The sequence below is a fragment of the Pelodiscus sinensis genome, chromosome 16 (assembly GCF_052426305.1).
Source record: "Pelodiscus sinensis isolate ZL-2025 chromosome 16, ASM5242630v1, whole genome shotgun sequence".
Classification (NCBI taxonomy): domain Eukaryota; kingdom Metazoa; phylum Chordata; order Testudines; family Trionychidae; genus Pelodiscus; species Pelodiscus sinensis.
Window position 1 is genome coordinate 19,819,694 of NC_143067.1, and position 63,632 is coordinate 19,883,325.

Below are 63,632 nucleotides of genomic sequence, written 5' to 3' on the forward strand. Positions count from 1 at the left end.
TAAAGTTATTATTTAGGGGAATTGCGAGGTGTCAGCTTCCCTCCAAATCCCACTTTATAATAGTGTTAAATATTAAAAAGTGGTTTTAATGTATGGGGTGAGGGAGCCACACTGAAAGGCTTGCTATGTGAAAGGGATCACCAGTACAAAAGTTGGAGAATCCCTGGCTTAGAGCTTTGCTGGATCAAGGATGAAGTGATCAGCACCTTGCAGGATCAAGCCCTAAAGCAGAGCTATCGTTCTCACCAACTGGCGTGGTGAGCGATGTGACCTGGGGGATTAGCAGGGCCGGGCATTGGCACTGGAAGCAGGGTCTGCTTTTGAGCACTCACCGGCAGTGAAAGGGCAAGCAGAGCGATGTGGCTCTAGCTCATTTTGCTCCCCCAGCAGCGGTGCTCTACTTTCCATGGGTGCGTGCAGGGTAGGGGTCCCACGCCCGAGTGAGACAACCGGAGGCGCACAGTCAGCTGCGGCCGTTGCTCCGCTGGCCTTGCTGCTCCTAGTAAATGCAGGAGGTGGGCGGATCTCTGCTGTGGGCACCCAACCCCCCTGCACTGGTCCTCCTCAAGGCTATTGGCTGACCCTATAACCCTGCCCTTCCTGCCCATAGCATTTGGGGGCACACAGCCCCTTGTGCCCCCCACATGTTGCCTATGGTTAGCAGGATCACTTCACATCATAATTTAGTTAGATAAGGGTGGGAACAGTCTTCTCGAGGCTTTGCTAATTTGTTGCTCCATTGAATGGTGTCCTTGCTCTAGCCTATCATCTTCAGTGATCTTTGCTGCTAGGTGAGATCAGCCCAGTACCAGTAGAAGGGAATGGATTTGTCTTGCCTAGCTAGCACATTCATGAGTAAGACTTCGCATCCACAGCAGCTTTACTGTGAAGAGTAACAAGCTGCAGCTGCAACTAGGATTTTTGGCATGATTCTTTCTCCCTCCCCTCCCCCAGTTGCTTCAAGTATGTCTTGAGCTGATAATATTTCATGCATCCCATTTAAGTTCAAAAGCGGCATCTAGTGGTAAGCAGGACAGCTGGTGGGTTATAACTGAGGGTACGTCTAGACTACAGGCTTTTGTCGACAGAAGTTTTGTCGACAGATACTGTCGACAAAGCTTCTGTCGACAAAGAGCGTCTAGACTACATTCAGTTCTGTCGACAAAGCAAGCTGCTTTGTCGACAAAACCGTGTAGTCTAGACACAACCCTAGATGCAATAACACCTTCAGTCGACAGAACTCTGTCGACAGAAGGTGTTATGCCTCGTAAAATGAGGTTTACCAGCGTCGACAAAACTGCTGAGTTCTGTCGACGTTATGCCGACAGAACTCAGTGGTAGTATAAACGCAGGTATAGTTTTGTCGACAAAAGTCCACTTTTGTCGACAAAACTCTGTAGTCATAGAATCATAGAATAATAGGACTGGAAGGGACCTCAAGAGGTCATTGAATCCAGCCCCCCGCCCTCAAGGCAGGATCAAGCTCCGTCTACACCATCCCTGACAGATGTCTATCTAACCTGTTCTTAAATATCTCCAGAGAGGGAGATTCCACCACCTCCCTTGGCAATTTATTCCAATATTTGACCACCCTGACAGTTAGGAATTTTTTCCTAATGTCCAATCTAAACCTCCCCTGCTGCACTTTAAGCCCATTACTCCTTGTCCTGTCCTCAGAAACCAAGAGGAACAAATTTTCGCCTTCCTCCTTGTGACACCCTTTTAGATATTTGAAAACCGCTATCATGTCCCCCCTTAATCTTAAGTGTGTAGTCTAGACACACCCTCAGTTTCTCTGTAAGACATACAGTGCACTTCTTAGATTTGCAGCATAAAGCTGCTAAATTCTGTGTACTCAAACTCCTCAAGAACTTTCTTCTTAAAAAATAAACAAACACTCCGTTTCAGGCACATTATTTTTCTAAAAGAGAACTAGTGAGAGAGAGAGAAACAGTTAAAAATAGCTTTAGTCTCTCTTCCTATTGAGTTCTGGGAGGTGGGTAAGTCTGCCCATTGCAAAAGGATTACTCCCCCAGTCTATAGGGAGGATCCACTGAGGGAAAGCAAGTACTTATTGGGGACAACACAAAAAAGGTGTGATGGTCAAAGGGATAAAAGCAGGGACCCAAAAGGGATAACAAGCAGAGAACTCCAGATAGCATCCGATGCTCATCCCAGGTGTCAAGAGAGCAAGCGGACACCACTCAGAGGAACTCTGCCTGGATATATGAGCAGAGAGAGGATGGAAATAGGCACTACAGTTCCAGAAAACCCCCTCAGCCAGAAGCCTGTCGCTTGTGCTATGTAGGGCCACTTTGGCCATCGTTAAGAGGAATTTGATGAGGATGGCCATGACTAGAGTGTGCATATATAATAAGATGAGGAGAAAAGTCAGACAAAAATATAAAAGTAAATCCAGGAGGAGCTGGAAAAGGGGTTGTAAGTGATGCACTCAATGTAAACATGCACCCGGGTCTCCCTCACATGGCAAAAGGGACAGGGGTGATCCACACCAGGCAAAGCTATCCCTTTGGTACAGTGAATTAGGGTAACTACTCTGGGTCTGGGCCCTGTGCTTTGGGGAGCCCTGCGGGCTGGCATAATTGGCCAGTGCAGTCAGTCCTAGGAGTGAGAGGTTGGTGTCACTTCCATTCCGGGCCCCGTACCTATCTAGGGACATCCCTGGCAGCAGGTCAACACTATGCTCATGACTCCATGAAGGAGCCACCAGCTAGTATTGCTGGTGGGCTGCAAGGCTTGGGTGTAATGCAGTGTGTCCCACTGGGGTTCCTCACCTTCAACAGGTGGCATTAGATCCCAGCATTTAGTCTTGTGGCAGGAGATGAGGGTGAGGAAATGGAGAGTATGGACGTGAGCATGTACACATGTACCCTTGGTATGGTGCAGAAGCGAACTGGCTGCAGGTCCCTGGATGGAATGGCCAGGGGGGCTCATGGACATAGGTGCCAACTTTTCATCTTTTTGGGAAGGATGGTCAACCCCATCCTCTGGTTCAGGCCCCAACCCCACTCCACTCCTCCATTCCAGGCCAAACCCCCACTCCACTCCTTCCTCCAAACTCCAACCTCATTTCTTCCTGTCCCTGCTGCACCCCACCCTGCCTCCTCCCCTGAGCATGAACAATCCCCTCTCCTCCCCCATCCTCCCTCCCTTCTATCCTCCCTTCCTTCCTTGAGCTTGAACACCATGATCAGCAATTCATGGTGCTCTAGAAGCGCTGGGTGGGAGGGATGAGTTGATAAGTGCAGGGCCATCAGTGGGGCAAGAGGTGCTGGAGGAAAGTGGGGTAGGGAAGTACCCATGGAGTTGGCACCGGAGTACCCATGGAGTTGGTGTCTATGCTTTTGGGATAGGGGACCAATAAAGAGGTCCAGAGGGTCTGGGGTGTGGAGTGGGTGGCCAGCACCTTCCCACAGGACCTGCTTGAGGTATGCAAGCCCAAGTGGCAGGCGACCAGGCTGCCCTCACCTCCCAAAATATGTACTGGGGAGTACGAAGGCTGGAGAGCCCCATGTGATAAGTGAGGGTCTAGGGGTTTGCCGGTCTCCCCAGTCATAGTCCAGGAGGTCTCTGTTCCTGGTGGCTCCTGGTGCCAAGACCAACCTCTGGTGTACAGAGGGGGATTCTGCTTTCTGCACACTCTCTCTCTCTTCACACAATAGTCAAGGTAGTCATTTCTGGGCATCCATTTCTGGACAACCACAGTTCATAGAATTCTAAAAATCTATGGACAAGACCTGTTAAGTCATCTTGACCATTACCTAGAATATAAAATTGATTGGAGAAATGGTTTTCTTTACATGTCTGTACAAGAGCTAGTACAATGGGGCCTTGATCCTTGACTAGGATTACTGGTTACTACCATAATACAACTACTACTGCTAATAGTTTGTGCCCTGCCAGTACCCTCCGTTATAATTTTAATTCTTTGACTAACCAGATTTTAAATGATCCTCATTATGGAGCTCTAGCTGCTTCCACTGGCAAACTCTCTCCACTTGAGAACCATTGATCTTCATCTATAATTTTCTTCTTTAATAGGTTCTATTTAGAGGTGAAAATTATAATCACACATATGACAACCATCACCATCGTATCTCAGTACCAGTTTGAAATGGTCAGGAGATTAAAAATCTGAAATTATGCCTCCTGACTGTCAGTGGAAGTCAAATACCTGATTTGTTATGGAGTGTGGGCATATGAGTATAACAGGGAAACAACAAAAATGAGTTGTAAATAAGATTTTACAAAGTGCTCTTCATAGGAAAAGTTAAAAAATCCACAATTGATTTATTTTTAAAATTTCAGTTGTCATAATTTGATGCATATCTTTAAGTGGTATCTCTTATTATTTGCCCTATATTTAGAACTCTTGTTACCATAACAACATCAGGCAATTTTATCATATAGAAAATCTATTTTAATGAGGTTGTTCTGGGATGTATAGAGAGTGCACCTGATACTATAATCTATTTTAATTAGGTTGTTCTTGGATGTTTTGAGGTGCACCTGATACCATAATCAAAGGAGAAGTATATGGTAGGGTCAGAGGAAGGAAAGAGAAGCAAGAAGCGAAAATTAGGATTAAGCATACAATCTCCTAGCTACAGTACAGGGAAGGCTGAGCCAGACAGAATGCTAGGTATGCTGAGAATAAATTAGAGAAGCTGCAAGCCAAAATAAGCCATGTAATCACAAGAGTTGCCAACTCTCCCGCATTATCCTGGGGTCTCCAGGAATTAAAGATGAATATTTATTTTAAAGATGATATCATGTGATGAAACTTCCAGGAACATGTCCCACCAAAATTGTCATCTTTTGGGTCTCAATTCAGAGTCCTTGAAGTAAAAGTAAGTGCTATCTGCCTTTGGAAGGTGTTAAAAACCCTCACCCCTTATTGACTTTAGTGGAAGTTGGATCTCAACATCTGACAGGATTTGGTTAAAAAATAATGCATTGTTTAAAATAAAACTGTCACCAACTGTAGGTGGCAGGCTAGAACTAAACAGTCATCACATTGGTTTTTAATGTCTATTTGCAAATCCTGTTTAATATCTTCCAGGTATTGTCTATCTCCTGAATTTCTGATGTTTTATATATAAATAAAATAATGTTTTATATAAATATATTTTATATATCAATACAAATATAAAATAATAAAGTCAGTGGCAGCAGCCCAGTTCTGCCAGGCAATCTGTAATCACAAATTGGCAGGCACCATTTCACAATAAAGCAAACAGCATGCACCACTTCAGACTCCTGAAGGCTCAGTAATCCTACAAACCTGTATGCAATTGAAATTTAAATTGATTTTGGTTTCAAGCAAGTAAGGGGCTATTATTAAGAGCGGGGATATTATTTACAATTATGGAAAGCATTTTGATGGTCTTCTTTGTTAACTTGTATTTTTTTTTGTTTGAAACCTAACTTTAAGGATCCATTGCATTTATAAAGCTGTTACCTTTGAGTCAGCTCTTGTATGGCATATTAATTATGGCCAGAAGTGGCACAGAAATGTTATTTCTCAGGAAAGAAGGTGAAGGGACTCAGCTGAAAATAAACAAAGCTATTATACACAGATAGTGCCCTCACTGAATACCTGCTTTTGATAGCGCACAAAAGAGTTTGGGAGCATATAGAACCATTATCATGCTCAGAATAACAAAGTATAGCAGTTGAATGAGTTCAGTTATTGTGTAAGCAGATGTAGCAGGTATTAAAACGAGTCCAACATTTAGGACATGGTGGAATGTGGGCCAGAGAATCATTATCACTCCCCCCATCCACTTCTTTTTCAAGTGACATGTCTTTTATTTTCTCTTCTGCTGGAGAATTGCAGAGCCTTTACTGTAGGGGTGTGCAATAACGACCGGTGGCCCAGACCCAGTTCACTAGGGCTAGCCCTTGGCAGTCTACCAGATGCTTCATTCACCTGCTTATCCATGAGTCCAGCCACTTGCAGCCTCCATTGGCTGCAGTTTGCCATTCCTGGCCAATGGGAGTTGTAGAAGCGGTGACCCATCACACAATGCTCCCTGCAGCTCCCATTGATGGGGAACAATGAACCACAGCCAGTGGGAGCTGCAAGTGGCCGTACTTGTGGACACATAGGTAAATAAAACATCTGGTGGCCTGCCAGTGATGAACTCTGGTGAACTGTGTGGCTGTGTCTAGACTGGCAAGTTTTTCCGTAAAAGCAGCTGCTTTTGCGGAAAAACTTGCCAGCTGTCTACACTGGTCGCTTGAATTTCCGCAAGAACACTGACTTCCTACTGTCTGAAATCAGTGCTTCTTGCGGAAATACTGTGCTGCTCCCGTTCGGGCAAAAGTCCTTTTGCGCAAAAGCTTTTGCACAAAAGGGCCAGTGTAGACAGCTCAGATTTGTTTTGCGCAAAAAAGCCCCGATTGCAAAAATGGTGATCGGGGCTTTTTTGCGGAAAAGCGCGTCTAGATTGGCACGGACACTTTTCCGCAAAAAGTGCTTTTGCGGAAAAGCGTCCATGCCAATCTAGATGCTCTTTTCCACAAATGCTTTTAATGTAAAACTTTTCCGTTAAAAGCATTAGCGGAAAATCATGCCGGTCTAGACATAGCCCTCCTGTCCTGTGCTGCTTATTATCCAGCCCTGCTTTAATGTATAAATTCAGGGTTTTGTGCTCACCGACTTTGCTACTCATGGGCTACCAATAAACATTTTTATTAAGGTCGTTCATGTGATTTGGATAGTGGTACATCTCCTAGTCATTCAGTTGTATCAGGTGGAGATTTCATAATTTATTAACTTTCCAGTGTTTAGGGGTCATGCCAAGAACACACATACTGGCAGATATATATTAAAAAAGGATTAGCAAAGGCTTCTTTGCTAATGCAAAGTGGGGAGTCAACCTTATTTCCTTGCTTCATTTGGAATTATGTTGTTAAAAATGTTATGAGAAGGCTTTGGATGACAATAGCATACATGTAAATGTTTCATTCATTAAGCAAAAAGGGAGCATCTTTTCATGGGGAGGAAACTGTATGCTTCGGGCTTATGTGACCTGACTGCACTTTATACATCAGACAGTGTCCTGTACCTACTTGAAATAAATCATGTTGAACCTTCCAAGAGAAAAATATTTTCATATTTTGAAACCAGACTTAAAGAAACCAAAATCCTTTTTAGGAACGGTAGGAGAATGTAGGAATTACTATCCCAGATAAGATCATCTAGTTTAGTATGTGTTACAAGAGTAGGCTATAAAAACAGAATTGTGTGTGTAGCGAATAGGGATCTTCTTTATACAAAGATCACCATCTAGTGGCATATAAGAACAGCCCTTTTTGTCCTTTGTTAATGAGTCACTTCACCTTGAATCGTCCTTTAGAATATATGCTAACTGCCTTTTGCTAAAATATCTGTTTCATCTTCTATTTGGCTCTCCAAGACCTGAGGAAAAGCTCTCTGAGTAGATCAGAAGCTGCTCGTATAAAAGATTTTACCTCATCCACTTTGTCCCTCTAATATAAGAATGTTTTTTATATCATTCTTAAATCTGTAGATTCAATTAGATTTTGTGATGCACTATAAATAGCTTCTTGTCAGCTCTTAACAGTATTCTGTCTTTGGCAGTGATGGTCTAGAAAAATGATGGGCAACCTAAGCTAGTGAGTGGGCTATATGGGCAGCCCTCCATCTCAGCGGGCTGCAAGATTGTCAAAACCGAGATGGTTTCCTGGGATAGGGTAGTTTTGCGGTGTGTGCTGATGGAACTGTAGCAGACTTTGATGGGATGCAGAGGGAGCACATAGCTCACAGTCAATGTTGTGTGCAATCAGCACACACCTCACTCCACATGCCTTTGCTTTATGTGCATGTCACTTTAGTAAAACCAGTAGGAAACAAACTACATGGACAGAAACCAGTAGAATCTGGAACCCTGCATATGGGCAATGGCACACAAAATGTCTTGTGGGCCACAAGTAGAGCCTCAATGAGCCACATGCAGCCTGTGGGCCACAGATTGCCCACTGCTGGTATAGGAGGATTTAGAAAAAGGGGAAAACAATGACAACCAAAAGTTTCCAAATTCACCTAAATATTTGTGCATGCTACACCCTAATATCTTTTCAGTTAGTTTTGACTCTGTGATAATATTCATATGCCAGGCTAATTTGCATGAAGAAAACACAAGACCAGAGGCTGTCCATGGTGGTGCCACAGCACATGTCAGTGAGACTGTAAGCCACGTCTGGTCCACGTGGAAGAGATACTTGGTTTGTTAAAATAAAGGCTGGGAGTCGTGACAAGAATGGGGAAACCATGGAAACAAGAATAAATATAGTGAGTGGCATCCATAAAGTTTCTTAGAATCTAAGTCTCATGTTCCACCACCATCCACAAACTCCCAGTGAACCCTATAGGTGTTAAAATTCACTTCATGCCTGAGTTATCAGCATTGAAGTTTGGGCAGAACTGGCCCAACCATATAGGTGAACTAGGTAGTCACGTAGGCTACGTCTACACTGCAGCTCTATCCTACATCTACACTGCAGCTCTACACTGCAGAGGTGTCCTGGAAAAACTATACCCCGTCTAAGGAATGTGTCCGCTTTTCCGAAAAAAATTCGGAAAAGCAGATGCGTTCTTTCTCCATCCCTGTAAACCTCGTTGTACAAGGAAGAAGGGATGTGCCAAAAGAGGAGGTTTTTCCGTAATTTGGCGCCATGTAGATGAGTCAAATTTTGGAAAAGGCTCTTCCGAAAGAGAAGTGGAAAAAGATACGCAAATTGCATTTTGCAATTTGCGTTTTTTTGTTTTGTTTTACTTTTCTTTGTAGCGTAGACACAGTCGTAGGGTGCCAGGCTTTAAGAGGCGCCAAATTAGAAGTAAATTGCCAGTTGAAATGATCATTCCAGAGCTTCAGAAGAATGTGATCCGGGTTTGCTGCCTGGGAGTGGGGTCTGACAGTTCAGTCATTCTCAGCAGCCCAATGTTGGCCAGTCATACAGCTGAGTCAGTATTGCTTGCTACTTAGTGAAGATTGGTCACTGACCCCTGACAACTGTTCTGCCATTTGACAAGCCATGATCCTGAAGACACTGTTCCCATGATGGATTTGTATTGTGTTGCACTTGAAAACATTGTTAAGAGTTTTTAACAAGATTGTAAAAGGAGAATTACAAGTACTTCACATTAAACTTGTGTATTTATTGTAGACTATTAGGCTGTGTCTAGACTGGCAAGATTTTGTACAAAAGCGGCCTCTTTTGCGCAAAATCTTTCCGCCTGTCTAGACTGGCCACGAGTATTTGCGCAAGAACGCTGACTTTGTACTGTACAAAATCAGTGGTTCTTGCGCAAATACTCCGACGTTCCCACTCAGGGATAAGCCCTCTTGCGCAAGTATTCTTGCGCAAGAGGGCCAGTGTAGATTTCCTGCGCAAGACAAGTTGATTTTCTGCGCAAGAAAGCGTCTACACTGGCATGGATGGTTTTGCGCAAAAGCAGTCTTTTGGGCAAAAGCATCCGTGCCAGTGTAAACGCTCTCTTGCGCAAATACTTTTAACGGAAAAACTTTTCCGTTAAAAGTATTTGTGCAAAATCATGCCAATCTAGACGCAGCCTTACCGTTAAAGTAAAAGTAAAGCTCTGATATTTGAAGATCGGATGGCGAATGTTAACAAATACCACTTAACAGATACATGCCTTTCTGTTCTAATTGCAATAATAGAAGTTCTAGCCTTCTGTTTAATTTTTTAAATAGTTTTAAGTGAACATTGAAATTATAAAATAAAATTTACCCAATTTAAGTTACTATGATGTCATCACATGCAGTAACTCACCAGGAAAGGTTTCAGTCATTGGAGAGTTACATGCTCTATTGTCCCATGGCATTACAAATTCACAATTTTTCTCTTTCCATGCATTATTTACTCCACATTTAATCATTCTTACCGATTGTTTTGATTCATTTATCTTTTAGCTCAATGTTAATAGTATTCTACTTCACCATGATTGTTCTCTATTTTGGATAATTTAGTAGAAAAAGGTGCTTAAAATTTCAGAAAATTAACATTTCAAATGTCATACTAGACTTATTTTTCTTTGTATTGAATAGAGGGGCACCAAAGTCACAGTTTGCCTTGGGCCCCAAAACCCCTTGGGCTCTGGGCATGCACTTGGCTGCCTCCTTGTAGAATTCTAGATACCTGTCTTGCATTTAAGCCCCAGAGTGATTTACAAACTGGGGGAACTAGGCATTCATCTACCTAAGATGTGTGCAGAGCCCAATATGGTGGGCAGCTTTTGAGCATGTCTACCAGATCTGGTCCTGTTCAGCATCTTCCCAGAGGTGGTGGTGGTGGTTCTAGCTGCCCACCTTATAGGTTTTAGCTTAATAGAGAGTGATCTTACCACGGACCAATGGGACATTCTGGTGTGGGGCTTCCACCTCAGTCTCTCCTGTTGAAGCTGTTCACAGTGAAACAAACCATGATTAGAACAGGGACGCTTCCACCATGGCTCTCCTAACTCTCTAATCATTGGACTACAGAGACATCTCTCACTCTGTCTATTTAATATTTATCCACAATGGAAATATCATTGAATCAGACAGAATGAGAATGGCTCAATAGTCTGATGGTCAGGTCACCCACCTGCCCCGCACAGGGGAGAGGTAGAAATTACATAGTCCAGTCTCCCACTCTCAAATATTTGCATTTGTCCAGAGTGGAATATCTTCAACAGAAGACACTGAGGATGCCCTCCGACCCCCACTGCAATAACTCCATGGTTAGATCCTTCTCCTGAGTGGTGGGAGATATCTGTTCAAATTCTCTCTTTTGCTGGAGGAGAGGGGAGAATTGAACCTGGGTCTCTCACAGCTTAGGTGAGTATTGTAATCTTAAAAGTTATAAAGAGGATGGGCAACACCTCCTGATCCTCCTGTTTTGTGTGGGGCCTACGCAGGTGCCTAACTCATTCCCACAAGAATCTACTCAGCCTAACCTGGCTGAGTCTAGGAGAGAGGTCTGCTGAGCAGAGAGCGCAATGATCTTAGGAAGCTTCCAACAGTGCTGCCTTGTACCAATCAAGTTGGAAGGCAGCTCTGTCTCCTCATGTAGGGAGCCTAGGCACGTAACCCAGTTGCTGTGCATCGCATTTCAGTTCCAGTGATTTTTCTAGGCAAGGTACCACGATGCTGAGCACTGCAATGCCTACTAAATCTCTTTGTGATGTCGGGCTATAGCACTTGCTTGGTCTGTCAGAGCTATGCAGCCATTAATTAATGACAATATGCATAAGCAATAGGATGAAAGTCCCTTTATTGTACCAGGATTATATTTTCTCGGTTAGACAATACCCAAAAGCAGAAGCAAACACAGCTTGAAGTGAGGAGGCAATGTGACTACTGAATAAGAGTTTGGACTGCAAGAGTTGGGCTCTAATTCTAGCACATGTGGTTGGTGTTCTTGGGACAAATCACTCTACTGCCTTGTTTCTGTTTCCCCATGCATATAATGGGGGTGTTAATGCCTGTGCACTTTGAGAAGTCTCCAGCAGCTTAACAAAGATGAGAGCTAAGATTTTTGTTTTGTTTTGTTTTTGTTTTAAACATTAGGAGAAATCCCGTGTAAGCAGAATGTCACTGATGTTCATGATTCCATTCACTTTCTAAGTCTGCAAATCCAATCTTGGTGCTTGTGGCTATATAGTGCTTGAAAGTCAAAACTTTTGCCATGGTTTCATACACTATTTGATACTTTTATTGGGCTTAAATATAAGAACTCTGGAGTTTAATGTGAAAATACTGAAAGGGCCTGGGAAGGTTAAATATACTAATTTTCCACTCCTGATGACCTGGGTTTGCACTTCGGATGGCCATTTGCTTGTTGCATAAACCACCCCATAATTCATCATCTCTGGTTTGAGAGAGGCTGATTATGAAGGTAGCAGGATGTGCTATAATCATAATTACATATGGCTGAGCGGCGAGTAGGATCTCCAAAGTGCAGTAATGATGGGAGGAGTCAGGGTTTGAAAATCAGCAGAGAATTGCTTTGGCAGAGTTGTGGAGGGGACTAAATTAGTAGCATGTGTGTTCAGACTTAGTCTGCCTATATTCCTTTTAGGGAAACTTTTATTGCATCCCCATGTATTAAGCCTCTGTCAACCAATACATTCAGCATGTCACTTTCATATACCAAAATAACCCAGCCCTTCCTGACTGTTAATCTTCAATCTAAAGTTATAGTAAATATGGCCATCCAGACATCAGCCTGTGTATATTAGAATGAACAAGTTCTTTGCAAGATCACACCACAGGTTTTCCAAGGCAGAAATCATAATGAAACCAACTTCCTATTGAATTACTGTGAAATCTAAAGGGAATGGTGTTTAGAGTTTCATCATGGTGGTATTAAGGATAGGAAAGATACAGACTCAGTACTAACACTCTAGTTTTTATTATCCAGGGCCTTGTGACTTAAGGATTCTAACCAATCTGTATTTCTCACCCAGGTTCTCTGAGTCTGCAGGCAATGATTCCTTTGAAATTAAGAATGTAAGGAACAAGAAATGGCCAAATGTAATAATTCCAGGGATAACTTAAGAGATCCAGGTTAAAGAAAAAACAACAAAACACAAACATGTGAACTGGAAATTTTTTTAAAAATGGGAGAAAACCAAATAAGAATATTTCAGAGCCTCTTAAGGCACAAAAGAATGAGTGTTCCCTCAATAAAGCCTTCATACATACACAATACACCTACATATAAAAACAAATGAACAAAAACCCCACCCCAAACAAAATCTTATAAACCAATTAAGGCATTTCTCCTTCAGAGTGCAGATGAAAGAGAACAAAAAAACCCCAATATCTGAATATTTGTATATGTATGTTTAGAAAAATCAGATACAATATGATAGGGAACTTCTGAATACCTACAGGAGATGCATTACCTTTTCTTTCTATCCCACAGGAGAATTGTAGAAATTCATGGATTAGTATATTTATAAGCAAACTGGACAAAGTACAGTAAAGAACAATCCAGCATTAGCAGGGAGACAGACTATGTGACTTAAAAAGCATTACTTTAAAGTGCCAGTGTCTAAAACCAGCCAAGGCTCTAAGCCACCACATGTTCACTTAGTTTCTCTCATGGAAGTAGGCCCAATGACATCAATAGTCATTTGCATTTTGGTAAAATAACTCATGGACATAAGTCTGTGCAGGACTGGGTGCCTGGGATGAGAAGAACACCCAGGAAAAGCAGTTTGCAGTTATTGCAACTGTAGAACAAATCCTGATTTTGCATATTGGTTTGACAATGATACTTCTGACAGTGTATTGCACATAATGTACAGAATTAATGGGATTTTATTTTTAATGACAAAATTAGTCGATCTTATGGCCTTTAACAAGCGCGACACAATATAATATATTTTTAATAGCATGAACCATGGGCAATTTTTAATACAGTGGTGAATAGTTACTTATCCCATTCATATATTATTCATGGTGAATAGTAGCTTGTTGTAATAGCTATTTGAAAATGAGTAAAAGATGAATAGCTGGTTTAATAACCTGACAGTTGCAAAAATTAGGTTTATGAACATTTTTATTACTTTTACTTTTTGATAATGATTGTCTCAGTAGCTTTCTGTTCCATCCAGACCTACACAGCATGCTTCCCATCTTGCAAAAATGTACAAATTCATTCCTGCTGTTAACTTTTCTAAGCACCAGCTCACATAGTCAACAGTGGGTGGTCACCGGCAACTGCTTACATATAGCTCCTGATTTTGCAAAGGACTCTGCCCACATGGAGCCCATTGCAGAACTGTATTTATTTTAAACACTATCTTCTCCATCCACTTACTCTATTTTTGTACCTATTGATATACTTATTTTCCTTTGCTTGCCATGGTTCCCCATCCAAGTAGCTACATTGACTTTGGGGGAATTATTCCTGATTTACATGAATGAAAGGTGAATCGGGCCCTAGGTATGCAAATGGAAATTCCTGGGGTGCAGCAGGGACATACACATTTTTGCAGGTACACTTACAACACTTGGATTTCAAAATGTGGTTCTCAGTATTTATTCAGTCACACTATCCTGCTACATTATTTTCTTAGGAGGCCAGGAGGAGAGCCAATAAGACTGCTTATGTTACCAGTGTTCAAAACTTGCCCTGGCAAGTGAAAGAACAGTATCAGTTTAACTTGAAAGCCTTCCAAGCAATAAGTTATTTTTTTCAATTATTTTCACAAGCAAAGTCAGATATAATCTTTCTCTGAGTTTTCCAAATGACTTAACACTGCTTCTCATCTCCCTCCATCTTTCTTGGTGTCCTGTCCTTCTCTAGTAACATACTGTAGGTAGTCTGTCCACTACCTTGATTTGATTTTTAAAGGCAAAACAATTGCTCTTTATAGCATACTGCTTCATTTTTAAAACTATTGTCTTTTTTCACCATCTCTGTTAATGAGTGCTAGAGCAAGTCTATGCACTATAAGGGGTTGTTACACAGAGAATTATACTTCTAAAGGTTCAGACTTCTGAGACAAATAGCTTGTTTTTAAAATCTTTTAAAGTGGGGTATGCCTCTGAGTAAAGTGGGGTATGCCTCCTCTACATTTATATGTAGAGGGGTTTCCTTGTCTGTTCAAGGCCTACTGCATTGCAATTGAGTGGTAAAATGTCACTCAGACCCCAGTCCTGCTGTGAACCCTGTATTTACTCATGTTGAGCTTCATGGAACTTCAGTAAAGGCCCACTTATATGGAGCTCCTAGAATTGAGGCTTTAGTTAACTTGCCTCTTTTACAGAGATTTCTGATTTTTCTTTATTTTTTTTTTAAATCAGTAATAAAAGCATGTTTTGTGAAAAAGAGCATAGGTTTTTATGTTTCTTTCACTTTTCTGAGAGGAAATATTTCTCAATTAAGCCCAACCTTTCTTTACAAAGCAACCTTTTCAACTCTCTCACCTCAACTACATCGATATAACATAAAGAACAATTATGGTTTCTTGCTTACTGATCTTTTAAAACAGCTCTATAGGCACAAGCAGACTTAGGTATATTCTGGGCAAAGTGCCTCTCTAGGCTACATCTTGACTGCAGACTTCTTGCACCAGAAGCTTTTTGCGGAAGAGAGCATGTCCACACTGCAAAAGCGCATTGGGAAAGCGATGCACTTTTGCGCAAAAGAGCGGTCCACACTGCATGGATGCTGTCTCGCAAGAAAGCTCTGATTGCCATTAACAGAATGTCCACCAGGGCACCTGTGCTTGTTTTGAAAGGCTGTTTTTCCTCAAAAAAATCTGTTTCCCATCCACACACCTTTTTGCGCAAAAAGGAGTTATTCCTCATAGAAAGAGGAATACCTATCCTGCAAAAGCCCTCTGTTCTGTTGATTCATTGTAAATTTTCTTGCGCAAAAACGTGCTTGAGGTATGGACGCTACTTGAGTTTTTGTGCAAAAATGACTGTTTTTGCACAAAACCCCTGTAGTGTAGACATAGCCTAAGTCTACCTCTTGTTCCTATATATCAATGGGAAGAGAAGGAACAAGTATTTTTAAGTATAGAGCTGTGCAAGTTCCTAGTTCTATCCCAAACTCATGGCTAGGTTTTCTCAGGCCTCAGTGTAATAACTGGATTCTTTCTTTGTGTGGAATTTCTTTGTTCCATTTCATTGCTAAGATTCTGATCCTAAAGTTACTCCATGTGAGTAACTTCATGTACAAAAGTAGTCCTACTGAGATTACTAAAGGTCTTTGTAGGTGTAATTGCTTATAGGCTGAGAGCCCCAAATAGGCTGTGATTCCTAATAGTAATACAGGAGTTTGTATGTCCAAAAGCAAAATGTCTTAAGAGATAGGCGGATGGGATGGAAGATTTTCTTTAGGATAGCAATATGCTACATAGAGTCATGATGCACTATATATGCATAGGAATGATTTATTTGTAACCGGGGAAGCTAAAAAAGTATACTTTCAAAACTGTTCTCTAACTTTCAATATTAAATTTTGAGACCTTTTGTGGCATACCCACTCCTGGAATTAAAAAAAAAAAGTATCTGTATATTTCCAGTAAAAAAAGGCTAATGTGCTAAATGGAATAGTTTTCCATATAGGCGTCTGTTTAAATGATCTGCAGGGAAGTACATTTAACAGTTACGGGGGAAAAGAAATGACCTATTCTATATTTTAAATCCATTAAAATCTGTCTATTAATGGAAAAAGAGCAAGAAAACTTTCCGTTATTAAGTCTGTGGACATCCTTGGTGTTTTTAGATCATAAAGTAAATGTCATAGTAAAGAAGCTTGTTGAGAGTTAATTTATGTTCTAAAAATGGTGGTGATATTAGAATGAAGTGACAGTAGTTTTATTATCATTATTTTCTTGAATGTGTGTGCATTTAAATTCAGAGGCATTAAATCATTTCCATTCTGAGAATATTTAAATTGTAAGCTCTGAGGTACAGGCTGCCTTTTTGGTCTGTGTCTATCAGCACCTGCCACAATGGCATACTTGTTCAGGATTGGGGTTCCTTACTGCTACTGTCATAATAAATCCAGATAACTACGTTAGACTAAGATTTTGTCTACACTTGTGGTGCTACATGCCACTGTGGAAAACAGGTTGCATCCACACCGCAGCACATAGCTACACACCAGTGATGAAATGCTCAGGTGGGAGACAAAGTGGGGGGAGAAGAGGGGGAGGCAGGGAAAAGCTTCTGCAACGGGGCGGCAGTGGGACATGACACTTCTGTTTTAGCACTATAGACATGAGGTACTGCTTGAGCATGTAGTGAGATACGTAGGTAAGCTATACGCTACATATGTGAGGGACTGGAGTGTTAGTTCTTTGTTTGCCTAAGCAGTGCCTCACAGTCTACACTGATGGTACTAGCTGGACATGCACTGTCTGTACTGTACACACCATGGTAAGTGTAGATACAGGCTTAGATTTATGCTGGTAAACTCGACAATGTAGAATATTAAGATCCAGTTCTTTTTCTCGTGGTGTTGGCTGAATTCTTTGGATTTACTCCTGGTGTTGAGAGAGAAAATTAGACACATAGTTTGTGCATAGACCCACCTGTCATTATTGTGAGAGATGGTAAAAGTCCAATTCCAGTGCTCTGTTCTGATATGGCAGTGAAGTTACCAGGGGTGCAATCCACAAAGCCACATGGGGTATGTCAGCACGAGGATAAAAGACCTGTGACACGGTGATGGCTGGTTCTGGTCAGCTGAGTCAGGCTCATGAGGCTGAGGCTGTGAGTCTGAAACATTTCTACAAACATTGCTACAAAGCTATTTGGATTGAGGCTGGAGCCTTGGTTCTGGGACCCTCCCTCCTTTCAGGGTCCCAGGGCCTGACCCCAAACATCTACACAGCAATTTTTCAGCCCCACAAGGCTGAGTCAGCTGACTTTAGCCTGTAAACTGCTTGGCTGCCCCAACTCTGAAGATGCCTAAATTCCCTTGGTGCCTAACTCTCCATTGAAGGGTTTTCCTGGCACCTACATTTTAGAACCTGCAGCACACACACTGCTGCCTCCCAGAGTGATTCACCAATGGCGGGGGAAGGAGAGACGGGCTTTCAGCCACCTAAGTCATGTGTGGGGCCCAATCTATAGGCAGTCTCTGAACACTCCTGCTGGATTGGGTCCCACCTAGGGTTGCCAGGTGTCCAGTATTGTACCAGACAGTCCAGTATTTGCACGCTCTGTCCAGTAAAAAAATCAGAAAATGTGCAGTGTCCGGTATTTTCTGATTTTTCCGGCTGCGCACTGGACGGAAGCCTGGCGTGAGCGGGGGGAGCGGCTGGGAGTCCCAGCTGGGAAGCGGGGCCGCGATTGCTGCCGGGAGCCCTCAGTCAGTTGAGTGTGAGGAAGAGGGGAAGCCTCCTCCTCGCTTGTGCGTCGCCGGGAGCCTGCGCGGGACAGGCAGCAATGCCCAGGTCAGTCCTGCTCCCCGCCGGCCAATTTACTCACCCTACCCCCTTCCCGGATGGCTGGTTCTCCCCCACTTCCCCTCCTGATGTTCCATGGCCAGCCCCCTGCACCCCCCAGCTTTGCTTCCCGCCCCCCATTCCTCCTGGCCACACTCGCGGCCCCCGCTCCCCCTCAGCTATGCTTCCCGCCCCCCCTTCCTCGCGGCCCCTGCTCCCCCCCAGCTGTGCTTCCTGCCCCCCCTTACTCCTGGCCAGCCCTGCACCCTCCCGGCCGGTCCTCCCTCCCTCGATATCCTGCAGCCAGCCCTGTTCCTCCCAACCACCCCCGCCCTCGACCAGCCCTGCTTCCTGTTGGCTCCCCCATCTCCCCCGGCCAGCCCTGTTGCCCCCCTTCCTGGCCAGCATGGCTCCCTTCCTCGCCGGTCCTTCCCCCCTCCCCTCCCCGCATAAAGCGGCTCTGGTTTTTTGTTTTTGTTTTTTTTTAATGACTACCTGGTAACCCCTAGCACTGATCCAGGATCTTGGAGTCTTTTTTTTTTCTCAACAACTTTGGTCCCCCCCTTTTTTTTTCCTTCAACAAAACTTTTTCCTGGTGGTTTTTGGGTTTTTTTGGAGGGGATGGGAGTGTTTGGTATTTTTGTTTCAGCCATCGGGCAACCCTACTGAAAACTGAAGAGGGAAAGACATGATGACTAGAACTTATGCCTGCCAGAGGGGAACCAGAGATTTAAATAAGGTTTCCTTGCCTTTCAGGAGAATGCTGTAACTACTGTGCTATGGGATATTCTGATGGGCTAAATAATTGAAGAGGGACTGGATCTGGAGTCTGCCACATATCATCAAGATGAGTTCCCTACCATTGGACTACAGACTCATTTTTCTTTCTGGAACAGAGGGGATAAAAACTTAATCATTGGGCATGCTGGCTTTTGTGGCTCAAATTCTAAGGGGCACTTATCTCTCCTCATTCTTTGTATAGCAGAGTTGTTCCTGTGATTTTTTTTGCTAGGCACCTAAATGTTAAGCACTGTGACATTTGGTATTGTAACACCCAGATCCCTTTGGAGATTCCACCCTAACAGAATATCAGCCTAGTAGAATGGAATGAGAAAATATTCTTTAAAATAATTGGCCTTCAATTGTAAGATTATTCTTCTGGGTTTTGTTTGTTTGTTCAGCTCTGCTGAAGGATCAGGGCTTCAAAATGGGATCCAGACTCTGTATACATTTAAATACATTTAAAGTAGATGCAGTAAAATGAAACCATTGAGAGATTTTGGGAACAAATTAACAAGAAACATCTGGATGGCTCAAGGGGCTGGTAATGCTATACTAGATTTCTTTATTTCTTGACCACCATATCAGATCTAGTGCAGAATGGTAAATAAATGCATTTAGTTTAGGGACCATTTAAATGAGCAGAATTCCTGGAAATTATAAAAGACAAAGAGACTGATTTTTAAAGCCAAGCATAGCTAATCAAGTGATATGAACCATTCCTATTGAAAGTCATATTTAGGCTCCTTTGTTTCCAATTGGCAATGTATTCAAAGGTCCCTATTTATTTCTTAACCATAAACAAAGGGTAAGTATAGTTATGAAAAGGGTCAACTGCTGTGAATTATTACTGTTATATAAATCAAACAATGTGTGCTGTATTCATAATTTCATTACAGTGCAAAGTTTAGTAAGAAAAGTTCTGAAGAGACAAATCACTGAAATTGATTCCATTTATATCACAATACTTGACTTTTGCCTCATGTAGTAAAAAATGTAATTACTTTGCATTGCTTCTATCTGCTTAATTTGCAATGTGCCTGAAAGAAACCAACCCCAGTCCACTAGGGATGTGTGTAACATTCCTGTGTTCCCAATTTAAAATGATGCCAGCTTTAATATTTAGCTGCATGGGGGCCTTAAAAAAAACCCCTCATACTGGTGCCTAAATTTAGGCTTCTAAATAAATTCAGTGGGAGCTGTGATGTGAAAATCAGCCAACTTTTAATCAGCTACCTAAATGTCTCTAAACAAATAACTTGAAGAATTGAAGTTTGACAGTTTTGGCCATATTGGCATTGATGATCCATGAAGAGACAGAACTGCCTGTTTATTCATAAGACAAGTGTAGCATGGAGGAGAGGGGTTCTACTAAGGAGTAATGCATGGTTACCCTGCATCAAACTACCCATACACACTACAGCCTCATTTCGATAGTAATGTTATTCAGAGTAGTGTCTAGGAAGCCCGACAACTCTTGGAAGCATATACAGCTGCTTAGATATTAAATTAACTATGATTAACACTATATTTGTACAGTTCTTAAAACACCAGCATTCACCTGTAGCAGTCAAATTAGTATTCTCCTCAAAAGGACCCATCACATAACTAAATACTTTAGTCTTTATTTCTTTGAATCTTAGCCTGCTAATTACTTTCTCACATATTGGCAAGTACACTACCAATGTTTATCAACATCGTATTTGACCACCTTCTGCTCCATCTAATGTTCTTTTCCTGAATATTCTGGGAAAAAGGAAGTAAAAGCAAGGTAATGAGAGAAGTGAGTGCCTGAAATGAAGTGAAGGGATGGTTTCAAACCCATACTCACGGGGGGGGGGGGGGGGGGATGGCACATGTCTTATGCCACATGACTAGCATGGTTAAAAAGGATGCAGTTGTACTGAAGATTTTTGCCTCAAAAATACAGGATGCAAGGTGCAAATGTTTGGCCCTCTCTTACAGACAGTGGAGATATTTTGTGGCCGAAGGATTTGGTCCTTTGTGCTGTCAGGCAAAGATCTCTCACAACCACTTCCCTGACATTCCTATATATTATAAAAAAAAAAAAACTTTTCACTTTGTGTAGTCTTGTATGCCTCTGCAAAGTGATACAGTTTTTAAAGCATCCATTTTGTGAGATGGCAAAATTGGCCTAAATGATTTTTAACTGTTCATACAAACCATACATATGGCATCTCAGGGTTTGAGTGTAAAAAATATCAGGGATGGAGACCTCAAGGTGCCTTATGCTCAGGAGGTGTTAATGCTGGATCTTAAAAATTTCAGATCTTGAGAGACTTGAAATAGATTCACAGAGACCAAGCCATAGCCCTGGTATAGTTCCTCCTGATGGACATTCAGCAAGCTGTTGTTTGGGCCTCACATGCTGGGCCCATGACCTTTAAGCTTTCTTGGGTCTCAATAGACTGCACTGTCATTTTCCTTGGACTCTTTAGCACATTTCCTGGACACCTTTGTTGCCCTTCTCAGAAATGAGACTTGATAGTCTCACTGCTCTCCTACTAGTACTGACTCTTCTCCCCACATTTCCAGTGCTCCACATATACCCCAGTCATTTAAACACACCCTTTCCTAGAGTTCTACATTGTGGACACTCTGGTGTACAGGTCAGGGACATGTGATAGTAGAAGCAAAGAGAGACACAGGCTTTGCCAAAATCCAATTATTGCAAACTACACAAAACAATAAAACACCTAAAGACATTTCCCTGCCTCAGTTTCCTCACAGTTGTGGAGTGTTCTTTGAGCTTAGGTCATTGTCCTCTAAGAAGTCCAGGATCTCCTCCCACTAGCTATCACTTCTCCAAATCATGGGGTCTGTTTTCTGTGCCGCCACCTTCCTTCTTCCTTGGCTGGTCCTACAATTAAAAATTGGCATTTCTGGCCTACTTAAATTTTCTTGGTCTCTGAGTTTATTCCGAATTTCTAAAGATATGTAATTTTTAAGACTCAGCATTAACACCACTTTTCTCCTGAGCATAAGGCACCTGAGGGAGACCACAGTAAAAGAAAGTCATAATAACGTGAGACATAAGGATATGAATTCCAGTTTGCATGAATTTTCTGTTAATTGTATATAGATTCCTCAAACTATCACAGCATATCTTTCCAGAAAGATGAATCAGACATCACGTTACCAAGAATATAAAAAGAAATCTAGAAATCTGTAGAAGATTAGATTTTGTCTTGAAAAGCTTTTATTTAGGGAAGAGAAGGGATGTGAAAATGTATGCCATCCTTAGGCTAGGTCTACACTGCAAAGATAATTCGGAAAAAGAAACGCAATTTGCAGTACACAAATTGCATATCTTTTTCCAATTTCCTTCCATAAGAGGCTTTCAGAAATTTGGCCCGTCTACACAGGGCCAAATTTCAGAAAAAAACTCTTGGAACATCTCTTCTTCCTCATAAAACAAGGTTTATAAGGATGCCAAAAAAACACGTCTGTTTTTCCGAAATTTTTTTTGGAGCGGCAGATGCATTCCTTGGACACAGCAGAGCTTTTCTGGAATACCTCCAGTATCCTGGAAGAGCTCTGCAGTTTAGACATCGCCTTAGACATGTACAAATCCAGTACTGTGTCTCCCAAAGCAGGAAGAAAAAACTATTGAACGATAGCTTTACCAGTTCTATTTTATGTGCCTATTTAATTATATGGTGACATGTAAACATTTTCAAATCAAGAGGAAATGGAACAAAACATACTTTCATCCAGAGAAAATGCCACATGCATTCTGGATCTGGTTCCAGGTGACAGACCAAAGACGGAAACTATTTACAAATAAATTAAATTCTCACAGAGTGATGTGAATGTTGCTGCATTTCCTCCCTCCCCCAACTAACATATATAGACAAGGTAGTCCTCTCTTGTCTTAAAACCCATGGAAGAAGGCTTTGCAGGAGCAGGCATACAGAGATTTTCTAGCATTGTCCTCATGTGGGAGGTGAAATAAGCCACCTCCTCCCGCAGTTTGGGAGAACCTTCAGGATTGACTTTCTCTGTAGTGTTGAAAGCAGGTCACACGCTAGGACCATCTCATTTAATCAGTCCCCTGCGCTGGTAGCAGCCTTGGACATTGATGCATTTTTATCCCCCCTGCCTCTGCTTGTAGCTAGGGTTGCCAAACCTCCTGGTTTCCCTGGGAATCTCCCAGAACTTGTCTGTATTTCCTGGGGGCTACTGCAGCCAATCTGGGAGATTGTAGCCACTTGCCTGCCCTGGCCCCATGCTGCTCCTGGAAGTGGCCAGCGTATTGCTGAGGTAAGCACTGCCAAGCTGCAGTCTGCGCAGCCCCTCCGCCTCCGGCTCCACAACCTCCCGCCCCAACCCTGAGATCCCTCCCAGAACTAGCATCCCACATCTCCCCTCACCCTTTCCCACGCCACACTCCCGCCCCTAATGGCTGTAGTACTTCGGTCCAAGTGTAATTGTTAGGCTTGCTGTTATTCAGTGGCTTGTAATATACTAGAGGAGAGACTAAGATGATCTGATAGTCCCTTTTGACCTTAAACTCTTAAGGGAGTTTAGGACAACGTGAGAAGGGATCCTGTGCCTGGAACTTTACCTCCATCTCACTGGCAGTATGGCTCCAATGGAGCTGTGCTATCAGGACACCCAGGAAGCTACATAAAAGGGTAAATATCAGGGTGCTAATATATGGGAACTGTGTGCTAGCCCCCAGCCCCTGCTCTTCCTCTCCTCCTTCACTGGATCTAACTGGTGGGGGTGGGGTGGTGCTGTAGGAGAACGTATTTGCACAACCAATAAATATTCACTGAATAGAAACTGTCTACTAAAAACTCCTGTCTTGGAATCTGATGCTAATTTCACTTTGAACTTAATAAATCCAGATTTATAGGTGAAAATTGTAGGATTTTTTAAAATTTTTCCTCATTTGTGTCTGTCGTATTAAGTGTAGATTAGTAGGCCATCAATGTAAAACAAGGTTTACAAGGATGCCAAAAAACCACGTCTGTTTTTCCTAAATTCTTTTCGGAGAGGCGGATGCATTCCTTGGACACAGCAGAGCTTTTCCGGAATACCTCCAGTATCCTGGAAGAGCTCTGCAGTTTAGACATAGCCTTAGACATGTACAAATCCAGTTATTCTTTAAACTTTAATATATTAATCCATAGTTCGCATTTCTGAGACTGCTCTCATGCAGAAAGTTATTTCATGTACAGTTCAAATGTAAGCTCTCTGAACATACTGATGTCCCGTGTGCCATCTTTTTCCCTTTTCTCATCTTTCTCTAAATTTATTTTCAATTAGTTCCATAATTATGATCCCATTTACATTTTGTAGGTCAAATTATTAGTATTTTTGTTCAATAAATAAACTAAAAATACTCTGCCCAGGGCATTTTATATATGGAATAAGGGATTCAGATAGTAATAAAATGCATTGATTTTTAGTGAATTTTGGAAATGTTTAGTACTTTATGATCTAGGGACTTGTGCAACTTGATCGAATCAATTTGGCTAAAGCACTTCAGTATGACCTGTGAATTTACCTGCTGTTCCAAGTAAAAGGTTCTTCTGAGCAGAGGTTGCCAGTCGCACTGAATTGTGAGATGATTCAGAGACATCGACAAAAATCTAGTCAGGTCACTTCTGTTTTCATACCATCAGGGTACGTCTATACCACAGAGGAAGATCGAAGCTGCTGCCGTTGCTCTTTCAAGGTTTGAATTAGTGGTCTAGTTAAGAGTGAAAAGGGCATTCTGGTCGATGCCGGTAACCTTGCTTACATGAGGAGTAAGGGAAGTAGAAGGAAGAGAGCTCTTCCTTCAACTTCCTTCAGTGTTGACAGCGCCAAAAGCCAAGTTAAGCTACTTCAACTTCAGCTAAACACTTAATGTAGCTGAAGTTGTGTATCTTAATTCGACTTTGTCCTGTAGTGTAGACATACCATCTGAGATCAATCCTTAAAGTGAAAGGAAGGTTCAGAAGACCAGTCAGGCCAAGCCTTTCCCATTGTTAAGCCTACTTTGAGGATCTGCAGTGGGACTGAGGGCAGGTGAATGGGACTCACATTAGCCTCTGCCCCTTCAGGGAAGAGTGCCCCCTGCTGGCTGCATTGAAAATAAACAGTGAAAGCAGACAAAAGGACAGCTATGTAATCTGAATTTATGTTTATCCAGCATCCCACTGCAAGGGTGCTTTGGGATGTTCCTCCATCTGTTAATCTGATAATGGTTGCCTGGGACTTTAGTATTAGACCTATAATCCAGGCTGGATGGTGGATATCATGTCCTCTAACTCTTCCAAGTCATTTGTGCTTTATACAGGGAAATAAATTTCACCTGCATTAGTTATAATATTCACAAAAGAGAAACAAACTCAGGAGTGGACAGAGAGTCTAGAATTTTTAAAATGTATCAGAATGTTGTTTTTCCAAACCAAAATATTAGCTAATTGATAAAGAGAAAACAGAGGAGACACAATAACAGCTTTCAAGTACTTTTCTCTCTTTAATCTCTGATAGGACAAGAAGCAATGGGTTTAAATTGCAGCAAGGGAGGTTTAGGGTTGGACATTATGAAAAACTTCCTACTGTCTGGCCACTAAGCACTGGAATAAATTACCAAGGTAGGGTGTGGAGTCTCCATCGCTGGGTATTTTTAAGAGCAGGTTAGACAAACACCCGTTAGGGTCTAGATGGTGCTTCGTTTTGCCATGAGTGCGGGGAACTGAACTTGATGACTTCAAAGTTCCTTCCAGTTCTGTGATTCTATAACTGGGATCCTACTTTGGGTGTAGAGGAAGCGATGAAGTAGAGGAGAATTAGACAAACAGTTCTGGTTTTACCCTGTATCTATTCTCTAGAGTACCCCACTCAACTCCTTGGGAACTGTCTGTTCCAAAAGACAAACTTCTTTTGGGCTCCTCCTGAGAAATGCTAAATTTACTCAACTCTCGTTTAAATCAATGAAAATTAATTGAGGACCTTGAAAGGTCAGACCTGAGCCTTTTGTAAATAGGGACTAAATGAGTACTTGACAGAATATAGTAAAATGAAAGCATGAAAGAGCTATGGAAAGAAATGTGGTGTCTGTTGATGGCTTTAGTCAGGTGAGATGCCATCGTCTTCATAGTGCCTAACCTCATCTGAACTAATAACTTTCAAGTGGAACAAGAAAATAATCCTGAATTTGAATGCTTCCATCTGCGATTCCATAAAGCAGCTGCAGTATAAATAGATTTTTGCCAAGATGCTGGATTATCATCTCTTGTTGACAATTAACATTTGAACCACCTACTGAAAAATCAGACGACTGACTTGTTTTAATAAAGTGAATATTAACTGAACAAAGCAGAAGGCAATAAATTCATTAAGATTCCCAATAACCTGCCAGGAATCTTCAGTATTTCTTTCTGTGGCTTGTTTATTGTAATTTGAACTCCAACCCTATTGGATAATTTAACAGGTTATTAGAATTCCTTTCTCTTTCCTTGTAGACAGGGCATAGCGTACATATTCAGTTCAATTTCTGGTGTCAATATATCTTTTGAATTGAATAGGAACACTTCAAAGGCTCTGTAGATGAGGCATAGTTCACATTGCAGAAGGGGAAGGCAGAAGAGCTCAGATGTCTTTTTGATCCTGAAACTGACTCACACTGTGGTTTTGGCCTGGTTACTTACTTGTCTGTCTGGTTTGTCTCTATGAAATGAAGATAAACATACCTATCTGACTGCTTTATAGTAATGATCCAAATCCTGAGATTTCTGAGTCAGGTAAATCTCCCACTGATATCAAAGGGAATTTTGTCAGAGTAAAAACTGAGTTTTGATCCAATTCCTACTGAAGTCATTAGGAGTCTTTATTTGACTTCTATGTGAGCTAGATGGGGCCCCAAGTAAAAACCTCAGGATTTGATCCCATGATTAAAAATCGCTTTGTAGATGTGCACATGAATCAAAATCTGCTGACTTAAAAGTGCACTTCAGAAATAACACCCTTGCAGATGCATGCTGCTTTGCCAGTGGGTCTGGAAAGCATGTGAAATAAAAGACCAGAAGTTGAGCTCAGCGAGTATATTTTGCTCTAGTGATTTATAGTTCAGATTCCTCAGAGCAGAAAAGCTGGGAGGAAATCTATGTGAAGGTCTTGAAGGTGGTAGCCAAGGTGTAATAGCATGTTGTAATATATTTAGCAACTAATGATTCTGTGGCTTGCAAGCTACAGAAGAAGGGAAAGTACACCTTGTGGATGGGGAACTATTTAATGCTTTGGGCAAAAGAGACGAGAGATTTGAGGGTGGGGAATTTTCCTGGCCTTCTCATAACAATAAATTGCTTTTCATATACTTCCTTCCATGAGAAGACACAGGCAGGTTAAAAGACTATTTAGCTTGATAGTAACTTCACGTCAAAACAAGGATTCCGAGTAGTGGAAGAGAAGTGCGAGCATGGGTAATGGCCTAGCCTTTTTCATAGAACCACACAGTGCTACTTATCTTCAGTATCAGCTCTTGAAACATGCTGCTGTTTTTATGCCTGGCTGGGGAAGCAAGGGTGTCATGGGGTGGGAACGACTTTCTCCTTCAGGGGCAGAGCGTTAGGCCTCTGAAGCCTCTCAAAGGGTGCTTTGCCCCACGTGCATATTGGTCCCAATTGCTCAGGGCCAATAACCACATCCCATCCCTATGAGGCAGTCAGGCCCAGCGGCTAGGATCAGTAACACCGCTCCCTTCCCTCAGGGCAGTGGGGCCCAGTGGCCAGAGTCTCAAGAGTCAGTATCAACACCTCTTTGTGCAAGGCAGCATGGCCTAGCAGCTTGTGTCAATGGCAACAGTTGTAGCATCCTCCCCTTGAGGTTACTGGGGATGGTGTAAGAGGACCCAGGCCCACCCTCTGCACTGGATCTCAGCCCAGGGCCCTATCAGCGGTGGAGTGGTCTATCACTAGTGGGGAATCTACCCAAAACTCCCAACCCTGGGACACTTCCTGCCAGACTCACTGAAGCAGCCTTCTTCATAATTTTCCTCTGGACTGGGGGCTTCTCCAGCCATTCTTTGCTGACTGTTCGCTCCATCTACAGCTCTTCCTCCAAAGCTCTGGCAGCACCAGCTCCCTCAGCAGCAGTCCCACGACAGAGCCTGTTCACCAGTCTTTATAGCTGGCCTCCAGCTGGAGCATGCTTGTCAGAGCCGGTGGGAGGGGCTTTCTTGGCTAGGTAACCATGGTTAACCCTTGCAGGCCTAGAGCAGGGTTGCTACACCCAGTCACAAAGGAATTCTGGTAGATGAGAAAATAAGACAGGTAGCCAAGAAGAAAACTAGATTTTCCTATGTTACTACAAAGAAAGAGGACTATTGGGGAAACCAACATTAAAATATCACTATCAGTGATGTAGAGTATTACTTGGCAAAGCAACATTATTATTATGAATGCTATGATGTAGTTAGTATCTGTGAAGCACCTCTAAATAAAGGGGAGAAATTGCAGAGGGAGGCCAATTCAAGGTCTCTGTTACCTGATGTTATGCAAATTTCCGAGTCATTTCATCTGAATTTAACATACCTGTACTAATGAATATCAGGAAATCCTTGCTTTCTTCAATATTTCTCACACTGGAAGCAAAGAAATCACAGGAGGAATAAGGGGGGAGGGGAAAAGCCCAAACCCTGAAGAGCACAATGCTTAAGCCTTTTCATAAAGTATTGAACTGATATCTTGCTAATGGTTTGACAGCTTGAAGTAGGAAAGAACACAGGGTTAAAAAAAGCTAGCAGCAGTAAAGGTTCTATAGGAACGTTTGCTAATGGGGAGTCCTATGCTACGTTTACACTGCAGCGCTATTTCAGGATGTATCCCGAAGTAGCTATTCCGTGTCTTTTGAGCGCACCCATTATTTTGAAATAAACAGGCTCACTATTCTGACGTCCCTGTAAACCTCATTCCACAAGGAGTAAGGGACGTTTTGGAATAGTGATTTATTTTGAAATAAATGCTATGTAGACAGCGCCAAATTTCAAAAACAGCTATTTCGAAATTAACTTGAAATAAGCTATACAATTTGCATAGCTCAAATTGCGTAGCTTATTTTGAGCTCCAGGCGCAGTGTAGACGCATCCGTAGAGAGCACTATTTGAATTCATCCTTGGAGAACTAGTGGGTCACAGGGCAGTAGAGCAGTTCACTGGTTAGACTACAGGTTGAACATCTCTAGTACAACACCGTCGGGATCTGACCAGTGCCCAACCAGAGAATTTGCTGGGCCACGGGAGGTCAATATTGTCTAGTAGCATTGTCAACACTTCCACTGCTTATGGGGCTCTTGGAAGATATTTAGGGGTAAATTAGAGCTAAAGAACAGCACAGAACACTGAGAGCCAGGACTGGTGGCTATAAACAAATTTTATGGGACTGTGGGAAACTTGGCCACACCCATGGTAAGTGGACATCCAGCTAACTAAAATCGTGCTGGTCCATGGATGTTGCCGGAGCAGAGAATGCTGGACTAGAGTGCTTCAACCTGTATTAACTTGCGACTTGGGAGATCGGGATTCAAATCTTTTCTCTTTGAAAGATTCCTTAGACATATTACTCCACTTCTTTTCTTTAAGTTTCACATTTTTAAAATAGGGATAATAACACTACCCTTCTTCACAGGTGTATTGTGAAGATCAACACATTAAAAGATTGTGACATGCTCCAATAGCATAGTAACGGGGACAGATAGGACCCCAGGATAGTGTCTCTGCATTATTTACAGCTACTAAACTGAAAACTAAAAACTCTTTCATGTCATTTTTCCATGTAAGCAATTGCTTTCGTTGCCATAGGGATCTTAGCAATTGCAAATAGAGAGCAGGAGGAGGAGGGAGAATAGATCTTTATGAACAGAGGCAGAGGTGCCCAGACAGTTTTAATTTGATCCACTCTGTGAAAAAGTTTGAGAAGCCCATATCTGATGTGATACTCTGGGAGGGGGAAATTGCACTGAGACCAATCAAAATCTTTCTTGACTTTGCTGTAGCAGAAAGTGAGTATTCCCAGAGAAAGGGAGAAAAAACTGGTTCAGACTGCAAAATGGGAGCACTCAATGAACAACATGAAGTGGCAATTCTTTTTCAGTCATCACCAGGGTTACCCAGTGCACTGAGACTTACAACAACATCTGTGCTAATTTGAAAGGCCACGATTGAAACGAATCCCTTGTTCTTTGCCGGAAATAGAAATCTGAATTGGTTAAGTTGTGAGCTAACTGCTTGGTAATTGAACTCCTATTGATGTAGCTGTGTACAGATGAAGAGGAAGGACAAAAGGCTTTCTTGTGATCGAGTTTGGTAGATGGGAGTTTAGCTTTAGCATGAGCAATACTGCATCAGACATGCTGCAGGCCCACCTAGTGGAGATCTAAAACATAACAAGTCCTAATAACTTTATTTTTAAAATATGTGGTGTGAAATACTTTAAGCCATGATATTTAGGTTTAGAGTTTAATCCGTAGCATTTATATGGGAAGCGAGAGATCCAGTTCCCCTGCTCCTTTAAAAAATTATTTATCCACAGTGGAATAGCTGAGTCCTTCTGTGAATCTAGCCCTAGGTGCCTATCTGCCCTTTTTTCCTTTTGAAAATCTATCCCAAGAGTGGATGCTTGAGACTCACTTTAAGCCTCCAGCCTTCTAGAGTCTGCAGAACTTGACTGAACATCTGCATGATTTGGCTTCCTCTTTTCTAGTGTTTCAAACAGTATAAGGAAGTATAGAAGTGCTTAACAAAAAGTAAGGGAGGAAAAATTGAACTTAGTGCTTTCCAACTTCCCAGAGGAATTAGTTCATGATGTAGGCAAAAGTTCATGTCAATTGTTCTTTTTCTTTCTGGATAGAATAACACACCACAAATCTTATGAAATTTCCTTTTTTCAACCAAGATGTTTATCCAGCAAAAAATTCTCTGAGGTTCCCATTGCTCCTTGAGAGCCTTCTCCAGGTGCTTAACAAATTATGCTTTGCAGTGCATTTTTGTGATGTGCTATTTGGAAAATCACACTTGTTCTCTATTATGTTCACCTACCTCAGAGTAGATTACACGGATTATAGTGAAAGTGCAGCCTCAGGTTCTCAGCTAGGAGAAGCTAACCAAGAGCAGGTATGCCAAAAGGAGACAAAAGAAGATAATTTCATAACTGGATCAGTGGCTTTTATTAAACAGAGAAGCTATTGAAGAGACATCTCCAGAGCTGTCCCCTTGAGGTGCTGTTTAATATAGTCCTCAGTGAAGGATCATGTGGGTTATGTTTTCTTTTCAATTTCTTATTCCATAATATGAAACTAAATTATGATTCTAGATACATGTGCTGGCTCAGCAACTTATGGGGAAGCATGGTTATAGCATAACTGTGAGTATATATTTATGAAAGACGTCTACAAAAGAAGTACAGGCACAGGCAACGTCTGTGCAAACTTTTTCCTTGCAGCTCCACATGTTTTTTGGCCAGGAAGCTGTTAGTTATGCAGATTAAAAAAAAAAATCAAACTTTATTCAAACTGGTCTAGACACTTTTTTGTAACATCAACATTTTTGAAAAATAACACACTCGCTTTTGTCAAAGATTTGCTCTGAAATTGGCAGATTGTTATAAAAATGGTTTTTAATTCAAATTAATTCACCCCCTTTAATTTAAATATAAATATATTGCTATACATTTACTTTAAAAGCCAACTTTTTTTTCAAAATTTCTTTAATTTTTTTCAACCAGAATTGTGATAGCTAAGATGCCCTGTTGGGAGGTTTTGAAGGAGTAGTGTGGACAGACGAGGGACCTATTGCAAAGCTTGTTTGCAGTCAAAGAAAAGACTCTCATAGACTTCAATGGACTTTGAATCAGGAGATCATTTCAGCTGTAGCATTTGGGGAGGGGCGTGGAGTGATATGACTAACAGAGAGGAGGAAGTTACAGTAACTAGACTATGTTAGCAGGCAGATGGTAAGAAACCAAACCACTGACCTTGGAGGATTGTTTCACCTGTAGTATTTCTGTGTAAGCTAGCATTGCCAACTCTGAGTGAAGGTGTTCTGGGAGATTTTTTTTTCACAATATGATGTAATGTCATGTCCTTAAAATATTCTATTAAAATCTCCAGGACTGCTTTCAGTAGTCACGGGGAAATTGATGCTGGTTTTTATCACAGTGAATTCTGTGTTTGCTAACTTTCATAAAATAGACATTAAGCTTTGTTCCAACACTGTGCTCTTATGAAAGGACACAAGTAATCTGAACCATCTACTAATACAATGTCAGTCAATCAGCTGTGATTTAAATATTATTAGTGTCTAGGCATGTTAGTGAAGGCCATGTCTCAAGTGAATGCCCTAACCATTAGGTTCTGAAATATTCTGCCTCTTTCAGTCTCTCCTGTTCTATTTGAAATATGAATTGGGCCAGAGAAAGTTAGAATGACTCTATATTCCAGTGGCCAGGACACTCGCCTGAGGTGGATGATTCCTGATCAAGTATCTTCTCCCCTTCAGGCTTGAAGCAGGGATATCTCACAGCCTAGTTGAGTACCTTATTTACTAGGGTACAGGTTATAAAGAAAGACCTTCTCCTTAGCCATTTTATGTATAACCAGTGGGGAGTGGGGGCGGTGTCCAATAGGCAAACTTCAAAGAAACTTATTGATTTGGGCTCCAGCACATGATTTAGGCAGATGGCAGTCTCGCTTTCCCAGTTAGTGAATCAGTTTGGATATTAGGCGAGAGTTAGGATACCTAGGGCTATGTCTAGACTGCAAGCCTCTTTCGAAAGAGAGCGTATAGACTGCAAGCGGAACTTTCGAAAAAGCAAGCCACTTTTTCGAAAGAGAGCACCCAGGCAGTCTGGATGCTCTCTTTCGAAAAACCCCTGTTTGCATTCAAGAACACCTGTTTTCGAAAGAGCACTTTCGAAAAAAGGCGTTCTTCCTCGTGAAATTAGGTTTACCGCCGTCAAAAGAAAAGCCGCGTTCTTTCGATTTAATTTCCCTTTCGATATCCCTGCAGTCTAGACGCAGGAGAAGTTTTTTTTGAAAAAAGGCTACTTTTTTCGAAAAAAACCCCTGAGTCTGGACACAGCCTAGGTGTCAGTGGAAAGCAGGCAGGAACATAAATGTCTAGGGAACTTTTACTACAGAAACTTAGGAGCTGCATGAGTTTAGACACTTCTATGGTTAGGTGGTAGTTTGGGTGTGAGTTTTGCAGATCACTGTGGTACATAAAAATGGGACTTAGGTGCCTATGTATCTTCATTGATAACATCCTTTGTCCTTTGATGGATGAGTAAAATATCACTCTCTTCCATTACCATCAATAATCAAGATGAGTGCAGTTGAGTTGACTGTCTAAGCTGGTAACACTTCCAAACAATTTTGTGGGGCTGTGATATGCTATTTAACAAGAATAATGGTTTGTTTTTGTTTTTTTTTACTATTATTAACTCGTATATTAAACCTAAATGATAGGGCCTAATGGTAAATGGGAAACTTTTGTCAAATGTTTGACATTCTGGGCAACTACTAAAGATTATCTAGTTTTTCACATTTCAGATCTGCATGACAAAAGGTGTGTGTTTTGGTTTTTCCCCAGAATGGAATGTGCATTTTTTTCAATAGGAACATAGATAGAAAAACATCTCGTAGATTTGTCCTGCCTTTTCTCTTGCGTAAAGTCTTATGGTTTACCTTCAATAGATCTGACCATGAGCATACTTCCTTCTTTCCTTCTATTAGTCATTCTCTGAGCCTTGCTAGTATTTAGCAGTGCAATGAATTACAGGGATTAATGCACACAGAAAATGATATCATTCCTACAAGTCAGAGTAATTCAAGAGACATGGTAAAAGTACATCAGAGTGAATACCCAACAGACATCAAGTGAAACTCAAGTCACATCAACAAAGCCATAAAAGACGAAGGAAGTCTATTCCAAACATTTAATCTTTAGATAATATAAATGGCCTTTAAGGTAATGCTACTACTTATGCCCTTTGGAAATGAGAAAATACTGCTTTTCCTCCTCCGCTGTGTAGGAAACATAATTTTTCTTCTGTATTTTAAATGGAGCAGAAATGTATCTTTTTTATCAGGATTTTAAAACACTAACACAAAATACAGGTTGCCTCTAAACCACTTAACTATTTGGTTCCAAATTTCGTATCTTCCTTCCATAGCATGTGGTGGTGGTAGAGCAAACCAAATGGAAGTTGGGAAGGGTGGAAAACAGGAAAAAGTGAACAGAGGGGAAAAGTATTCAGATGAATTGATCCAAATAAAGGTCTTGCCCATTGTTCTGAAGACCATTAATGAGGATGGGAGAGTTCAAGAGAGAAGTCACTGAGAAGATTCTCCCTTGGCTTGATCTAGTTAATAGAACAGACAGCCAGAAACATATTTTATGTTGCTGTTGGTAAGCACAAGCAGAAATGATCTTTGGTTCTAGATCAGAACCAAAGATCAGAGGGACTTAATTGTTAGCAACAGAATAGACGGCTGCTTTTCTTCAGCAATTTATACAGCACCACTTATGCCAAAAACATCTTGGTTTGTGTACTTGCATAATCACTACCTGCAGAGCTCTGGGAAGGTTAGTTTGAACAGATGCAGCAAAGGAAGAGCATGGTGTCTCTCTTAAACCTTTCATTTGATAAACCCTTTAAGGGAAAAAAAGCCAATCAATATGTTGCGAGCAAAATCTCGAGGCTTAATTTGGGAGAATCATTTATAGTTAAATTTTTGTTATATTTTTTTTTGTTAGAGTAGCTTGTATCTGTACCTGCCAACTCCATGCTCTGCTAATGTGCTAATCCCAAAAGTTTATAGTACCTGGGAACATTGGTGTGTGGAGCCAGACAGGGTGCCAAGGGAGAAACCAGGTAGTAGTGTGTCCTCTTTCCCTGTGCACCCTAAAGAAGGGGGGAGTTTTGCCAGCCTTTCCAGAACTTGGGGCTGAAGCCCTGACTGCTGGCATCCTCCCCTCCAAGGGCTGAAGCCCTTTTCTCTGGCATCCCCAATGCTGGCTTCAGCCCTGTCCTCAGGCATCCTTCGCTGTGGGGCTGAAGTCTTTTGATGCTGCTGAGCTCAGTCCTGTTCCCAGGCTTCCCCTGCTGCAGGCTGAAGCTCTTTCACCACTATGGGGCTGAATCCCCGTTCTTGGACAGCTTCCACCGCAGGGCTGAAGTCCTTTGGCCACTATGTGGTTCAGCCTCACTCTCAGGAAGCCCCTGCTCTGGGGCTGAAGCCCTTTCACCGCAACAAGGCTGAGCCCTGTTCCTGAGCAGACCCCCTCAATAGGCTCAGTCCCATTGGAGGATGGTCCCCACCATGTGACTGAAGCCCTGTTCTTGCATGATCCCACCACGCGGCTCAGCTCCATTCCTGGGCAGCAAGATGAGGACAAAGCAGGCACTTCTAATGAGCAGTAATCATTAATTGTAAGCATATATTTAAATGTTTTACCTATTATTAGTTATAATGTATATGTCTTCTAAAGGGTGCTCGGTCAACTTCATCTTATTTTGAACATTTGTAGTGCAAATTCGTGATGTGAGCAATGCACTGTCTACCTTGACATTGCATCAAGCTCATTGTGTTGATCGTCACCTTATGCCACTCCTGGAGATGGTGTTACTATATCAACAGAGGCTTTTATGCCAGCGAGTGCCCGATTTACTTGAAGACACTTCCATGGGTAGGTTGACATTTTGTCGACCTCATCTTATAGTGCAGACCAGGCTTTGTGTTTGAACAAGTGGGGGAAAACAGAACTCAAATATTAATGCGTGACCATGCATTCTTGTATATTGGTGAAAGATATCCTGCAATAAGGTATGTGAAGGATTCAAGAGGTAATGTCACAGGGAACCTAATGAGAGCTCATTTTGAATAGTTGGATAAATGAATTCAATGAGATCACGTTACCTACTTTTTTGGAAATTCAGGACATTGAAAGTAATGCCCATCATAAACACAAAATCTCTACAACTGAAAAAAATTCAATTCATACACTTTAAAAATTCACTGCACGGGTATTGGTTCACAGGAATTATTGAAATTGATTAGACTAAATTTCATTGTCTGATCATCATAAAATGGAAAGTGAATTAGGTTCTATTAGTAAAACAGTTTTTGTAGAGAGTTATATTCTGACACTGTCCCTCTAAAATGTCAAAACCTACGTTTTATGACTCTGCCAAAGCATAACATAGAAATGGTAAATATTTCCTCTCATTGCTTTTAAGTTTTCCCTTTTTAGACTGGGGTGACAAAAAGTTAAGACAACTCGTAGACTAGAACAAAAAAAAAAAATTTTCCCCACACTCGATTTTCTTATTGTGCCAGTGTCAGAAACGCTATTTACAAACAGTTTAATGCTTAATTTATCTCATGCTAACTATCTGCAGATTTAATGCTAGTTTTCAAACATTAAACAGTTTATATATTCAAGGTAGGATTAATTATTCTAGTTCTCAAAAATGTAATATGAGTTTTAGAACCTAATGTGCTCAAAGTCTTTGAGCTCTGAAATTTATTAGGGGAACAGTTTTGTATTTAATTACCTCTCATTTAAAAAGTAATCATTTTAATTTACTTGCAGAAACACAGGACATTGTGCTCCATCAGCAGATAATGTTCTTCATTAAACAGAGTAGGAACTTTGTGCACTGGGGCAGCTGTGGTATTTCCATCTATGATGAAAATCAAGTATAAAACATTGAATAAAATGCTATTACTATACATGAAAGTAAATTGATTTTCCTAATTTTAGTTTGGATAATCTGTAATAAGGGACCAAAAGGATAAGATTACATTGATAAACTACTCTCATGAAAAGAAATTCAACATTAAGGTATATATGTGCATCTACTGTGGCTCATAGCATAACTGTATTGTAATACACCAGACACTTCAAATCAGTTTTTATGATTCTGCCATGCTGAATTAACAGTATGTGATAAGCAAAGGATAAAAGTCTCTCCTTCCTTTGTGTGGATATGGGAGCATCCACAGGTCCCACTGATGGCAGTTGAAATGGGGATATTCCACCTTTGAAATGCAGGCCCAATTTCCACAGAGGCTACTGTGCCCATGTCTACACTAGAACCTTATTCTGAAATACACCCCCCACATTTGAATGTATAAACACTACTAAGCCTGTTATTTTGAAATAATGGTCTACAGAATTCAAACTCTGTACTTCTTCTTTTCATGGGTAACACTAATTACAGAATAGTAGTTTCGAAATAATATTAATGTGGACACTGCTAATTCAATCTTCTTGCTTCCAGGGGCTCGAAGTCCGAGGTAGTGCATTCACATTAATGGAGTCTGTCTCAGACTAATTTCGATGCCTCCCCATAGTGAGGATGCGCTAGCTCAAATTTGTTAAATTGTGGATTCTTAAGTCAAATTTAGTAATTTCGCAAGTTTCCCAGTGTAGGTACAGCCTCTATCCACTTTCCCACGACAGTGGGAGAAGGTATAACAAGTGTCCAGTGTACTATCCCCTCTTAAACTCACTATTCAACATTAAGATACCTGCAATGTTAGGATCAGAGCTTGCACTGAAAATGGTAGTAGCTTTTAGTATCTCTGATAGCTTTGTTAAAGCTCTCTTTGACATAAGACCTGTGCAAACTCAGAACTTGCCCTTTTGTATACAACTACATTTAAACTCTCAGAAAAAAAAAGTTTCAAAAGGGCAGCCAGTTTGTCAAGAAGTTATTTCTTGAATGACTGCATTACCTTGGAATATGAGGATTACTTGAAAGCAAACTGTTAAACTATAAAGACTATGGGTAGAGGAAAAGTTAAAATAGATATAGTTTTGCTTCTATTAAATGCAGTAGTATTAATAGGTCTCACCTGTTAATATGTAAGTAAACTTGGCCTTAATGTTTACACACAGCAGTCCTTCTGGGAAGACTCTTCTCTAGTCATTGTATAGGACTAGGAATGTAATACTAAAATTATTTTAGTTATAAAAATGTGTGTAACAGCTAATCAAAGCAGTGAACTGTAGTTTCCAAACACGCAAAATGTAAGTTTCCAAGTTGTATATTTTTATAACTTCTCTCCACACATAACGGCTGTGTCTAGACTGGCAAGATTTTGCGCAAATACTTTCAACGGAAAATTTTTTCCATTAAAAGTATTTGCGCAAGAGAGCGTCTATACTGGCATGTGCCTTTGCGCAAAAGATTTTCTTTTGTGCAAAAGCATCCATGCCCAGTGTAGACGCTCTCTTGCGCAAGAAAGCTCCGATGGCCATTTTAGCCATCGGGCTTTCTTGAGCAAGATATTAACTTGTCTGTCTACACTGGCCCTCTTGCGCAAGAATACTTGTGCAAGAGGGCTTATCCTTGAGCGGGAGCGTCGGAGTATTTGCGCAAGAACCACTGATTTTGTACAGTACAAAGTCAGTGTTCTTACGCAAATACTCGTGGCCAGTCTAGACAGGCAGCAAGATTTTGCACAAAAGCAGTCGCTTTTGTGCAAAATCTTCCCAGTCTAGACGCAGCCAACCAGTTTTTAATGATTTATGCTAAATGGGAAGTAATTTTCTCTTTCAGTCCTATCAAGTATTTAAAACTATATATATTTAATTAGAACTGTACAAGTAGATTACTCTGAGTATCTGACAGTTACACTGTAATATAGTTGGAGTAAATACAATGCAGTCAACTGTTACTCCAGTTTTACACTACTGCAAGTGCAAAATATCACCCAAGAACGAGTATCTGTAAGAGCTTTTACCATTTCACCATGAAATATTTCCAGAAAAATTCTCAGAGGAGTAGCTGTGTTAGTCTGTATCTGCAGAACAAATGAGGAGTCTTGTGGCACCTTTGAGACTAACAGATGTATTAGGGAATAAGTTTTCGTGGCTAAAATTCACCTTATCAGCTGATTTGGAGTGGAAGTTACAGAATCAGTATTTTATATATATATATAAATAAAGGAAGATATTGCTTGTGTTAATGAAGCTAATTAAGTCAGGGTGGATGTGGGTCATTCACCGCACTATTAATTTAGGATTGAATAAGAATCTTAACTGCATTACCACGGCAATTTCCCCTCTCTGGATATTCACATCTCCAAACTCAATGCTCACAATTCCTGAAGTGGGTTTTACCCACCAAAGCTTATGCCCTAATAAATCTGTTAGTCTCGAAAGTGCCACAGGACGACTCATTTTTCCAAAAAAGAGAGAACTTGAATCTTTAAACCTGTCTCTACCCACAAACAAATTTATAATCAAAGTCTCAGAATAAGAATTTTTATGCATGTTTTAAAAATTTATAAACACTAGCATTCTTTACTACTTTTTTCCATGAAATTAAGATAATACTGAATCTGAGTTGACTATCAAACACAAGTTTATGCTTTTCCTGCAAGATTAAGCAGAGTAAAAAGCTGTAATTTAAGCATGTCAAAAGAATAAATAAAAGAAGGCAGAATATTGCTGTTTTATATAAGTGCTGTGGTTTATTCCAATGTGAATGTTCCAATTTCATTTTACTAGCTGAAATTCTCTAGTCCTTATGGTCATTCTAAACAATACAGCAGAAAGAGGGTTAAAGTCACCTCCAGCACCATTCAAAATTATTTAGGGGAAAATGTAATCAAAGTGCATCACATAACCTTTACTGTAACTGCAATACTGACAACCATGGCACTTTATTATATTTTTCAAAATGGTGGGAGGCTTTTCCTGGAAGTAAATACTTTAAAAAAAAGTCTACTCTTGAGTCATTCATTAATATATGCATTATTAGAACATGCTCCTGAAAGTCAATCTTGATAAACATCTCAACACATTCACATTTCAAGTCTGAAATTTATTGGTATACTTTTGACTAAAGGATTTGTTTTCAAATTAAACAATTTAAATTGCATATTGAATTCTGAAATACCAACACCTTCTATAAATAACAGCTCAAAGTATTTGTTAAAATACAGAAAATATGCAATTTTCAATTTGCTTGAGAAACTCTTTTCAATACAGGTGACAGGAACTTGGTTTGCCAAAGACTTTTTTGTTTTCAATAAAGACTGCAATGTCTTTAGTTTCATTTACTTTTGCTGATAAAAATCTACCAATATAACTACAACCCCTCTTTATCTTGCCTCTAACCCTCCCCCGCCCCAAACCCCAAAGTTACTTTTCTAAAGGCTGTAGAAATGGTAAAGAAACATTACATTTTAACTGTATAAGCACAGAAACTTAAAGCTATAGACACTGTAGGTCAATTCAAATAGTATTCAAGTGTCCTATACAAGTGAATGAGACATGTTTGTTTCCGTTGCTCCATCAGACAATTCAAGAGTTAAGTTTGCATGATAGCAGCAATGTCGCTGTTTGCTGGTCCAATTAAGTGTTCGAAGTTGATTTTTTCCCATTTGGCCCACTGAAGTCCAATAATCAGAACAGTCAGTTCAAAATACAGAAATCAGAGCAAAGACTCCATATAACAATGCACAGGGATATGCTACTAGAAGCTGTTGTCCTTCCATTGCTAAGGCAGAAATGAAGATTTTGGAAGCAGAAAAACTGCACCATCCAATAATTCCAGCAGTAAGAATAATTCCCATCATCCCCCTGTAACATAAGAATAGATTAAAAAGTTGTGCATATGCTTAAATGTATGCAGAATTATATATATTTGCAAATTATAATATTCCAAAGGTTGCTTGTTTTTAAAATTAATACTGGATTTTGAGGGCTTTTAATAAAGTGTATGTGGAATGTAAGTAAATATAAAATATGTATTACTTATTCTAAGGTTTTAGAATGACTATTAAAAAACAAATGAAATTCTAACTATAAAAAGGTGTAGAAATGACTAAACTAAAAATGAGTTGTTTCTTTGTACTAGTGATGTAAAATCCTGTATTTGGCTAACCAGTTTAACATATCGTTTAACCAGTTAACTGATTAAAGGGGGCTGAGTGGGGTGCTTGGAAGATCTCCTTCCTCCCACCACAGGCAGGAGCTGCTCCTGCCACACCAGTTAACCTTAACAGCTAAGCCTCACCCAGTAAGGGTGAGAATTACCAGTTAAAAATTCACATCTCTACTTTTTACTTCTGTATATGTAGCTTTTTATAAGGAGTAATCAAGTTAGCAATTTTCTTTTATGCTGGGCATTTAGCTTAGTTTTCCAGACTCAACATTAATACTTAATCTATATTAAATCATTTTTGTTTTCTATATCCTGATATACAACTTGTTTATTTGTCAAATCACTCAAAAACATGAGAGACATATACTATAATTTGAGTTTAAAGATAATTTAATAAGTGAAAATGGGAAGCGTGAATAAGTGCTCATGCTGTGTGTCAAATCCATTATTAATATAATATAAATTCCACATAACAGAACTTTCCTCCCAATGGAATACACAATATATGGAAGCAGGATTTTAGTATAAATAGTTATTATTGATACTTACTGCAAAGAAAATACAACAGCAAAACCGGAAAGCAGGATCATAGGAAGAAGACAGTATCCCAGGACACTAGCAACACAGCCAAACGAGACGCCCATCATGCTCATTAAGTTCAGCAGGCAAAACATTCCTAAACATCCAATCGCACTAATTCCATACACATACCCAAACTGAATTTTACCTGCCTAGAGACAAGAGGAGTAACATAAGTTAAACATGTTTTATCTTAAAGTTGACTAATTAATTGCATTTTATAAAAGAATGGAAATAGAAAAGTGTGGTAACCTTTGACTTAGGAATGAATCAGAAGTAGGATTTAGGAGATAAAAGATTAAAAGGATTAAGAATGGTTTCCAACAAACAATACAAACAGTGCAATACTTGTATGCTGAAATGTCCAATAGGCATTTACCATACCAGTTTTCAGTTACAAAATGTGGTGCAAACTTAGTGTGCTTATTTAACATTTAGCTCTAATTGGGCTACACAAATCTTATGAACTTTGCTAGATTTACTCAACTATATTTCAATTATACAGTAAACTGCCGATAATCTGGAATCTTGGTGGTGCCAATTTATTGGATATGCCAGACTATCAGGAGGTCCCACCTCTCTCCCTCCCCTTCCTCCTCTCCTGTGTTTTTAACCCTTTTTATTGTAGCACAAGCGCTGTCCTCGGTCTTAAAAAGTTTAAGAAACACTGGAGTAGACCATCAAAAAATAGTGTCTTCTGACCAAGTATGAGCCTTAAACTGACTAATGTTACAAAATTAAAACAAATAGTAATGCAATTAAATAGATAAGTTTAAGTAGTCAAAACACTCTTGGTAATGACTAAAATGTTGATGAGCATGTCCAGGAGATGCTGGAAAATCCACAGGATAAAGTTATACCTCATGAACTGTCCATTACAGACAGAACGTGTTCCTCTCAATAATAAGGGCCCCATTTTCCTTAAGGAAGTACTTTATTAGCAAGAGATATCCTGGAGACTCAAGTATGACAAGACAGTGGTCGATATGTAGTGGCTATTTCATGTTCCAACTCTCTCCCTTCCCCCCCTCCACCCACAAAAGAAATTATACAGTAATTCAAGCTTTCAACGTTGAAATTGATTTTAAATACTGAAATTTACAATGATAAGGAAGTTGGCTTGTTCCTACTTTGCCATATACTAAATTTAAGCTTCAGAAAACTAAATATTGCTTTATACTTCACTGATAACCCTGATGAAAAGTATGGTGGTTTTCAACCCTATAGATAAAAGAATAACTTTAGGTCAAGCTTATTTCAATTAAGTTAATGGCAAAACACCTGTAGGTTTTGATAAGCACAGGCCAATTAGTAAATGTTAACAGTTTTGGACATTATTTTGCTAAATTTGCAGTAAATGATCTCTATAAATGCTGACATTAAAATTTATGTCTAATGTCAACCACAACAATATAATTTTAAAAGTAACAGTGAGACTTATTAAGTTTTTTTCTTAAAAACAATCAGCTAAATACCACCAATACCAAACAAAGAATACTAGAATAACCCAAAGTAAAATTTCAATTAATCAGAAATTGGCATGATAGAAAAGTCTACTCAGTGTATAAATTGAAGAGCCAAAACCATGGATAAGGCAACCAAATTAAAACAGATTTGTGCAAATAAAACAATTCTAATCTATTAAAATTATGTTTCTTACAGCAAACAAGACATTTTAATTTGTACAAAGAGAAGAAATAGAAATACGATTAAAACTGAAGATTTAATTTTATAAAACCAAGGACAGGGAGTCATCTGATTCCCTCCTTACCCTCAAAATTATGAAAATGGTCCTCAGTCTTCGTGATAATAGAAGCCATATTCTACAAAAGAATGATGTGCAAAGAACCTACTACATAAAGGAACATGGCACATTACATACTGAGCTTGACAGGCCTGACCCAAAGCAGGGGGAGGACAACAGAAAGACTCAGGCCCCAAAACATGTACTTAATGAGCTACAAATCCTTAGTAAAGACCAGTTTTGTGGCTTTCATGCCAGAGAGATCTTATGAGACCCCTCTCCTGACAAGGATAATTTTCAATGCTTTAACTAAGTTATACATTAATATTTTGCAATCTGTAGCTTACCAGCAATAACGTGGCTCCAAAGGCAAGACAGAAGACCATTGGTCCTGCCAAATCAGTCTCATTCATGATGCTGCCATCTGCTACTTTTAATGGGTGTAGTACTGTTAATGTCTTCTGCCAGATGTGGTCGAAATTGATCCCTAATTCTACAGGTTACATGAAAAGAATTATGCAGATGTTTCCCTTTTTATTTCTCTCCCCGCCCCCCCATTTTTCACCCTTTTTCCTGCCTATTCACTTTCAAATCTGCTCCAGACTGAAGGTAAGAAGGTTATCAAGTGCCATTCCTCAGATGACCAAAGAATATTACATCTCCCCTTTAGGGGGGGTGAGTGTACTTTCTCAACTACAGTTCTCAACTACTCAGAAGTGAGGGACTGCTAGTCTCTAAGGCTATGTCTAGACGGCAAGCCTCTTTCTAAAGAGGCTCTTTCAAAAGATACTTTCGAAAGAGCCTCTTTCGAAAGACAGCGTCTAGACTGCACGCGGAACTTTCGAAAGAGCAAGCCGCTTTTTCGAAAGAAAGCACCCAGTGAGGGTGTGTCTAGACTACATGCCTCCTTCGACGGAGGCATGTAGATTAGCCAGATCGGAAGAGGGAAATGAAGCCGCGATTAAAATAATCGCGGCTTCATTTAAATTTAAATGGCTGCCCCGATCTGCCGATCAGCTGTTTGTCGGCAGATCGGGGCAGTCTGGACGCGACGCGCCGACAAAGAAGCCTTTCTTCATTGGCACAGGTAAACCTCGTGAAACCAGGTTTACCTGTGCCGATGAAGAAAGGCTTCTTTGTCGGCGCGTCGCGTCCAGACTGCCCCGATCTGCCGACAAACAGCTGATCGGCAGATCGGGGCAGCTATTTAAATTTAAATGAAGCCGCGATTATTTTAATCGCGGCTTCATTTCCCTCTTCCGATCTGGCTAATCTACATGCCTCCGTCGAAGGGGGCATGTAGTCTAGACACACCCTGAGTCTGGATGCTCTCTTTCGAAGAAGCCCTATTTACATTCAAGAACGCCTTCTTTCGAAAGAAGCACTTTCGAAAGAAGGCGTTCTTCCTCGTGAAATGAGGTTTACCGCCGTCGAAAGAAAAGCCGCGTTCTTTCGATTTAATTTCGAAAGAACGCGGCTGCAGTCTAGACGCAGGTGAAGTTTTTTCGGAAAAAGGCTACTTTTCTCAAAAAAAACCCTGAGTCTGGACACAGCCTAAGGGTCCAAATTCTGCAATCTGTCAGACCAAGGACAGGACTGTTTCTAAGATTGACCCTCTGCATGGTACAGCTTTGATTTACCAACTCAAGGAGTGCGACACCATCTATCTACACAGATTAGAAAACAAACTTTGTGAATAGTTTAATATTAGAATATACATTGTTTGTTTCTATCATCATTAACAACAGGAAAGGTAATTTATCTTAATCTCTGACTGATAGAGAAGATGGAAAATCCAGTCATCGGTCCAAATATTCTCAATATCTATTAATTCTGGCATCTTGTATTCTGTGTAGGACATATCCTACATGTTTATTACTCCCTTCCTCAAATTATAATTTGAGTTCTAAACATCAAAATCACTTATTTATAATTAAAGGGGCATAATCAATTAAAAACTGCAACCATTTATTGTTGCAAATAACACCTATAATAATAGAGTAAAAGGAAAAAAAAACATGCTTTTATTCCTGCATTTGATATAATGTCATGTACAGTCAATTTCTCATTTAATCTGCATGGTTCTCACAGACCAACATGGGAGAGGAATAAGAGAATCTGACATGTAAAGCTGTCATGCCTGGGGGGAAAAGAAAAGCAAGCATGACATCTGCAATTACTTTTAATTTTATTTTCAGTTAACAAGAAAGCACATTCCTTCCTTCTCAGCTTACCCCAAAGTTAGGGGTTATTTTAGAGATGAGTAGTAAAGAACAATTATACCTTCTAATAAAGGTGGCTCATCCTCAAAAGTGCTTCCATAAAATGACTGTGCTGTAGTTGGAGTGTATGTTTGTGTTGGCTGGTAAATCTGCCCTGTGTAAGGCTGTGGTTGCTGCATCATCTCTGGAGGGACAAATCCACTTTGCTGAGAGTAGTCATAGCCACTGTATTGTCTGTAAACAACAATAAAATGTTATTGGCAGGCACAAGGGGTTTTTTTTTTTTTTAAAACCCTTTCCGTAGTCAGATAAGACACTTTTTGTGACAACTTAGTACGTGCTGTACCTCCCTCAACTGGGACTCCCTGGTCCAGCAACATCCATGGTCAAGCAGGACCATAGATGTTCCTGGACCAGAAAATCCAGGTATAGTGAGGTCTGGCTGTGGACTCTGGCCCTGGTGACAGCCAGAAAGCTCCGGCCCCGGCTGCGCAGCTCCAGCCCTAGCCAGGCATCTCCAGCCCCAGTAGGAGACAGGAAGCGCCAGCCCCAGCAATGCATCTCCAGCCCCAGCTGTGCATCTCCAGCCCTGGCAGTGGACAGGGAGCTCCAGCCTCAGCCATGCATCTCCAGCCCCAGCAGCAGCGGGGCCAGCAGGGGCTAAAGAGGTCGAGCCGACGGAGTGACCAGGCAGCAGCAGGGCAGCTGGAACCCTAGGATGAGGGGAGAGAGCAGTGGTTTAGCATGGGCCAGGAGGGGAAAGACCTCCCCTGGTCCAGCAAATCCCCTCATTTGGGACCAGTCAGGCCCCGAGGGTGCTGGACCAGGGAGGTCCAACCTGTATACAATATATCATCTTGTTAAGCTACTTGAAGTGAAGTTAATTGCTCTCCCCACCCTAAATATGTAGCTGCATAAATGCATTCACCCCAACTTACCACAAAGAGTAAAGTGTGACTTGAACAGTTGCATGGGTTTATGGACTCCATCAGATATCACATAGTGATAAGAAAATTTAGAAGCTTACAAATAGTAGCATTTTCAGGCCAAAACCAAGCCAAACTCATTTAATCTGAATATAAGATTGGGCCTATAGAAAACTAGCAAAAAGCATCTCTGTCAATATAGCCCTTTCAGTTGTATATCTGACTCCTATAATTTATCAAATGACAGCAGGAATTTATACTCTCATTAAATTACATAACAGAGCTCACTCTTGAAAAGAGATCCAAGGTCTTCATGTTGTTTGAGCTTCCTGTATGATATATTCACAGAGTTGAAAGACCGTTTAGTCAAATTCACTACCTTCTACCTTCCCATATAATAATTACATGAGACACGACTCTGCATAAACGTGATGAGGATTATGACATTCAGAGATTAAGCACACATTGTGACATCTTCCACCATGACATGCTGCAGATGACAACCTTAGTAATATTTCAGTTTCCAACTCAAAATTTCCTCAGACTCTAATCACAGAAGACTAATTCAGTGTCAAGTTTGCTCTTTTAAATACATACTGTTTGAACTGTGTGCATGCATCCACACACTTCAAAACAAAACAATTTTAACATTTCACTATCTCACAGATAGTCTGAAACTCATACTACAAAATTTCACCAGCAAAGAATCACTCCTGTGATACCTAATCACTTCTGAGAAACTCCTCTTATAACTGTTAGATACACAACATAACTATTTTAATGTAACAGTAATTCTTCAACAAATCTCTTTTCCCTACTTATTAGGTAAGTGTATGTAAATTGTATAAATTAACGCTAATAAATTCTTTCTGCACACCAGTGAAAGAAACTACAAAGATTGCACAAGACATTTAAGAAAAAATGAATAACTTCATAAAAGGTATTTTCCCTCTTTCCATCCTCTCAAAATCCACATGCAAAGGTATCCTATCCATGCAAATCTCCTTTTCCACCCGGTGCATCTCTGCAGCACTGTGATCTTCTGCACCCTCTTAAAAGTGCAACGATACATTTACTTCGCTTCCCTCTTCCTTTTCCCCACCCACATAAAAACTGCCCTTTCTAAGCCTACATGCCTTCTGACATAGATGAACAGGATTTGTTTGGGAAGAGTCAATGTGACATTTGTATGGAGAAATCATACCTCACGAATCTATTAGAATTTTTTGAAAGGAATCAATAAACATGTGGGCAAGGGTGATTTGGTGGATTTAGTCCACTTGGACTTGACAAAGTCCTTCACCAAAGACTCTTAAGCAAAATGGAATAAGAGGGAAAGTCCTCTCATGGATCAGTAACTGGTTAAATGAAATGAAACAGAGAATAGAATAAATTAGCAATTTTAAGTATGGAGCAGGGATGTAAAATCTGATTAAACAGGAGTGGGTGGAGAAGAGGCACTCGAACCCGGCCAGAGTGGCTCCCCTTGCCGGCCACAGGCGGGCAGGAATTGCTAGCGCCTCTCCGTATGCTGCATGGGCGGGGGCTGCTCCAGCTTGGCTGCTTCCAGCCCTGTGTAGCCGCATGAGGCCGGAAGAGCTGATAGCCCTGCACGGGACCAGAAGAGCTGCTGCTGCTTCTTGGTTAGCCCTGTATAGAGGCCCAGTGAGGCTAGAGTAGCTCTCTGCACGTGGCAGGCCATGGACAAGAGGCTGCTTCCCGGGTACCAGTTAACCGTTGTAAGTGATTTGGAAAAAAGAGGCAAACTGTAAGATGGCATAGTTTACAGATGACACAAAATTATTCAAGATAGTTAAATTCAAGGCAGGCTATTAATAGTGACAAAGGGATCTCACAAAACTGGGTAAACGGACAACAAAATGGCTAATGAAATTCACTGTTGACAAAGGCACAGTGGAAAACATAATCCAACTATCTATACAAAATAATGGCATTTAAATTAGCTCCCACCCTCACCAAAAACAGATCTCAAGAGTTACAGAATCATCTAATTCAGGGCTACTCAACATGCAGCCCGCGGCCCATTTGTTTGCTGCCCACAGTGTGGTTTAGGTTTACGCGGGGCTCAGCACGTGGCCTGTGGGTGGGAGCCAAAACAAAAACGTAATCAATATAATGGTATTCTGTTGATGTACATTTTAGTAATTAAAATCCCGGACTGTCATTGCTCATTAAAAGTGCTGTCATATGGGTGGAAATAGGGTAAATATTGCATTTTATTAATATCAGCAGAACTGACTTAAATGGGGCCTGCGTGTTGTGTAGTCTTGCCTTAATCTTTGTATTCATGCCAATCTGTGTGAAAGAAGATATTTGCGTGTGCATATATATTTGTATATGCAACCACACTTAAGTTGTGGCCCTCAGCATGTGTTGTATCATTGTGGCCCCCAGGGCTTCCAAAATTAATTGTAAGACTAGAAGGGAATCTTGACAGGTTTCTAGTCCATTCCTCTGCACCTACTCTTAAAAATCTCCAATGATGGAAGTTCTACAACCTTCCTAAGCCCTTTATTCCAGTTCTTAACTATCCTAACAGGAAGTTTTTCCTAATTTTCAACTTAAAATGCTCTTGCCTGCAATTTAAGCCCATTGCTTCTTTGTCCTATCTTTAGAGATTAAGGAGAACACTTTTTCTCCCTGCTCCATTTAACAGCCTTTTATGTACTTGAAAATGATAACATCCACCTTTAGTCTTTTTGTCTCCAGAGCAAACAGACCCAATTTTTAAAACCTTCCTTCATGGTTCATGTTTTCTAAGCCTTTTGTTGCTCTTCTCTGGACTTTCTCCAATTTATGTTTTCTGCAATGTGGAATCCAGAACTAGTTACAATTCTCCTCTTGAGAACTAACCAGTATGCACTAGAGCAGAAGAATTATTTCTTGTGTCTTGCTTACAACACTTCTATTAATACAGCCAAGAACAATGTTGCTAGGGGTTTTTTTTTTTTTTTTGCTGGTACATTGGTGACTCCTATTTAGTTTGTGATCCATTAAGATTCCTAGCTCCCTTTCTGCAATAGTCCTTCATAGGCAGTTATTTCCCATTTTTCATGTATGCAACTGATTGTTTCTTCCAAGGTGGGGTACTTTTGTATCTGTTCTTACTGAATTTCATCCTATTTACTTCAGGCCATTTATCCAGATCATTTTGAACTGTAATCCTATCTTTCAAAGCTCTTAAAGTTTGCAGATGATACCAAGATGGAAGAAATTGTAACAATATTATCTAAGCCATTAGCTAAATCACTGACAAAGATATTGAATAGAATCGGACCCAGAACTAATTCCAGTGAGGACTCACTTGCTATGCCCTTCCAGCATGAGTGAGCCACTGATAACTACTTTCTGAGAATGGTTATCCAACCAGCTCTGCACCCACCTTATAGTTACCACATCTATGTTGTTGTCCCCTACTTTATGAGGTCATGCAAGACAATATGAAAAGTTTTACTAATGTCAAGGTATCTCACCTCTACCACTTTCCACCCTATTTGAAAATATTGCAGGGACAGTCAAAAAACCTAAGTGTTCCAAACCATTTGAAAAGGGAGCAATAATAGAAAATATCAGAATGCTACTATAGAAATCCATAGTACAGCCATATCTAAAAACAGTGTGCAGCTCTCGTTGCCCTCTCTGAAAAACATATATTAAAATTGGAAAAAATGCCGAGAATGATAACAAATGATTAAGGTTATGGAATAGCTTCCATGTGAGGAGAGATTTGTTTAACTTGGAAAAGATAAGATTAAGGGCAGGTATGTTAAGGGTCTCTAAAATCATATGAAGAAAGTGTGTAAAGAAGGCTTAGGTTATGTCTAGACTTCAGGCTTCTTTTGGAAGAAGCTCTTCCGGAAGAGATCTTCTGAAAAAACTTCTTCCGAAAGAGAGCATCCACACTGCCAAAGTGCATCGAAAAAGCGATCTGCTTTTTCAAAAGATAGCGTCCATTCAGTGTGGACGCTATCTTGCATTTAAGCTGTGATTATTATGGATGGAGTGGCCACCAGGGCACCTGTGTTTTTTCCTCTTCTTTCAAAAGAACTCCCTCTTCTGTCCACACACACATTTTTCCGGAAGAGCTCTTTCAGAAAAATGCTTTTTCCTCATAGAAAAAGGTTTACCAATGTTGGGAAAAAAACCTCTGTTCTTTCGATTTTTTTTCGAATGAACATGATTGCTGTGTGGGCGTAAGTGAAGTTTTAAAAAAAAAAAAAACCCTCTGTAGCATAGACATAGCCTCATTTACTCCTTCACATAATAAACGAACCAGAGTGATATCACCCTATGTAATTAATAGGTGGCACATTTAAAACAATAAGGAAGCATAGCACAGTAAACCTGTGGAATGGGAATGGATGATGTGATGGAATACCCAATAACTGCAGTTCTGTTCATTCTCTCCAAAGCACTGTCAGAAGACAAGAGATTGGGCTAGACAGACCAACGATCTAATCCATTACGGCTATTCATATCTAGGATAGTTTTGTTCTGTGTGCGGAAGTGTTAGTAATGTAAAGTAACGTAATCATATGCAGGATAAACAAACACTATACAAGTTAGAGAATGGAAAAAATATACAAATTACTTATCGTACTGTCCTCCGCTTCCACTGTAATCATAGGACTGTGTCTGGTCATCAATGCTGTAACTTGTTTGGTAGAAATCTGTATTGAAGTTGTCAAACCCAGACATTGCAAACTATCTGTAAAATAAAAACATCAAAGCTTGCATGTATCATAAATGTTTACTTTGACTACTGGCTGTCAAATAACTCTAATACACTGTTGACACGTTCAGGAACAAACTGAATATTTGCTAGAAAGCAGGAAAACTCAAGAACACTCAGCAAATGACTGTGATGCTTTAGAAGACTGAGTCTGCATCTCGCTGTGTGTGTAACGTTTTACAGCACCGTTAAGATCTGAAACCATGCAGATGCGATTGCCCACAGGACACGTTCGCGGCCCAGGAACCCCAGTCCCTATGGGCCCAACCCCAATTCCTGCGCTGTCTTGCAGTAACCTGCGGTCAATCATCTCACGCCTCAGTTTCCCCTCAGGAAAGGGGGGGGGGGCTCAAGGGGGGAAGGGGGGCGCAAGCGGGGGAAGGGGGGCGCAAGAGGCTCGAAGCAAACCCGGGGTCACCCGCTGTTGTGAAGCGCCCTAGGAGAACCCAGGGAGGCGGGGTGGGCAGCGGGCTAAGGGAAGGGTTCTCCGGTGGTAGCAGCAGGGAGCGGGTCTGCTCGGGGGCGGCCCCGCGGAAGGACCGACGGCCCGTGGCTCTCCGCAGACTCACCTGGCAACCCCTCCTCGCAGCGCTGAGAGAACCCCCCTCCCCCGCCTGCCGCCCCTCACCCTCCTCCGGTGCGACGTGTCACAAAACACAACAACCACTTCCGGATCAAGCGGAGCGGAGCATGCGCAGTGGCGGTTCCGCACCTCTCGGGGACCAGCGGGTTAGTGAGCAGGCGCCGTAACAACTCCCGGCGCCTCCCGGGTCCTCGGGCGGCTGAGCATGCGCGGTACAAAGGGGGGAGGGGCTTGGCGAAGCGCTTTGTGGGAGAAGCGCGGGAACGGGGGAGGGCGGGAGTTGAGGTGGCGGGACGTTGGTCGCCCCTGGGTGGAAACAGTGAGAGGTCGGCAGAGAATGGGGGAGGGGCAGAGGCCCGCCCGGCTCCAGAGCGCAAACCTCCCCTGCCCCGACAGACAGAGCCGCGGGGCCGAGCTCACTGGCAGGGCGAATCGGCCCCACGCCCTTTCCATCCCTCCCGGCTGCGTCCGGCCCCCTCCTTTCCCAGCTCTGGCCTGGCTGGAGCCTGTTGTAGCCGTGGGAGCGAGCGCACTGTCCCTCAGGCCCAGTGCTCACCCTCCCCTCATCTCCTATAGCGGGGTGCAGGGCCGGACCCATTCCGGGGCCCTGGGCAGACAGTTTAATTGCGCCCTGGGTTAGGGGAGGGCACATGCGTGGCCCCACCCGGAGCTGGCGGCGGCAGGACGCACATGCCCGGCCACCGCCGCTGGCGCACAGCCTCGGGCTGCCCGGGGTTGGCCGAGCCTGGCCGTGCACTGCCCCGCAGCCGCGGGTGGAAAGGGCGCTGCTGGTTGGCGCTGTGGGGGTTAACGTGGCCCTTGCCCTGGGTGGCTGCTGGGAGCTGTTGCAGGGTGGCCCAGGCCTTAATCCGGCCCTGGCGGGGGTGAAATGGGAAGGAAGCGTCCAGCACAAACCGGAGCTCTGCCTCACTGTATTAAAATCTACCTGCAAATGGGCCGGGGATCACCTCTGTGAGAGAAGCGATTGCCTGGGGGATAGTGGGGCATCAATAAGGCTACATGCTTTTCTACTGACTATTCCTGGGGGAATTCTGTCCCCAAAAATTGTAATTTCTGTGTACAGTATTTCAAAATTCTGCAAATATTATTTGTCAAAATAACACTATTTAGTCATGCTAGCTTCAATTATTTTGGTAATGTATTTCAAAATGCTTATTCGCAAGCACAGACTAAACCTCTCTAGTCTGGCACTTTGTGGTCCAGCAACATCTGTGGTCGGACATGATTGTAGTTAGCTTGGATGTCCACTCACTGTGGGTGTGCCCCAGTTTCACATGGTCCTATAAAGTTTGTTTGCAGCCACCTATCCTGACTTTCAGTGTTATGTGCTTTTATTTAGCTCTAATTTACTCCTACATTTCTTTTAAGAGTCTAGTCGGTAGTGGAAGTGTTGGTAAAGCTGCTAGCCAATATTGACATTCCGTGATTTGGCAAATTCTCTATTTTGGTACTGGTTCTGGTTTGGTTTGGTTTGGTTTGGTTCCATTCCACCTGAATGTCCGTAATGTTACAAACGTGCAAAAGTTCTCCCAGGACTAGAGTTGAACTCCTACGACAGCACATTTCCTGTTTCTGTGTCCCTACAAATCCCTGAGTCCACCTCCCTCCCAGCCACTACATCGGAACTCTATTCCTTCCAGAGCTCAGCTAGGGCATGTTTACACTGTAACATTATTTTGAAATAACAAGGTGAGCTACACAGCAAGCTCTTTATTTTGAAATAAATTACGGGCTTCTTATTCCGAAATCCATAACCCTCATTTAATGAGGAATAACGCCTATTGTGACAGCTGCAGTTATTTTGTAGTAAGTGGTCTCCAAGGCTTCTCACAGCTGCTCTGGTTGCCACTTTGTCCACACCCATCAGAAATCTATAGTTCCCTTTCCTCTGCAGCCCTTAAAGGTGCAGCTACAGGAAAAACAGTTTGAGGCACAACGTGAGCCCTGCTAGCACTATGTTACACAAGCACCCTGCCCTGCCTTTCCAGCTGCCATGGCAAACCCTAGTGCTCCATCTGAGCCCCCCACAGCTGCCAGCACAGCTCCAAACCCCTTCCCAGAGGTAAAAGAGGACACCCTTCTGTTCTAGTGCAGAGAACCTGGATCTCGTTGAGGTCTGGGGAAAGGAGGCAAACTTCCAGGTTCTCCTCACTAGGTGAAAGAATACCGATATCTATGGTTAGATGTGCCACAGCCGCACCCAGGAGCAGGTGCTCATGAAGGTCAAGGAGCTGAGAGAGGCCCACAGGAAGGCTAGGAGCACAGCTCCCACTCAGGAGTGGCATCCAGGTCACGGTCCTATTTCAACCAGCTCCACTGCATCCCAGGAAGGGAGGGGAGGGTCAGACCTGTCCCCTCCCCCATGTTCTGGACTCTGGGCTAGAGATGCCCGTTGTTAGCGTTCCAGAGGGCATGGCTGAGGAGGAGGAGGAAGATGAGACCAGCCTAGAAATGATGCCCGGCAGCTAGGAGGTCATCCTGGCCCTGGATCTCTTAATGTTACCAGGGATTGGATAAAACCGGGGAAGGCCCATTAGGTGAGTTCCATTACTTTCCCTAGACACACACAGGGGGAGGTGGCGGGCGGCTGCATACTGCTTGTGTGGCCTTCTCAGCCTGGGGATTGCACAGCAGCCTGTGTATGTGGGTGCACATGGAGCACCAGCCTGGAGCAGACAGTCTCAGGAGGCTGCCACAGTGGAACCTTGTGCTTCTGCACACAGAGTTCCTGCACAGGCCTGCCTTACTCCTGACCCCATGGTGGGACACCTTCCCACCATAAGCCACTACTAAGGAGGCTGGGGTCATGGGCATGCATGCAGCAGTGCCACATACAGCAAATGGTCTTGCCTGCACTCTTGGGGTAGCATCTGCTCCTGGGCAAGCATGGGGAGGTGGAGGATACCGAGCCCCTGCCAGGGGAGCCTGCTGGGAAGGGGAGGAAGCTGAGGGATCCCCAGCAGCTCCCTTTCTGACAAGCATCGGCTGCTGCTCATGCCTCTGCTAACACCCTCTCACCCCCCTCTAATGGGCAGGGATAGAAGTCCTCTTTCTACAGGACACCACCAATGCTGGACCCAGTGTGTGTGCAGCATGTAGGGAAGTCAAGCTGCCATGTCACCCTCCTCCCACACACAGATTCCTGGCCTAACTGGCACCTTCCTATGCCTGCTTGTCCTCTTGGGACATCTGTGCCCCTGCCCCAAACGGCCTGCTGTCCAGGCCTCAGATGGCCTTGCTTGAAGCATACTGCCTTCATCTGACCTGAGACCTTTCAGTGTCGGCTCAGAGATGAGGGCTAGGTTTCATGCACAGTGTCTCCTGTGATGACTCACCTTCTCTTTGTTCTTCATGGTTGGGGTGTGAGCCACATGTCCCCCACCAGCCTCCCGACCCTGCAAGACCCGCAGGTTCTGCCAGCCCTATGAGGACCTCAAGTGGGAACACATAGCCTGCCTCTGGTCCCTACATTGGTCTCTTGAGCAGCAGGACCGTAGGTTGGACACAGACGTGGAGGAGCACCATGCTAATTGGGAGCTGCGCCACACCACCTAGCAGGAGCTGTCTCAGGAGGCCTGGAGCATGTGTATGGCATACAGCACTACTGCCTGGTCACCACAATTGAGCAGTCCAGCAGCCACCTCCCCCCCACACCCAATCCTTCCCAAGTCCCCACCTCCTCCCCACACTTGCTCCTGTCCCTCCATCTTCTGCCCCTAACCTCTGCCTCTGTGGCCTCCAAGGGCCCCGGACAGGAGGCAGTGAGACCACCTGAGGCAGGTGCCAGTCCCAGCCCCATCCCTGAGACCCACCTCCTGCTTCACCTTTTCCCCCTTCCATGTTCTTTCCCCAGTTCCTTTCCAGTTCTAGATTCCCCAAATGAAAACCAGACAGTTCATTCTTTCAACAGAAAAAGGTCTTGTTTATTTTATCAGCAGAGGAGGAGGGAGGAACCAGGGGAAGGGAGGGGTGGGGAAGGGTTTAGAGGCCTCTTGTGGGAAGGCATGGGAGAGAGTCTCACAGGTGTCCTTGTCTGAAACTCTCCCTCAGAGCCTCTTGGATGCTCATAGCCCACTGGGATAGCAACCGTGTGCAGCTGCTGCCAGGCCCTTGCGAGCTGCTTGGCCTCTGGCCCTCACTTTGGCAGGAACATCTCCCCCTTATTTTCACAAATATTGTGAAGGACGCAGCAGGCTGCCACCACCTGAGGGACATTCTCCTTGACGAGGTCCAGCCGAGTGAGAAGATAGTGGAACCTCCCTTGGAGGTGGCTGAAGGTGCCCTCCACAATAATGGCTGAGCCTGCCATTGAAACATTTCTTGCTTTGGTCAAAATGTCCAGTGTAGGACTTTATAAGCCAGGGAAGCAGAGGGCTGCGTCCCCCATGATGCACATGGGTATGTCCATGTTACTGACCCTGATGGTGCAGTTAGGGAAAAATGTGCTTACGTGCATCTTCTGGTAGAGGCTGAGGTTGTGGAAAATGCAGGTTGTGTGTGCCTTCCTGACCACCCAATGTTGATGTTAGAGAACCGGCCTGCAGGACTATGGAAAAGTACCTCTTCTGGTTGATATAATCTGATGGTTGGGAACCCGGATGAGGATGTGGTGCCATCATTGGCCACCCTCCCCACCCCCTGTATTTGGGGAAGCATATGCTGGCAAAGCCAGTGACAATAGGGTCTGTGTGGCCCAGGATGATGACCCTGTGCAACAGGATAGTGTTGATGGCCCTCACCACCTGTAGAAGGAGACAAACAGAGAATCACAGGGTTGCTAGAGCCCTTGGGAGGTTTCTGAGCCCACCCCCGCACCCCCTTCCTGCACACCAGGACCAACTCCTACCTACCCCATCACTCGGCAGGGCTTTGTGAAGGCTGGACTGAAAAACCTTCCAGGGAGGGAGCTTCCACCACCACCCCTTCCCTAGGGAACCCCATTTCAGTAGTTCACCACCCTCCTAGAACAACAGTAATACCTGCACGAGCATGGCCCTGACTGTCAATCTCCCCATGCTGAACTGGTTCCCGATGGAGAAGTAGCTGTCCAGTGTGGCAAGCTTCCAAAGTGTGATGGTGACCTGCTTCTGGAGGGGAATGGCAGGTCTCATATGGGTATCCCATCTCCTGAAGGCAGGGGCAAGCCACTCATACAGCTCCATGAAGGTATCCTTCCGCATGCAGAAGTTCTGATTCCACTGCTGGTTGTCCCACCCCTCCATGATGATGCTTTCCCACTAGTCAGAACTGATGTCCCATCACCAGAAGCGACAGTGCATGGTGTGCAGGGGAGAGCGGGAGGGGCTGTGCTACATAAGTAGCCCATGGAGAGAGGAGAGGAGGTGCCCCACAGGGAGTGGCGGGTCCTGTTCCTGCATAGCCACAAGGGCAGTCTGCAGTAACTGCACCAGGAGGTGTGGCAGTTTTTTCACTTTACTGACCCATTTTGCTAGGGCTGGGATTAAAATATAAATTTTAATACCGATCATCATAAGTTCAGGTGTCAGTATTATTCTGGTATGGAGGGTCAGCACAAACTTGCCACGTCACTGAAGCCCTTTGCTGGGGTGATGGAGAGTGAAAGTACCAGTATCACCGAATAGTAGAACTGGAAGGAATCTTGAGAGGTCATCAAGTCCAGTCCTCTGTACTCATGGCAGGACTGAGCACCATTTATCCATAAAGTATGAGCAGGAAGAGTTCTCTATGTCATCAGTGTGTAAGTCAATGTGACAGATTTGGCTAGGGGAGGGACCATAGAATCTGTTTTATATGACTCCAGTGAATCTTCCACACAAAACAGGTAAGCTGTGTCTAGACTGGCAAGTTTTTCCTCAAAAGCAGCTGCTTTTGCGGAAAAACTTGCCAGCTGTCTACACTGGCCGCTTGAATTTCCGCAAGAACACTGACTTCCTACTGTCTGAAATCAGTGCTTCTTGCGGAAATACTATGCTGCTCCCATTCGGACAAAAGTCCTTTTGTGCAAAGCTTTTGCGCAAAAAAGCCCCGATCGCGAAAATGGCGATTGGGGCTTTTTTGCGCAAAAGCGCGTCTAGATTGGCACCAACGCTTTTCCGCAAAAAGTACTTTTGCGGAAAAGCATCCGTGCCAATCTAGACGCTCTTTTCCGCAAATGCTTTTAACTGAAAACTTTTCCGTTAAAAGCATTTGCGGAAAATCATGCCAGTCTAGACATAGCCATAAAGTAAAAGGGTTGGGATTGCAATTCCAGACCATAGGCTAATATTAACTTCTGGAGGAAGAGGCTTTGGAAGCATGTGCTGTAACCTCATGATCTGGCTATGGCTTCCCTCCCTCATGCGTCTCATGAAGCCAGCTTGCTTGGGCTTCATATGGGTGACATGAATTTAATCCTTAGCAAAGGTTTCATTAATTTGTAATCTAGCTTCTGAAGCCAAACACACAGGCTGTGTCTACAATGGCACCTTTTCCGGAAATGCTTAAAACGGAACAGTTTTCCATTATAAGTATTTCCGGAAAAAGAGCGTCTACATTGGCAGGATGCTTTTCCGGAAAAAAGCCCCGATCGTCATTTTCGCAATCAGGGCTTTTTTGTGGAAAAGACTACTGTGCTGTCTACACTGGCCCTTTTCCGGAACAGTTTTCTGGAAAAAGGACTTTTGCCCGAGCGGAAGCAGCTTAGTTTTTCCGGAAAAGCAGCTGATTTCTTACAGTAAATCGTCACTGCTTTTCCAGAAATTCAAGGGGCCAGTGTAGTCAGCTTGCAGTTTATTCCGGAAAAGCGGCTGCTTTTCCGGAATAAATGGCCCAGTGTAGACACAGCCACAGACTGTTGGGTTTACAGTATGCGTCAGATTAATCGTATTTACTTTGTTACGCTCATTGCAATAAACAACTTTCATCTGGATGTGTACATTTTGGTTTTATCTATGGAGTATGAGCACAAACAACAGAAGAGAGGAAGGTTTTCAGTTTAATATTAAGGTGTATGAGGTTGCTGTGATTTTTTTAAAAGTGTCTTTCTTCTGTTGTGAACAGTTTGGCTGTGTCTAGACTGGCATGATTTTGCGGAAATACTTTTAACGGAAAAGTTTTTCCGTTAAAAGTATTTCCACAAAAGAGCATCTAGACTGGCACAGATACATTTGCGCAAAAGACACCTTTTGTGCAAATGCATCCGTGCCAGTCAAGACGCGCTTTTGCGCAAGAGTGCTCCGATGGCCATTTTAGCCATCAGGCTTTCTTGCGCAAAAAATTAAGGTGCCTGTCTACACTGGCCCTCTTGCGCAAGTATTCTTGCACAAGAGGGCTTATCCCTGAGTGGGAGCGTGAAAGTATTTGTGCAAGAAGCACTGATTTTGTACATTACAAAGTCAGTGCTCTTGTTCAAATTCAAGCGGCCAGTGTAGACAGTTGGCAAGTTTTTGCGCAAAAGCACTTGCTTTTGCGCAAAATCTTGCCATTCTAGACGCACCCTTTCTGTCTCCCCAGAGTATTTGTTCTGTTATTCATTAAATGGAAAACCAAACCAAGTGTTGTTACACCCATGGATTAATTCCCTCTTGCTTATTCAAATGGCACTCTCATTAGCTTTAAAGGGGGGTTTTCTTTCCGTAGGAGAACATCATTTGGCCCTAGAGCTTATATACCTTGTATAGATAAATGTTTATTTAACATATTTTTCCTGAAGCTTGCAGCTTGGTTGCATGAAATTGTTTTTCTACATTTGTACCACCTTGTGCTATGATCTGCTAGCTTTAAATCACCCACATCAGTGGCCCTCAAAGGTATGTCTAAACTGCAGTTTTATCGGGATACCAGAGGCATGTTGAAATAGCTACTCCGCATCTTTTGAACACATCTGCTATTTCAAAATATAGTGGACATGCTATTTTACCATCTCTGTAAATCTCATCGTATGAGAATTAAGGGATGTTTCGGAATAGCACTGTATTTTGAAATTTGGTGCTGTGTAAACAGCAGCAAATGAAGAAATAAGCTATTTCAAAATAGACTCGAAATAAGCTGCGCAATTTACGTAGCACAAATTGCGTATCTTATTTTGAGTTTTGGGTGCTGCGTAGACGCACCCAAACTGAATTCATAGGGCCCTCTTCTGTCTAGTTTTTTACATCCTCCCTTCCTCAAAGTATATGCTCTGGCACCAGCTCTGAAAGCAGAGTGGAGAGCAGCAACTGCTGGCCAAATGTCCAGCAATGAAGGCAGAAATAGGAGTGGTAATGTGAAAAGTGATATTGACATTGATTTTTCACAGCAGATTTAGTGCTCCATTGCCACCTTTACTTCTGTGCTGCTGCTGCTGCCACCTTGAGACTGACAGCTGGAGTCCCATTGCCTCCAGGTTAGGAATTTTGGGTTGGGAAGGAGAGGATGAGGCTGCCTCTCTAAACCCACACACATCCACACCCTAGCCCCTCTCGAAGTATGCTCTTATGGTTTGTACTTTGATGGGAGATCTCACAGGAGACCCCATATGTTGCAGAAAGGGATAGATGATTGGAAAGGACACATCACTTGTGTGATAGCACTGAGCCAACTCTTGTACATAATAGCCATATTCATTTAGAGGTGACATGAAGGAGACAAAACTATATCCTAATCACTTTTATCATTGAAGATATTACACTACTTCTTGCAAAATTCCATTGTTAGAGGTCATGTACTGACAAAATTCCATTTTTCATTCTGCCTTCTTAAGTTCTCTGCAGTTTTAATTATATGCAGTTCTGTCCTTCACTTCCTTTCCTATGGGGTTGCTCTTGAGAACTTACTAGCTGTTGTGTCCCACCACAAAAATGAGAGCAATTCTCTGATGGATAATTGATTCTTCTGTATATTGGTTTTATTGCTGTAAAGTACTTTAGAATCCTTGAGCATGGCTCTCACTATAAAATCCAAGCTCTTATAATTACTTTTCTACATAAACACATGTCTGCAGTATATTATAATACTATATTCTTGTTAAATTTAGATATAAATATTTAGAGTCACTAGAAAACATAAAATCTTTAGATCCTAACACATAAAGAACCTTATATGTAATTTTATGCAACTCCATTAGGTTAAATTAAAATTGCTGCCTACAGTATGCCAAAATTGACTTCTCTCAAAATTAATCTCCTGCATAAAACCATGAAAATACGAAAAAATAAATCAGGAGAGAAATTAACACTGCACATTATTTTTAAAATGTATCTAAAATAATTTTCTAAAGAAAGAAAAAAGTTTGTGTTTGACTAATTTTTGTATCTCGTGAATTTCCCTTATTATCTTGAGCAATGTTGTCTGCAGCGTTCTGTTATTTATAGGCAGAGTGAGATTGTGAGCTGATGGTTAAAGCTCAGTGTTGGTAGTCTGCGTTCTTTGTTCTATTCATGTCTCTGCCATTATCTTGACTACTCTTGGGCAAGTCACTTACGGTTGGATACTCTTACTCTTTCTCATGTTCTCATTAAAGAGAATGGGATTGTTGATGCAGCAAGGTTCTACTGCCCATGAGTAAGGCTGCGTCTAGAGTGGCATGATTTCGCACAAATACTTTTATCAGAAAAGTTTTTCCATTAAAAGTATTTGCACAAGAGAGCGTCTACACTGGCACGGACGCTTTTGCGCAAAAGACATCTTTTGCACAAAAGCATCCGTGCCAGTGTAGATGCTCTCTTGTGCAAGAAAGCTCCGATGGCCATTTTAGCCATCGGGCTTTCTTGCGCAAGAAATTAACTTGCCTGTCTACACTGGCCTCTTACGCAAGAATACTTGCGCAAGAGGGCTTATCCCTGAGCGGGAGCGTCAAAATATTTGTGCAAGAACCACTGATTTTGTACAGTACAAAGTCAGTGTTCTTGTGCAAATATTCGCCAGTGTAGACAGGCGGCAAGATCTTGCCAATCTAGATGCACCCTAAGTGTTTGATCTTGTATGCACTGAAGTCAGTGTCAGAACTCCCATTTCCATTCCCACATTGCAGGTGAGCATGCTCTAGTCCAGAGCAGCAGGGGATGATCAGGACTGTCCCTGCAAATGATCCTCCACTACATCAAAAGCTGCTGCATTGCCATACACAGGAACTGAGTGCAAATAAATTCTCTCTCCTGTTTTCCCAAAGCCCCTCCTGTGGTAGAATGTAGAGGAACTGGGGCAATCAATAGGTGGACCATGGGACAAATCCAGACCATTAGATCCTTTTGAACAGATTGCAACATCTTTTTATGTACTTATTGTTACTGTGGTGTGAAAAATATTTTTCTGGAGTCTGGACCTCTGTTTGACTATGCCTTGAACAAGAAATTTGTACCTTGACAAAAATATTTGACTATCCCTGCGGAGGGCTGACTGTGACAGATACTGCAAATGAGGCTGTAACTTTATAAAGGTCTGGTTGAGCCAGACCTTGAAAGCATGAAAAATTAAATACTGTTGTATGAGATGTGGCAGGTGTGGGCCAGTAGAGTATTCATAGACCATTGAATCAATTTTGCATGTCTGCTTGCATGTTCCTGATTTGCTGGTGGGTGGGATTTCATCAGGAATTGAAATCACCATGGGGTGATGATTAATGGAAAAATGCCAGGGCTTGTTCAGCAGGTATCCAGCCTTTGAATCTTTGCCCTCTGAGGAATGGAGCAGTGACTGATTTTACCAGATCCTGAAGGCCTGGCCCTGGGGACAAAGGCTTTTGGGGTGTAAAAGGTCAGAAAGACCTTCATTTTGATCCTACAAACAGACACAAGCTTTTGTCTAGGGACAAGGGATAGGAACCCTGTGGAAGGATCAGAAGGACTGGAACTTGCAGGACTATAGGACTGAAGGGAGTGTCACCGGTAAGCCTAAGTATGCATTTAGATCTTTTATTGTTTTATATGGTTTTCTTTGTAAGTTTTTATCCTGAAATGTACTGTATTCTGATTTGAAGGAGCTATTTGGTTACTTGCAACTGCTGGCTATGCTGGTCCCATACCCTTAGAGAGAAAGCAAAGCACAAGGGCTGGACTGTTCTCAGATCTGCTGGGATAAACAAACTGAAGTGCAAGAGGACTGCAAGTTTAAATGTGAAAGAGAGAGGGTGCTATCTAGAGAGGGGATGGCTGGAGGCCTGAGAGGACATGCCTTGTACAGAACCATGAGGGCTGTTCTAAGGTGTAACTACCCCCGAAACTAGGACTGTAAGGAGCCAGGTCTGGAGGTGGTGAGGGAGAGTCTCAAAGAATCTATAGTGGGGACTGGAGCGAGTAGTTGAAGGACAAGGGGGGCTGTAATATGGATCTGAGAAGATAGGGTGTGCATGGAAGACTGGGGCAAAGAACCAGCAGAGGAGTGGGGATGGGGGTATGACATTTTGTGACAAGGAACTGAGAGAGGCCTGGGGGAAGACAGGCTGGAGGGGCCAGGAACAGAAGAGATCAAGTTTTGGAGAGACAATCTACTGGAAAAATGGGTGTGTGATTCTACAGTTAAAAAAGGTACTGTATAATGCATATGCATATGAGGAATGAATTTGCACAGGCAACCTTATTTCTAGCATTGCTTAACTTCGGAATGCTGAACTTTGCAACTGTAACTTTCTTTTAGAGCAGTTTTTGTATATAAGCATATATAAATATTAAACAACACAAGAATAGTTCTTCACGTTTCCAGGATGCTCTCAAATTGTATAGCTTCTGGCCTGCTGCTAATTTGTCTTCGGAGATCTCCTTTATCTTGTTCAAGTTGAACCTCTCTAAACTGGGATTCTGGGCCAATAACATCCGTAGTCCAGCAGGAGCATGGATGTTCAAAGACCAGAGTCCCGGTGGAGGGCTAGTGACTGGAAGCCATGCAGCGGAGTTGGAGGTCAGAAGTAGTGCTGTCCTGCAGTGGCAAAACCGGGAGTCTGTCAGTGGAGCTACCATCCTGTGGCGACACTGCCTGGCGTGGTTGAGAGGCTGAGCTGCCCAGTGGCGGGATCAGGAGCCCGGCAATGAGGCTGGAAGCCTGAAGCCCGGCAGCACAGTGAGAAACCCAGCATCCCTGCTCCATCCCAGCAGGACAGATGGAGCCCAACAGCTGGGCTGCTGCCCAGCAATGCAGCTGCCTGGTGGGACTGGGAGGCAATAGGGTTGGGAGTGGAACTGACAGCCAGCGGTGGAAACAGGAG

General features: G+C 42.3%; 1 protein-coding gene across 5 annotated transcripts; it reads right to left on the minus strand.

The window, feature by feature from the left end:
• Positions 1-39,582: 39,582 nt before the first annotated feature.
• YIPF5 (Yip1 domain family member 5) lies at positions 39,583-51,613 on the minus strand. Of its 5 annotated transcripts, none has more exons than XM_089769514.1 (6): positions 51,462-51,613; positions 50,761-50,868; positions 45,275-45,447; positions 43,339-43,484; positions 41,218-41,399; positions 39,583-40,364 (listed from the first exon to the last, which is right to left on the minus strand). In XM_089769514.1, exons 2-6 carry the CDS (start codon positions 50,856-50,858, stop codon positions 40,202-40,204), a joined length of 762 nt encoding a protein of 253 aa, XP_089625640.1. In that variant the 5' UTR covers positions 50,859-50,868; positions 51,462-51,613; the 3' UTR covers positions 39,583-40,201. The 5 variants fall into 5 exon arrangements, with proteins under 5 accessions (XP_089625640.1, XP_075756421.1, XP_075756422.1 ...); XM_075900306.2 differs by having other exon boundaries at positions 50,752-50,868; positions 51,462-51,612; XM_075900307.2 differs by having other exon boundaries at positions 50,752-50,868; positions 51,521-51,545.
• Between the last annotated feature and the right edge of the window lie 12,019 nt (positions 51,614-63,632).

What these genes read in the sequence shown, in the direction of transcription:
- YIPF5 (XM_075900306.2), bottom strand. Translation starts at nt 50,858, where the DNA reads ATGTCTGGGTTTGACAACTTCAATACAGATTTCTACCAAACAAGTTAC. An exon ending in TTGGAGCCACGTTATTGCTG is followed by an intron (nt 41,400 to 43,338) that starts GTAAGCTACAGA and finishes TCTTGTCTCTAG; the next exon opens with GCAGGTAAAATTCAGTTTGG. An exon ending in GCTGTTGTATTTTCTTTGCA is followed by an intron (nt 40,365 to 41,217) that starts GTAAGTATCAAT and finishes CTTATGTTACAG; the next exon opens with GGGGATGATGGGAATTATTC.